The sequence below is a fragment of the Miscanthus floridulus genome, chromosome 14, assembly GCF_019320115.1.
Source record: "Miscanthus floridulus cultivar M001 chromosome 14, ASM1932011v1, whole genome shotgun sequence".
NCBI classification, from domain to species: domain Eukaryota; kingdom Viridiplantae; phylum Streptophyta; class Magnoliopsida; order Poales; family Poaceae; genus Miscanthus; species Miscanthus floridulus.
This window is the reverse complement of record NC_089593.1, coordinates 20,713,947-20,773,464: the sequence shown is the minus strand read 5'-3', so window position 1 is coordinate 20,773,464 and position 59,518 is coordinate 20,713,947. Positions and strand designations below refer to the sequence as shown.

Here is a 59,518-nt window from a genome sequence, read left to right as displayed (position 1 = left end):
TGTCATTTCAATCAATCACTTTCAGTCCTTGACACGATCCACACATCCAACCCAGTAGCGTATATCACTCATAGTACTAATTAAGCACGTGTCCACTCCACGGTTGATACCAAGAGCTGGCAAACATATTCGCTCGCCAATATATCTATTTGCCCTCAAGGGCATATGCCCCCATGTGGGTGCACTATTAGGATGTACATGGGGTAAAAACAACTTTGCCTCAACCTGTGATGCTGTAACAAGCAAACACACAACTCAACAGTGCAAAGTAGTTAGGATTATTACTAAGTCAAGTCCAGAGGAGCATTTCCAGGGCACTGGATGAAGGATTGGGTTCACAAAGCGATTGCGACACCAAAGGCTCTGATCTATGTGGCCTCCGTGTTGCGACTCCAAGAAGCCGGGTTCTAACTATGCTGATACCAGCTCAAAATTGCATGAGATTATCCGTCAGTTGGTCACTAGGTCGATGAGGAGCCTCTTGTCTAGCACCAGGTCATCAATTTTGTGCACCGCCATTTCCTCCCGGTAACCAAACATGACGAACCAGAGTGGAGCGAAGCGCTCTGCCTTAGCGATGATGAGGACGAAGAATGCCAAAGGGAGCTTGAGGTCTTGGTCTAGTTCGCCTTGGAAGTTGGCCAATGGCCTTTAGGTGCTGTAATGCCACAACCTTGTTGATCTTCATAGTTAGTAGCCCAAAAGCACCGACGCCCCATTCAAACAAGTCAGGGTAGCCTCAGCTGAAGCCGAGAAGCGTGGAGCCTGGCATCCTGTGTTGGTCTTCCTGAGGCACGAAGACGAACAACCAGTCGTGTTTGTTGGTGAAGCCGGAGATGTAGAGGTTGTTGTCGGACCGCGTGAAGAAAGCAACGCGGTCATCATTGAAGTTCATTGGGACATCTTAAGAATTACAAGCACCGTAGACCTTTTTATGTAGAGGGAGGTAGGTTCAGTAAATCGCATCAGTCAGTAAGCTATCAAGGTCTATAACATAACTCTACTCTAAAATACACACTTACCAAAAAAAAAGAGAACCATAAGGGGTTCACTCTTGCTTTAGCTTCCAGCTTAGGAGTAGATCTAATGGGTTGACTTCACTAATTTGACATAAACATCATGTAGTTCAACGATGTGAAAGTTAGAGGGAGAGAGAGAGGCCCATACCTTTGGTCCTGGCAGAGGAGGAAAGAGTCGTGGCACAGTGCAAATCGCTGTGGAGATCGTCGCTAACAGCGGCAGAGGTGGAGCTTCCCATCGCTAACAGCATTCCCTCGATCGATAGGGTTAGGACCACGGTGGGGTTGTGGCAGTGATGAACCTGGTGTCCTGAGCCATGACTACCACCCTCCTTTTATAACGCTGCGCGATGGGGGCCCACCAACCATGGTTTGGTTTGTGCGCCCCAGCAGCGCCATTAAGGTGAGACGACGGCACGAAGCAACAGGGGCTAGCCCACATGGGCGTGGCAATGAGGTGCTCATATCATCACAACATGGTGCCACAGTGGTAGCAGCACCGCACAGCAGCTGCCAAAGGTGGCAGTGGTTGAGCCCTAGCAGCTCGGCAAGGCGGCAGCGACGGTGGCAGCAGTGCGGCGGCCCGTAGCGGCCAGGCCATAGCCAGACCATGGCTAGACCAAGGACGGTCATGGCCGACCAACACGCAGCAATGTGCATGCACGTGGTGCGGCCAACGTGGTGACGTCGTGCTCCCGAGCGTGGTGACCGTGCACACCCGGCCAGACAACCCGAGGACGTGTTTGGGCACGAATTTTAAAGCACGTCTATAAACTAATCTAACATAGTTGAGGCTCAACCACTTAAACCATGCTAAAGAGGGTACATCAGATTACCTTACAGAACAAAAACATAGCACTGACATTTAGCTAAATTTTTCAAAATTAATTCACCAACATGGCATTGTCACACTGTTTTCAAACTTAAATTTTTTTCTAAGTCTTGAGCTGGATTTGATTTCAAGTTCTATTTCTAAGGTATTAGAAATACTAGCTAGCAATATTATTTTCCAAAGGCAAAAGTTGTATTGTCACCTACAAAGTTTGTACTTCAAACTTTATTTAGGTGTCACATACACGTTCTATAATATTTTTGCTCAATAAAAGTTGGTTTTCAACCCTACTTGGCATAACCTGAGATATTAAATCAATTTTCATTTAACATTTTTATTATTCATTTTAGGTTACAAAAATTATCTACACACTCTATTACATGCATTATCACATAAACATGATGCTCATGACATGATTTAGTAGTTTGTTTAGGGCGTAACACCGAGGGTGTTACACGTTGTACTCCTCCGACGGTCACATATATCTTAATTGATCTTTATCTCACTCTTAATTGATCTCACAATTCTCCCCCTCGAAATATGGCATAAACTTTACTGCCATAATTTTGGAAGCCATTCAGCTGTGAACGAGGAGACACTTATGACTTATTTCATTCACATAATTATGCAAACAAAGTTATTTCTTAATTCGTATGGGAGTACACTTTCCTCATTCCACTTCAAGAACTCAATAAAGTCTTTTATTAGCAGTACTTCTGCAAGTCATGCCATATTTTTCTTATCTTTTGGTTTGTTTGCAACTTCCTTTTGCCCTTAAACTCATTTCATGTCAAAATGATACTACAAGAAAGGATTTGAATTGTTCATTTTCGATTCAACCTGTCAAGCCTTAATCTTTCCCTTTCCTTTCGATCCACGTCTAATGACTCTATCTTAGTGGCCATATTATACATTTAAAATGTGCATTCCACCATTACTAGATTACTCCGCAACGAGCTACTTAGTTAGAGTGCCTGCATACGTTCGGCATATGTTTGTAAAGAGTCAGTTAACCGACCCTCCACCTTTTTAAGATTTAGCAATGGTGTAATTTTGGGATTGCTCCCCATATGGCCCTCAACCCATTGAGTGTTTAATGACCATGACACAATAGAAATGCACGGTCAATGCTAGGATAGCATAAGAGCTACCCCAAACTTCTCTCTGTGCGGGATACACAAAAAAACACATGAGTCATCACAAACTTCTCCCTCTATGTAGGATTTGAATAGCATGAGTACTATGTCAAAACTCCTCCCGCCAAGCTGGATAATTCCCCATAAGGGACATAATACCAGAATGAGCTCTCAGGACACAGGAAGTGTTGGAACATTCAATACATCAAATTTAGAAATAAATCCGAATACTCTGTAACACACATGCTTAATCCAACATTGGTCAAATTAGACATGCATGTTACTTTTTGTAACTCTCATCTTAATGATTGAAGATATATATACTATTTACAGTAACGAAAACTTAGTCATGACGATAAAAAACATTCACTTATACATTATTTTTTGATTAAATCTTCCCGTTGGTTCCAAATTAATCAGAGAATTAATAAACTAACAACAGTGGAAACTTTTGTTGAGAGAAAAAATGAATTCATTTTGGCCCAAAACAGTCCAAAACTGGCTTAACTCAAGCCTTTTCATTCACATAGCCCAGCATTGAAGTCCGTTGGCATGCAGCCAAGTAATCTCAAGCATTGATTGAAATCAACGGTTGTCAATCTTTTCCTCTTGGGCAAATGCCTTAATTTAACGTTGGTCAAAATTGAAAAAATATAATATTTTTCTACATTAATTCTATATCACCGTTAGGCAAGAATAGAACTAATGCATAAAAAAAAACTCATGAATAAACTTATAATATTGTTATCACCAACGTCGGTCAGAAAAATAACAATATCATAATTTAACTTCAAAATATATCACTACTCCTCTAATTAAATTTCCCTATCGTTTCCAATTTAATTAGAAGATTTAACATAAACATAGCAGTGGAAATTAGAAATAATCTACTTTGAGAAGCATTTCTTTGTCCTTATCTACTCTCTGAAAATTGATTACCCTGGTGCAAAGTTTATCAGAGATTTAAACTTCAAACTTAAACTCATAAATAAAATTATAATATTGTTATCATCAACGTTAGTCACAAAAATAATAATACTATAATTTAACTTAAACAAATATGACTACTCCTCTAATTAAATTTTCCTATTGGTTCCAATTTAATTAGAGGATCATAAACATCATCTTTGCAGCGGAAACATGAAAATTATACTTAAAAAATATTATTCAAAAGCATCTTTACATACTTAACTACTCTCTGAATAAATTCTCCCGTTGGTTCAAATTTATGCAAATATTGATCATCAAAACTTCACAAAAATTCAGCAGAAATTGCTTCTGGAAAATAATCAAACTAAACAGAAAAATTTCTTCTCTTTCGGCCCATCAGCGAACGAGCGGCCCGTGGCCCAACGCGCGCTGCCGCGCTCCCCTACGCCAAGGCCGCAACCTAGGACTGGGCCGGGAAAGAGCTCTCCCGCCTAGGCCAAAACCTGACCAGGTAACTCTCAGCCGTCCATCAGCATTCGACGGCCAGGCGTCGTTCTCGCTAGAACAAAACCACTACCGGCCGGCCACCCCAAACCCTAAGTCACACTCTCTCCCTCCCCTTCTCTCTCTCGCGCCGCATAGCAGCAAGCGGCGATGGTGCGACGGCAGTCCGTGACGACTGGAGAAGGAGTCAGCGCCGCTGCGAGCCCTCTCGCCAGAGTGCGCACTCCCCGGAGGGAGAGCGTGCCGCCATCGAGCGGCCCCGGGTCGGCGCCCTGAACCCGTGCCCGCGCGTCGGCGTCTCGGCAATGAGCGGCGGCTCGGGCCTCGCCTTCCCGCGCGACATCGGTGGCCCACAAGCCGATGAGGAGTCATCAAGCGGCAGCTCAAGGGCAGGTAAGCCCCCTGTCTACTTCTCATCTCGGGTTAGGGTTAGGGTTTCGATCCGAATCGAAATTCATTCATCTCCTTCTAATTTCTCTTCTTTTCTACCCCAAAACCTAGACCTACGCCCAGGTTAACCTTGCTTCGATACCATTGTTAAAATTCTAGGATCATCTAGGAGTAGATCTAGTGGGTTGACTTCACTAATTTGACATAAACATCATGTAGTTCAACGGTGTGAAAGTTAGAGGGAGAGAGAGGCCCATACCTTCGGTCTTGGCATTGGAGGAAAGAGTCACGGCGCAGTGCAGATTGCTCTGGAGATCGTCACTGACAGCGGCGGAGGTGGAGCTTCCCGTCGCTGACAGCATTCCCTCGATCGGTAGGGTTAAGACCACGGTGGGGTTGTGGCGGTGATGAACCTCGTGTCCTGAGCCATGGCCCACACCTTCCTTTTATAACGCTGCGCGATGGGGGCCCACCAACCATGGGTTGGTTTGTGCGCCCCCAATCAGGGCGCAAGATGAGGGCCCAACCTCGGTCGTTGGTCCGAACTGGCTGAGATCAATCCTAACACGAACAACAGAGCACGTACTGAGTATTTCAATGCGTCGATAAAAAGCATTTTGTAACTCAAAGAGGAGAATGGACAAAATAGACGTGGGATACAGAGGCTTCTAGAACACATGGCATAGGAAGCAGACCGGGAATGGCTCCATGGGTTAGGTACTGAACATGCCTAGCTCCTATGGGAAAGACTAAAGCGCTAGTTCAGACAGCGGATGAGGAGATCGAACCTCAGTCATCTTGCGGCCATGGCACACTTTTTTAGATCAAAAGGCTTATATAGGCTTTATTTAAAAGACTAGGTTTGAATCCAAATCTTTCACTAGGGTTATAAGTTTTACATGGTGGGCGAATCAAAATGACTCCCACAACAATCTTAACCGTAGATAAACTTATTCAACAACTCTAACAAGCCAAAATGCCCACCACAAAAATAGCCTACTAAAGGAACAACACTTGTGCAACCAGGCTGCAAACATATCCTACAAACTCTCCTAATCTTGCCCTCTTTTTACGTCTGCAACCCCCACTACACATACACCCCAACTTCAGCTTGCCAAGTAAGGCCTCGGCCGGCTGATAATGAAAGGAAGGAAAGTCACAAAAAAAAACTTCAGCTTGTCAATAATGAGCTCGTCTACCCTCCTCAGTGACTTCGGCTACAGAAGCACCCTCCAAGAAAAGTTCAATTGCATTGCAGTCTTGTAGATTACCGCCACCGACGACACAATCCTTTGTTGAAGGGTCGGACCCAGTACATGAGGAGCGGGGCACGTGCCCCAACTCAAATTCTGGGTTTTCAAAGAAAATGTACGTTCTTTTGTGTAGCTATAAAGGTCCATCAGTAACAAGCGCCACTCAAATTTTATGCTAGTTCTGCCCTTGCTTTGTTGTTGAAAACGACGTCGTTTCTTGTTTTCCATAAAGTCCACAGAGCTCCTGCACACACAAAGAGAATAATACTTATTAGCCCCATCTTGCCTGTTCCAGCACATCAACAAACAGATCATCCACACTTGTGGGGGATTTCACCCCGTTAAAAGACACCAAAAAAATGCCCAAACAAAAGAATCAGTCAGGCATTGGAAAAGAATATGATCAATGGTTGCTGGCTGGTCAGTCTGTACTAGCAGACCCTGACCACTTTGTTTTCATTAGCTGAACCCACACTAGATTTTATCATTCACATCCATCCAAAGAAATGTTCTCACTTTGATTGAGATTTTGCATTTCCAAATCTCAGCCATCTTCCAGTCTTTGACACCTCTAAAGGTCATCATCTTTTATAGAGATACAGCGGAATACTTTCTAGGTTATTCTAGCCCCCAACAAACCTCATCTCTACCTGGACTTAGGTTAATATCACTCAATATCATCTCCACATGCATCCACTCACTTTCATCTTCCAGTCGCTGCACATTGTCTAAATCCCATTCCTCAGGGCTTAGGCGGCCAATGGTGCCGGTTAGCCTGGCTCCGCGCCCCAGCATGCCGCCCCGCAAGGCCGCATAGGCCCCCTAGTGTCTGACAACAGTATTGCAAGAGCAGACCTAACTGATATTTCTCTAATTCTTATTCTCTATATAATATCTACAATTTTCTAATTCCAAGTTTCCAGCCCTCTGTAGACTACATATGGTGCTTGTCGCTACTAAAATTTGGCTAGTCCTGGGTCCAGCACTGCGCCGGACACCACGTGAGGGAAACGAAGTGGTTAAAAGGGAGGAGGGTTGGATGTGGACCATTCCTAACAAGGTGTCCGTTTCGTCTGGACACGCGTAGGTGGGCCTCGATGCCCGAACGGCCCAATAGGAGACACTGCCATCCGCACGGAAACTAAAATAAAAATCGCCACTCTCACCTTCTACTCAGATCGATGTTGTTTCTCCATCCATTCTCGAACCAACTCTCAGCGCCTGCATCGCCGCAGCTTGCTCCATCGTGATCGCGCTGCTGCGCCCACGCCGTCGTGGCCGCAATGCAGCGGTGTGCTACACCACGCTCGAGCACCGCCGCCTGCTTTCCAGTCTCCCCACCGCCACTCACCACTCGCCGCCGAGTTCTTCGAGCTAACACGGCGTGGTCCATGGCGACAGCTCCGGCACGACGTTCTTCACCACGACCATCCGCTTGCCTGCTGCCATCCTCCCTCTCCACTACACCCGAGCATCGCTTGCTGGCTACCGCGGTTCCCTACGAGGTAGGCCATGGCTGCCAGCGGCGCCATATTTTGTTTCAGGTGCGTTTCAGAAGTTGTTTCCACGTGTTTCATCTGTATGGTGTATATGTTGCAATTGACTACATACGTATGTTGCAAGTATATGTTTCAAGTGTTTCAGTTGTTTCATACGTATATTTCACGCGTTTCATCTGTATATTTCATGTGTTTCATGTTGATGTTGCAAAAGGATCTGATGTTGCATGTTACAATGGCTATACACGTATGTTTCAAGTGTATATTCCACATGTTTCATCTATTTTAGACGTATACTGCAAATGTATGTTCCAAATGTTGCAGCTGTTTCAGACAAATATTTCATGTGTTTCATCTAAATGTTGCAATAACTATACTAATATGTTTCACTAGTATACTGCATATGTTGCAGTGGTCAGACGGATGTTGTAGAGGAGATGAGACTTAGGACAGGAGACGAGGTGCAGTCGAGACAAAGCATGGCGGAGGACGGGGGCGCGGTAGGGATGGCGCCGCGGCGAGGGGAGGAGCGCGGCGTGGTAGGGGAGGAGCGCGGCATGGCATGGGAAGGAGCGCAGCGGGCTTGACGCCAAGGGCACAACAGGGATGGGGATCGATTCGCGGATGGTTTGACGCGTGACATGATTCGCTGGCGCCGGATCTGATGCGGGCGCAGGGGAGGGGGCGTCCGATACGAAGCCGTTGCAGGTGTCGAAGCTGCGTCCAGACACAGGCCTAGGGCCGGACATCCCGGCACTAACCATGCCATTTAACTATATACATGGTAACTCAGATGTCCCATGATGTGCGGTCAGCTGCACGTCCGCACGATGTTTTGGTGCGGACCATTCGCTCCGAATTGTTTTCGGTCAACGTAGTCTGATCGAGAACTTGAGATGCCTACGAAGGACGTTGATATCGGCTAGGATTTGGGTGCCATACTATTGCAAAATTACTGTGGTGCTACAGACTCTGAAACAAAGCCCCGGACTAATCCGACTCGATAGATCAGCAGCTTCGTGTTGGGCTCGAACACTATTCCGCGTGGCTACACGCCTCCACCAAAGCAGCATTAGTGCGTTACGTATCGCCTCTCGGCTTCCGATGTTCGCCTGTGGCGTTCCTGGTGCGTCTCTCGCTCGATCCATGGCAACACGGCCGGGAGCGCGCGCGCACCTCGCCGTGGTGGCACACGCGCGTCTTCATCCGGGGGTGGTCTCCATCCCGCCCAAGACCATCAAGAGCAGCCTACAGATGACGACGACCTCGCCGCAGCTCCCGGTGCCGTGCCTCATGGTCATGCCTCCGAGGCCGCAGCTCTCCAAACCTAGCCGCGCGCGGACTCCGGCGGCGAGACACAGGACGCGGACATGATCGGAGCGGCCAGCCGCGACGACCACGAGAAGCCTCTTCGCCCGCTTGAAGCCGACGAGCTCGATCGATGACGGCGACGGTGGCAACGAGACCGGCCGGGACAGATAGCAATGAGATGGGCAAGCAGCCACTGCAGGCCACCATGGACGTCGGGACAGAGCTTAATTCCTCGCCCTAGCTAGGCTCGCCGCCTGGCCGGTGCACGCTTGCATTGCCTACGTTCAGGGTCCGCGTTCCGTAGCTGCATCAGAGGTGGGTGCCGTGCCTGATGCTTAGCAATATTACGTAACACTGAGTATTCGATCCGTTTCAAACATGGGAATTTCGTGTTATTCATACAGGAATTAACAATTTCTTGTTAAGCTTAAAGTATTCGTGCAAAATTTCTTGTTAAGCTAGAGAGTAATTAACAATTTCTTGTTAAGCTTAAAGTATTCATGCAAAATTTATTGTCAAGTTAGTGATATATTCTCTCCGTTTCGAAATAAATACACATCTCATTTATAAATTTTTTTAAGATTTGATAAAATACATATATAAAAGAACTAATATCTATGATGTGAATAAGTATCATTATATTTGTTGTGGAACATATATTTCAAATATTGATATTATTTTCTCCATATTTCTTGATAAGATAGCGAGATGTACACCTATTTTGGTATAGACGAAGTGTAAGTGTTAGATGTCCATGTATTAATTTGGGCAGCAGCTCCCTATTTGGCTATTTTATCTCTCTTTGATATTGTATACATGTTTAATATATATATATAGTTGAGAAAGAAAATTTATCTTTGATTTTAATATGAAAATCGGTATGTTCGCCTCGACATACATATACGTGGTTTCTTTGATGATCAGTGACACACATCACAATGTAGGATATACACACTACCAGATACACAGATACAGGTGCTTCTCGGCAAAGCCCCAAAAACACTCGGTAAAGCTTTTTGCCGAGTGTTATATTCGGCAAAGCGTTTTAACGGCAAAGAGCTTTTTGCCGAGTGTCAATCGTCGGGCATTCAGCAAAGACTATGTCGAGTCCCAAAAAACACTCGGCAAACATTTTTCGGGGAAAAAAACAAGTTGTCGGCGGCACCACCACGCCGCCGCCGCCGGGGACGCCGCCACCACCACGCCCCACCGCCGGCCACCACCGCAGCCACCAGCCGGATCCGGGAGAGGGAGGGTCGGATCCGGCCGGGTGAAGAAGGGGGAGGGGAGGGGCACCCGCCGGGGAAGAAGAAGGGGGAGGGGAGGGGCGCCGGCGCGGGAGAAGAAGGGGGAGGGCGTGGATCTGCTCGGTCGTCGGCGGTGAAGGATTTGGCCGGATCCGGGGGTGAAGGAGAGGGGTCGCGCCCGCTGTGTCGATGAAGAGGGAGAGGGAGGAGCGGTGGCGCTGCTCGGGTAGGGGAGTAGTGGTGGCACTGCTCGGGGAGGGGAGGAGCCCCCGCGCTGAGTCGCAGAGGGAGAGGCACGGCGCTAAGTCGCAAGGCGCTGAAAGGAGAAAGTGAGGGAGGGGGCACGGTTCTAAGTCGCACGGCGCTGAAAGTAGATTTTTTTTGTCCTTTGCCGAGTATTCTAGAATTGGGCACTCGGCAAAGTTTTTTCATTTTTTTTCTTCTTTCTCAGAAAAAAAGATTTTATTTCTTTGCCGAGTGCAAAAAAGAAAACACTCGGCAAACCACCCTCTTTTCCGGGTGTTTTTTTTTGACACTCGGCAAACCCTCTCTTTGCCGAGTGTTTTTTTTTGCCGAGTGTTTTTAGCTCAGCACTCGGCAAATAACTTGTTCACCGAGTGCCCGATGAAATACACTCGGCAAACATAAAAACACTCAGCAAATTTAACGTTTCTGGTAGTGACATTGGAGAGTAGGTTGGATTTTTCCTAATAAGAGCGTCTTCAGGAGTTTGGTATAATTTACTTGCTAAACTAACAAAACTAGCAAGTTAATAAAAGAAATAGCAATGTTAAATTTTATGTTTCTCCAACACTTTTCTGTAATAACTTGCAAAAAGCTAAAGTGGGGTCCACATCTGTTCCGCGCACTGTCGCCGCCGTATGTCAGGCTGCCACATTCCCTGCATCCGGCAACACTAGTGTCTTGCACGGTGTGGGGTGCCTTGTCGTTACAGGGATAAAAAAAACAGTACGTTCCCTGAGCCAACTGGGCCGTGCACTAGAACTTGCGAAATTAGGCTGGGCTGTGCAACTGGTATGTGGGCTTATATATGTTCACCTTTTATACTGGGCCGTGTGGGTATATTAGGAGGTGAAAGAACCCATAGCATTCACTTCGGCCCAGACACTACCACGATGATGAAGGGCCTTAGCTCGGGTTAGCATGCCGTATATAGGAGTAGGATCAACTCCCTTCTACAAATATAACAAAGCATGACCGTACCATGAGTGTGTGGCTTGGGATCGCAACCACTTACCATGAAACGTTCTACTGCTACACAAATAATTTTTGCAGAAGATAATCATTGTTCTGCTCTAGATTTTCCTCGTATGTACACATAACTGATCCCTGACAACTATAGTGTAACCTGTAAAAGAAATTGACACGCAGTCAACAACGCTAGCCGCAAGAGGATTTTTTTTTTTTTGGTTGCCAGCCATACTTCAACCTAGACATGTTTGATCAAGCTGGCAAGTGTTTGGTTAGTAATTAAACTTAGGTAAGTAATTTTCTTTTGTGCTCCACGTGTTATAGAGCAAAAAAGTATGACAAGATTCCCTTAGTGCGCTGATTCACACATGATTAAGGTGAGTTTGTTTCAGGAACATTACTTCGTTCTCTATTCTAAAATGTAAGGTGTTTTAGTTTTGTATTAATTCAGACTTTGTAGCTTTGACCTTGTTTATTAAAACAAGAGACACCAACACATAGAACATTAAGTTAATTAGTTCTATTAAATCTACCATAACATATATGCTTTTATTTGGTCTTATGAATATATGTCAATATATTTTTCCTACAAATTTGGCCGAAATTAGAGAAGTTTAATTTAAGACCAAACTAAACACCTTTTTTTTGAACGGGGAGAGAGCAAATGACAAGAGCACCTTCCTCCTCTCTTGGGCCATGCAAGCACCTCATGTAACCAAAGGAAAGATATGAATTTCGTCATGGCGGTCCACCGACCAGGACGACAAAAGTGTGGAGAAGAACGTGTTATCAGGTAACATACATGAAGGCTCCTTTTGCTACCATATCCAAGATTGTAGATCGAACCAAGACACTGGCCATCAACACGCACCTTTTAATTTGGTGCCCACATGCCTTGCCGCGTGCAGCCCATACTGCATGTACAAAAGCTTGCGTTGCATTTTATTTCCAGGACCGACACGGCCACGTTAGCATACATGTTTTCAGCTAAGCCAGGGCCAATGCGCGCAATCCTGTGCCCTGATATCTTTAGCCTATCTACCCAAAAACATTGAATCATTAACGTAACATGCATGCATATGCAATCTCGAGCAATCAGGACCCGGCAGAAATTTAACTTCAGAAAGAAATTGCACAGTTCCGTTCTTTCTCTGTTGCGCGCGCGGTCCTATGCATAATTCGGTACCATTCAAACTCTACAAAATTCGAAGCGTTTTTGAAAACCTTGCCGTTGGTCGATCTCTGACATGAAAGTTATATAGGTAGGCTTGTCTTTGAGAAATATTCTTTGAAATTTTAATTTACATAAGTACGCATAGAAAGCCTATTGATGGTCAACGTTACATATTGAAAGCAACAAAGGGTAAAAAGCAGAGCATGTATTGCATACAAATACATTCTCCCTCAGTCTAAAAGAACTGCAACGCCTCATTTCTCGATGGATCAAGATTTTTTTAGGCTTGACTACGTATATAAAAAATAATAAGTATCAATATTATTTTGTTGGGTGGGTCAATCAATTTATTATGAAAGTATATCACATCAGAAATATTAGTATTTTTTATAAATATTGGATCAAACTAAAAAGTTTTGACTTCTCGAGATGCAAAGACACAATTTATTTTGAGATGGTGGGAATAGAAATTTATCAGAGGAAGCATGCACAAGTGTTAATAACCTATTGGAGTGTGTGTTAGATCCAAGTTCAATGAAGGATCAGCCTTACCTCTCTTTTTCTTATCATCCCACCCTGCATTTCTCTTCATCAACTTCTACACCACACCACATGTACACTTCCCCACTGCGCCGGGCTACCAACCTCAAGTGGCTCCCAAACACCGCCCTCGATCACCTCCATCACTAATCCTAGCATTTTTCTGACTTTGAGGTTGAGCGCCCCAGCCTCCACCACTTCTTTGCTGGCTTCGGGCAGCGCTCTGCCGCTAACACTAATCCGAGTCGTCATCTCCCTCTCCACCCGACACCTCTATGACCAGCAGCGCCCAATTAGCATTTCTTACCATCCAACCTAGCATTTTTTCTGACTTTGAGGATGAGCGCCCCAGCCTCCACCACTTCTTTGCTGGCTTCGGGCAGCGCTCTGCCGCTAACACTAATTCGAGTCGTCATCTCCCTCTCCACCCGACACCTCTATGACCAGCAGCGCCCAATTAGCCTTTCTTACCATCCAACCTCGTTGCGTCCTGAACTGCTAGTGCAGCCTCGTCGGGAACCCCTTTGGAAGTCCGATTGCTATGAAACCCACCACCATTGCCCCAAGTGGGAAACCCTTAACCCTAACCTTGAAGCCCCCGAACCCTAACTCTGGCAAGCTCTTCATATTTGGGTACGTCATGAGCTTTTTCATGTCATCTAGTGCATGCAGTCCACCTGCCACCTGTAGCGCCCAATCAACCTTTCCCACCATCCTACCCCATTGCCTTGTGAACCACTAATTTGATGCCCTCCCCCAAAACCCCCTTGTAAGTCCGGCCGCTACGAAAACCCACCACCCATGTCCCCTGTGTGCGAAATCTAGAACCATAACCCTCAAAACCTCGAACCCTAACTCCGGCAAACTATTTGCCTATGGCTACTTCATGAGGTAGTGTTCCATGAGAGTGATATCTTTTTTTACTACTCCGATAGCTTTTTTACTGCTCCATTACATTGTCGATGGTTATGTCACATACCACTGAAAAGAATAGCGCCATTAAATCTTGGAATAAATCCAAGAATTTAAACCTAGGTGGACAGATTACACCACAGAGAATCTAACCAACTAGCTAGAGCTACACTTAGTTCGGACGACAATGATAGCTTGAGACGACTTAGATGGAATTACACTGGTGCCCACGATCCTTACTAGTTCGGAGAAGATGCAGAGATAAATTGGCAGATTGCAACAAGTTGGTGTGTGATAGGTAGAGAGCTAGAGGTGATACGATGCGTACAAGCTGTGCTGGTCCCCCCGACGACCTCTAAGATGATCTCGCACCCATCTTCCACATTCAGTTAGGGCATGATTGGTTGCTCCGGTATTGGTGATCCGGGATGGGGGCCCTGTGCAGGCTCTTCCCAGCCATGATGGAAGCATACAAGTGGGTGTGTTTGGTTGCATCCGAGTACAGGATATCGGATGACCTGCATCATGTTTGGTTCCCCGTTTGCACTGTTTCGGTGTATGAACTGGTGATTCTAGGTCTTGTTTGGTTGGCCGCATTGCCCCAGGTCTGAGTACCCATATATGAGTTTGGTGTGGTTACCACCAGCTATTGCAGAATGAAGAAGAATAGAAGGAAATAGAGATAACTTTACATCAGTTCAACAAGCTTGGCATTGACAATGACCTTGGAGCTTCTAATGACATAAACATGACAATAGTACTCCTAGCAAATCATGAACAACAAAAGTCACAGTTCCTCACAAGGTCATTGTCTTTACACGTGTTCATGGCATTTTGAAACCATCACAGGCAATATGAAACAATTAGAGGCACCTACAACAATGCTTAGCAATGAAAAAGTCAAGCATCATCAAAATAAACGACCGAACCAAAGTAATAGCCAGTAACCAAGGTATTTTAGGGGTTCATTGGTTGCTCGAAGCACTGCAAGGAGGCATTTTAGGGCATAGACCCCAGGCTCCTTTCCCCGATAGGCAACATACCAAGCCATGGCATTTTGAGCAGTTGTAGCAACGAGCAAGAACAAATCGTAGGAGCACCAGCAACAGAAAAGACTGCACCACAGCCACAACAAATAACACCGGTTTGTTCCTGAGCACCTTTGGTGGAGGATTGACAAAAACGTTATCATCTTCATAACCCATGAACTCTAAGTATGATGCTTCTGCCTCTTCTTTGTTAGGGAAGCTCTTGTAGCTGTTGTTTTTAAAACTAGTTACCTGGGCATTGCATCTAGCCCAGGTTGCATATACCCCAAGAACTCTACCATGGTACATAACATACCAAGCCATTTGCCCCTTAAAAACACATAAAAGCAAGTATAAGATGTTGATAAGATGAGGGGTAGTTCAATTGACTTGCCTTAGATTTAATTGTCTTTTCATTTGACCTTGAACTTGGAGCTTAAGAAACATAGACAGCAACAAACCTCAAATAGATAGTAGAAAACCAAGATCGTGATAGGCACGAAACCATGAGAGACATCCAACCCAGCCATCAGATCATCAGAACCGCCTAGCTATTGCTTGGGCATGGATGTCTCACATGGTTTGATGACAGCATGAGAAGCATAAGCAGGAGATAGAAGAAACAATGCTCCAGTACCTTACAAGTCCAAGATCATCAATGTGCATAATCCATTACTCAAACTGGCACTGTTATCTACATAGGCATGAAAAGGATGTTGAAAGCTCTAGTTTGGTTTTCGTTAATTGATGAAACCCTAAGTGCTAACCTAGTTTATCAAAGTGATTATGAGATAGGTAGCACTACTCCAAGTGATGAAGCAATGGCGAAGATCATGACAATGGCGATGGCATGGTGATGATCAAATGCTTAAACTTGGAAAAGAAGAAAGAGAAAAACAAAAGGCCCAAGGCAAAGGTAAAATTGTAGGAGCTATTTTGTTTCAGTGATCAAGACACTTAGCGAGTACGATCACATTTAGGATCGATAGCCGTACTATTAAGAGGGATGGAACTCATATTGAAATGCGGTTATCAAAGTGCCACTAGATGCTTTAACTCATTGCATATGCATTTAGGATCTAGGAGAGTACTAACACCCTTGAAAATGTTTGTGAAAATATGCTAACACATGTGCACAAGGTGATACACTTGGTGGTTGGCACATTTGAGCAAGGGTGAAGGAGTTAGTCACGCTGATTACAGAGTAACCGGACGCGTCCGGTATGATGACCGGACACGTCCGATATTCGGCGACAAACTCAGCGACCGGACGCGTCCGGTCGTCACACCAGACGCGTCCGGTGTGAATCAAAAAACGCAATGCTCGGTAGTTTAGTTGATCGGACGTTGGCAGTGTCCGGTCCGGTGTGACCGGACGCGTCCGATCATCCATGGGTGCTTACTGTACTCGATCGGACACTAAGGCTCAGCGTCCGTTTAGTTTTTAACTGACGCGTCCGATCAGCCCTAGAGGCTTACTGGACTCGACCAGACATAGTGGCTCAGCGTCCGATCATTCGTGTTTGAGCGTCCGATCATCGGCGAATGGGTAGCAACGGCTAGGCTGGTTTGAACTGGACACGTGGTAGTCTGGGAGCTACCGGACACGTTTGTTATGCTGACCGAACACGTCCGGTATTCATGACTGGAGCGTCCAGTGCATTGTGACCGGAGCGTCTGGTGCATTGTGACCGGAGCGTCCGGTCGATGAGCAGTCAGCCAAATATTTAAGCCAACGGCTCTATTTCGTAGGAGCTTCTATTTAAGCCCCATGGCCGGCTCTAGCTCACTCTCTTGCACATTTTCATTGACATAGCAACCTTGTGAGCTTAGCCAAAGCCCTCCCACTCATCTCCATTATTGATCCATCATCTTTGTGAGATTGGGAGAGAATCCAAGTGCATTGCTTGAGTGATTGCATCTAGAGGCACTTGGTATTCGTGTTGCGCTGTGGATTTCGCTTGTTACTCTTGGTGGTTGCCACCACCTAGATGGCTCGGTGCAGTAGTGGAGGATCGGCACGAGTTGGTGATTGTTCGTGGCCGTCTCCGGTGATTGTGAGGGGAGTTGTACCTTCCCCGACGGAGTGCCGAAAGGTAACTCTAGTAAATTGCTTGTGTCATTGGGTTACCTCACTTGTGGGTAGGTTCTTGCGGTGTCTAATCATGTGGACGAGGTTTGTGAAACACCTCTTAGCCACCAAACCACCAAGTGTTGGTCGATACAACAGGGACTAGCGTGTTGGCAAGCACGTGAACCTCGGGAGAAAAATCGGTTATCTCTTGCCATTTGATATTCTTCCGGTGATTGGTTTCATATACATCTTGTGATTGATTCATTCCTCTATACGGTAGTATAACCATCCTACTCACTCGTTTACATTCTTGCAAATTAGTTGTAGCAAGCTCTTTAGTGTAATTAGATTTGAGAGCTTGCTTTGCTATTTAAGTTTACTTAGTGGAGCTCTTTAGAGTAGAAAGATTGAGAGCTCTTAGTGAGTAGTATCATAGTAAATTGTGTGTCTAGCTATCATTGCAACTAGAATTGTTGGATAGGTGGCTTGCAACCCTTGTAGAGCTAGAGCAAGTTTGCATTTCGCTATTTGTGATACTAATCAAATTGCTCTAGTTGATTTGTAGATTTTTAAATAGGCTATTCACCCCCCCCCCCCTCTAGCCATATTAGGACCTTTCAAGTGGTATCAGAGCCATGGTCACCGTTTGATTGAAGGCTTAACAACCTCGGTGTCAAATTATGGCTCAAGTTGTGTTCAACCATGTGGGGGGCAAACCACCGTTCTTTGATAGCATATGCTATGATTATTAGAAGAGAAAGATGAGGATGTATCTTGGTTCAATTAATGATCAAGTGTGGGAAGTGATCGAGAATGACTATGCTATCATCGATCCTGATGATCCCACCAACCAAGACAAGATCAACAAGCAATGCAATACAATGGCTCTCAACACCATATACAATGCCATTGATTCCAAGGTGTTTGAGCAAATCAAGGATTGTGAAAGAGCAAATGAGGTGTGGAAGAGATTGGAGAAACATAAGAGGGCACACCGATGGTGAAGAGTGCCAAATTGTATATCCTCAAGGATAAATTGACAAGCTTCAAGATGAAGGAAGATAAGAGCATTCCAGAGATGTTCCATCATTTGCAAGTGATTGTCAATGATTTGAAGGCATTGGGAGAGAAGATTAAGGATGATGATATCTCTCATCGGTTCTTAATGTGCCTACCTCCAAGATTTGAGATGTTGAGATTGCTCATCATAAGAGGAGGATTGAAAGAGATTACCCCCAACCAAGTACTCAGTGATATCATGACCCAAGAGACATACCATGTGGAAAGGGAGGGGATGACAAGGATGATAAGAAGGAAGAAGAAGACAAGAATAAGAAGAGTATAGCATTCAAGGCTAGCTCATCATCATCTAAGAACAAAGGCAAGTCAAAGAAAGAATCAAGTGATGATGATGATCTTAGTGACATTAATGATGAAGCCATGGCTCTATTTATGCGCAAGATGGGCAAATTCATGAAGAAGAAGGGCTATGGTGCAAGAAAGAGAAGAGATCACACCAAGAGCAAAGAGTATGTGAGAAGATGCTACAATTGCAAGAGCCCTGATCATGTTGTAGCAAATTGTCCCTACAATAGTGATAATGATGAAGATAAGAAGAAGAAGCACAAGAAAGATAAGAATGAAAAGAAGGAGAAGAAGGAGAAGAGAATGACCTTCCAAAAGAAGAAGAAGGATGGAGGATATGTAGTCACTTGAGATAGTGATGGTTCCTCGGATGGTGATAGCTCTAGTGATGATGACAAGAAATCTATCAAGAGAGCACTAGCAAGCATCGCCATCAACAAGAAGCTCTCCATCTTTGACACTCCATCGACATGTCTCATGGCAAAGCCTACCAAGGTAAAATATGATGAGAGTGATGATGATGAATGTGAGTGACTCTTGTAGGAATGATAATGATGATGATGAGGATGAGGAGTACACCAAGGAGGAGCTCTTAGACATGTGTGAGCAAGTGCACGTTTGCAATGAGATGAAGAGAAAGAAGTGCAAAGAATTGCGCAAGAAAGTAAAATTTCTTGAGCAATCCTTTGATGAGCTCAATGCTACTCATGAGAGGCTAATGGAAGCCCATGAGAAGCTTGGCAAAGCTCACTCTAAGCTTGAAAAGGCTCACTCCTCTCTTATTGAGCAAGTCAAAGTGGAGAAAGCCAAGAAGGAGCAAGTGATCACATCATGTGATGTGGGACTAACATATGATCTTATTGATGAATCTATTTTTGTTGCTCCCACTAACACTTCTTGTAGCACTACCACTTCCACTTCACCCTTGAGTGATGGTTTCACTTGTGAAAACTCACTAAAAGTGGAAAATGAGACCCTCAAGAAGGAGGTAAATGAGTTCACTCGTGCCTTAGGCAATACCTATGGTGGAGATGCCCGCTTGCTAAAGTGCTTGGGTAGCTAAAGGTTTTTTCTCAACAAAGAGGGATTAGGCTATACCCCCAATAAAGGCAAGGCGGCCTTTGTTACTCCCAAAGCTAGCTTTGTGAAGGGCAATGGTCGATTTTGTAATAGATGCAAGCAAGTTGGGCATATAGAGCAAAATTACAAGACTAATAAGAACAAGCTACCTAATGTATCCTCAATCAAATTTAATTCTTGTTACATGCTTTATAAGGGTGCCAACGGTGTGAAGGCTAAGTTCATTAGTACACCAATTGTGGGCCCAAAGAAGAAGGCCATTTGGGTACCAAAGACCTTGGTAACTAACCTACAAGGACCCAAGCAAGTTTGGGTACCTAAAAAGAATTGATCTTCTTTTGTAGGTAAATTATAAAGCCAGAGAAATATATTGGGTGTTTGATAGTGGGTGCATACAACATATGACCGGTGATCCAAGAATGTTCAATTCAATCAATGAAAACAAGAGCAATGGGATTGATAGTATCACATTTGGTGACAATGGCAAAGGCAAGGTCAAAGGGCTTGGTAAGATTGCAATATCCAATGACTTGAGCATTTTCAATGTGCTATTAGTAGAGAGCTTGAACTTCAATCTATTGTCGGTAGCTCAATTATGTGATCTTGGTTTCAAGTGCATATTTGGTGTGGATGATATAGAGATCATAAGTGTAGATGGCTCTAACTTGATATTCAAAGGATTTAGATATGAGAATCTATACTTGGTTGATTTCAATGCTAGAGAAGCTCAATTGACAATATGTTTGATCACTAAATCTAGCATGGATTGGTTATGGCATAGAAGACTTGGTCATGTTGGAATGAAACAATTAAACAAGTTAATCAAGCATGACTTAGTTAGAGGCTTAAAAGATGTCATATTTGAGAAGGATAAGCTATGTAGTGTATGTCAAGCCGAAAAGCAAGTTGGTAACACACATCCTAAGAAGAGCATGATGAGCACATCTAAGGCATTTGAGTTAATGCACATGGACTTGTTTGGACCAACCACATACACTAGCATTGGAGGAAATAAATATGGATTTGTGATTATGGATGATTTCACTAGATACACATGGGTATTCTTTTTGTTGACAAGAGTGATGTGTTTACAATATTTAAATCATTTGTCAAGGGCATTCATAATGAGCTTGAAACAACCATCAAGAAAGTTAGAAGTGACAATGGAAGTGAATTCAAGAACACTAGAATTGATGAGTTATGTGATGAATTTAGAATTAGACATTAATTCTCGGCCAAGTATACTCCTCAATCAAATGGGTTAGTTGAAAGAAAGAATAGAACCTTGATTGATATGGCAAGATCAATGTTGAGTGAGTATAATGTGAGTCATTCATTTTGGGCTGAAGCGATCAACATGGCTTGCTATTATAGCAACCGACTCTATTGTCACCCCATGATAGAGAAGACATCTTATGAGCTTTTGAATGGAAGAAAGCCTAACATAGCATACTTTTGGGTTTTTAGTTGTAAATGCTACATATTGAAGAAAGGCACTAGATTGAGCAAGTTTGAAAAGAAATGTGATGAAGGTTTCTTGCTTGGTTACTCCACTACTAGCAAGGCTTATAGAGTCTAGAATTTGGCTAGTGGTACTCTTGAGGAGGTTCATGATGTGGAATTTGATGAAATAAATGATTCCCAAGAGGAAGATAAGAATCTAGATGATGTAAGAGGTACTCAATTGGTAAATGCAATGAAGAACATGGACATTGGTAATATAAGGCCTAGAGAGGTGATTGATTTTGAAGATGACAAGAATCAACTGCTCTCTAACTCAAATGTGCAAGCTAGTGGTTCTCATGATCAAGTTCAAGCAAGTACTAGTCATGACAATGTGCAAGATCAACAAATGGCTAGTTCATCATCTCAACCAAGTGATCAATCAAATACTAGCAATCAAGTACAAGTGCTTCAACCAACTAATGTTGCAAGAGATCATCCATTAGACACTATCATTGGTGATATTTTAAGAGGTGTGCAAACTAGATCAAGATTGGCTTTATTTTGTGAGCATTTCTCATTTGTGTCATCCATTGAACCTAAGAAGATAGATGAAGCTTTGAAAGATGTTGATTAGGTCAATGCTATCCATGAAGAGCTAAACAACTTCACAAGAAATCAAGTATGGGAGTTAGTTGAGAGGCCTAAGGATCATAATGTGATTGGAACCAAGTGGGTCTTTCGGAATAAGCAAGATCAAGATGGGATAGTAATAAGGAACAAAGCAAGATTAGTGACTCAAGGTTACACTTAAGTTGAAGGTCTTGACTTTGGAGAAACATATACCCCGGTTGCAAGATTGGAAGCAATTAGGATCTTGTTAGCCTATACTTATGCCCACAATATCAAGTTGTACTAAATGGATGTGAAAAGTGCATTTCTCAATGGGTACATCAATGAGCTTGTGTATGTTGAGCAACCTCCTAGTTTTAAAGATGAGAAGAAACCCAACCATGTTTACAAGTTGAGAAAGGCTTTGTATGGATTGAAACAAGCACCAAGAGCATGGTATGAGAGATTGAGGGATTTCCTACTCTCTAAGGGATTCAAGATGAGAAAGGTTAACACCACCCTCTTCACCAAGAAGCTTGGAAAGGACTTATTTGTGATGCAAATCTATGTTGATGATATCATTTTTGGGTCAATAAATCAAGAATTTTGTGAGGAGTTTGGCAAAATGATGGCTAATGAGTTTGAAATGTCTATGATTGGAGAACTTAGTTACTTCCTTGGTCTTCAAATCAAGCAAATGAAGAATGGCACATTTGTGAGTCAAGGCAAGTATATCAAGGATATGCTCAAGAAGTTTGAAATGGAGGAGAGTAAAGCTATTAGTACACCAATGGGGACAAGTGGAAGTATAGATAGTGATGCTAGTGGCAACAAGGTGGATCAAAAGATGTATCGGTCCATGATTGGAAGTCTACTCTTTGTGACCGCATCAAGGCCGGATGTGATGTTTAGTGTATGCATGTGTGCTAGATTTCAAGCCTCACCAAGAGAAAGTCATTTGAAGGCAACTAAGAGAATATTAAGGTACTTGAAGCATATACAACATGTTAGATTATGGTATCCCAAAGGAGCAAGATTTGAGTTGATTGGATATTCGGATTCCGATTATGCAGGATGCAAAGTTGAGAGAAAGAGCACATCGGACACATGTCAACTTTTGAGAAGATCACTTGTATCTTAGTCATCAAAGAAGCAAAATAGTGTAGCACTTTCAACCGCCGAAACGGAGTACATTTCGGCCGGTAGTTGTTGTGCTCAATTACTTTGGATGAAGGCTACCTTGAGTGACTTTGGAATAAAGTTCAAGCAAGTGCCATTACTATATGACAATAAAAGTGCCGTAAAGCTCCCCAACAACCCGGTTCAACACTCAAGAACAAAGCATATAGATGTTCGTCATCACTTCATAAGAGATCACCAACAAAAAGGGGGTATTTGCATAGAGAGTGTGGGCACCGAAGATCAACTTGCTGACATATTCACCAAGCCACTTGATGAGAAGAGGTTTTGCAAGCTAAGGAATGAATTGAACATACTTGACTTCTCCAATATGTGTTGATGCACCCCCCACTATATGACATGCCTCTCATTCGAGCCAAGCAAGGTAAAATTGTTTGACATATCATCCATTCATTGCTAAGGACTTGTTTAGTGCATCTAGTCATTCCTATCATGTTCTAGGCTCATTCATGAAAATCAAATGAATTTGATGCTTGTATGGTACCACTATTGCTTGTATGTTTGAAATGGTCTAGTGGTAGCATATGACATATTTGTGGGCTTGCAAACCTAGTGTTTGATTTAAAAAATGAGCTATAAGTGTTTAACTCAACATGATACAAGATAACCCTTATTTGGAGGTTTGAAGAAGCTTGTCCTTGGATCAAACTGAGTTAAATATCTTTTGCAAGTAAACTAGATTGAACCACATTGAAACATGATCCTCACTTCACATGGTTTTACCCCAACCTGTCTATAATTTGAGCTCACCTTTTGTGCTAATTGTTGATAAAGGAGGAGAGAAACAAAGATATGAGTGATAGGGGAGTATTTGACATAAGGGGAGAGATATGATAAAGGAAAGAGATCAATTAAAATTTTTGATCACACAAGTAGGGGGAGCAAGCTCATAAACTTGTATGATGCATTTGAATGAACATTTCATATATTTGCTTGCATGATACAACTTCTTAATTTCAATATCCATGCTTGTGTGGTGTATGCTAGTTATAGGTTTGAATGATGAAATAAAAAACTAGCATGCATAGACTAAGTAACTAGACTTATGTTCATTCCATGGAAACTAGACCCTTGCATGTAATGTTGATCTCACGAGGTATTCTAGTTTTTGTGTATGTCTAGTTACTAATGATACTAAGAATGGTATATTGGTGCACTCCGATTGGTATCACGCTTCAAAGGTCCATCTCTTATATCTTAGCATCATTTGGTAGAAATTGACTCCTATATTTCCTATCTAAGCATATGTGCAAGCTACAATCCAAACTCTTAGCACATATGTAGGGGGAGTAATTACTACCATTTGGAATTCATGAAACTCGTCCATACTCTTTTACACATGATAGATATGCTTGGACAAGCAACGTGAATTCAATAAAATCTCAATTCATATCTTTGTGAAAGGGTTGTCATCAATTACCAAAAAGAGGGAGATTGAAAGCTCTAGTTTGGTTTTGGTTAATTGATGAAACCCAAAGTGCTAACCTAGTTTATCAAAGTGATTATGAGATAGGTAGCACTACTCCAAGTGATGAAGCAATGGCGAAGATTATGACAATGGCAATGGCATGGTGATGATCAAATGCTTAAACTTAGAAAAGAAGAAAGAGAAAAACAAAAGGCCCAAGACAAAGGTAAAATTATAGGAGCCATTTTGTTTCGGTGATCAAGACACTTAGCGAGTGTGATCACATTTAGGATCGATAGCCGTACTATTAAGAGGGGTGGAACTCGTATCGAAATGCGGTTATCAAAGTGCTACTAGATGCTCTAACTCATTGCATATGCATTTAGGATCTAGTGGAGTACTAACACCCTTGAAAACATTTGTGAAAATATACTAACACATGTTCACAAGGTGATACACTTGGTGGTTGGCACATTTGAGCAAGGGTGAAGGAGATAGAGTTGAAAAGGAGTTAGTCGCGCTGATTACAGAGTGACCGGATGCGTCCGGTATGATGACCGGACACATCCGGTATTCGGCGACAAACTCAGCGACCGGACGCGTCCGGTCGTCACACCAGACGCGTCCGGTGTGAATCAGAAAACGCAGTGCTCAGCAGTTTAGTTGATCGGACGCTGGCAGCGTCCGGTCCGGTGTGACCGGACATGTCCGGTCGTCCGTGGGTGCTTACTGTACTCGACCAGACGCTGAGGCTCAGCGTCCGTTTAGTTTTTAACTGACGCGTCCGATCGGCCCTGGAGGCTTACTGGACTCGACCGGACACAGCGGCTCAGCGTCCGATCATTCGTGTTTGAGCGTCCGGTCGTCGGTGAATGGGCAGCAACGGCTAGGGTGGTTTGAACTAGACACATGGTAGTCTGGGAGCTACCGGACACATCCGGTATGCTGACCGGACGTGTCCGGTATTCATGACCGGAGCGTCCGGTGCTGCGTCCGGTGCATTGTGACCGGAGCGTCCGGTCGATGCGCAGTCAGCCAAATATTTGAGCCAATGGCTCTATTTCGTGGGGGCTTCTATTTAAGCCCTATGGCCGGCTCTAGCTCACTCTCTTGCACATTTTCATTGACATAGCAACCTTGTGAGCTTTGCCAAAGCCCTCCCACTCATCTCCATCATTGATCTATCATCTTTGTGAGATTGGGAGAGAATCCAAGTGCATTGCTTGAGTGATTACATCTAGAGGCACTTGGTATTCATGTTGTGCTGTGGATTTCGCTTGTTATTCTTGGTGGTTGCCACCACCTAGACGGCTCGGTGCAGCGGTGGAGGATCGGCACGAGTTGGTGATTGTTCATGGCCATCTTCGGTGATTGTGAGGGGAGTTGTACCTTCCTCGGTGGAGTGCCGAAAGGTAACTCTAGTAAATTGCTCGTGTCATTGAGTTACCTCACTTGTGGGTAGGTTCTTGCAGTGTCCAATCATGTGGACGAGGTTTGTGAAACACCTCTTAGCCACCGAACCACCAAGTATTGGTCGACACAACAGGGACTAGCGTGTTGGCAAGCACATGAACCTCGGGAGAAAAATCGGTTATCTCTTGCCATTTGATATTCTCCCAGTGATTGGTTTCATATACATCTTGTGATTGATTCATTTCTCTACACGGCGGTATAACCATCCTACTCACTCGTTTACATTCTTTCAAATTAGTTGTAGCAAGCTCTTTAGTGTAATTAGATTTGAGAGCTTGCTTTGCTATTTAAGTTTGCTTAGTGGAGCTCTTTAGAGTAGAAAGATTGAGAGCTCTTAGTGAGTAGTATCATAGCAAATTGTGTGTCTAGCTATCATTGTAACTAGAATTGTTGGATAGGTGGCTTGCAACCCTTGTAGAGCTAGAGCAAGTTTGCATTTTGCTATTTGTGATACTAATCAAATTGCTCTAGTTGATTTGTAGATTTTTAAATAGGCTATTCACCCCCCCCTCTAGCCATATTAGGACCTTTCAGATGTCACAATTGTATCAGCCTCAGTCAAAAAAATGGTTGACATCATAAGCATAAATAAACATAGGCCTCAGCTGTGCAGTCCATGCCTCCCTCTGTTGTGCCCAGATACCATTATCTGGGACATGATCTGGTTATGAGGCATTGTCATTGATGTTAGGAGACCATGTGGATTTAGCAAGCACATGCTTGTCCTGCCCATGCCTGAGGATCCAATTGTGAAGAATACAACAGGCAAGAACAAGCTTAACTTGGGTCTTGTATGGGTGGAAAGGTTTGTTGTCCAATATCCTAAATCTATTCTTTAGAGCCCCAAAAGCCCTCTCAACTGTTACTCTGAGAGACGAATACCTTAGATTAAAAAGCTCTCTTTGATTTTGAGGTCGGTTTGAACCAAACTCCCTCAAATGGTATCTTATGGCATGAAATGGTGGCAACAAACTAGGCCTCACTGCATAGCCAGCATTGACAAGATAGAATTTGCCTAAAAATTAGCAGATAGAAATATGTTTTAGTAGTTTCATTTAGGATTAAGCAAAGTGTCAAAGGTTTTTTTGTAGTTTGGATGATACCTGGTGGCACTCTAAGGCCATCAGCTCTTTTCAAGAGCATCATGTGCAGATCCCTCCCAACCAACAAGCACATAGGTGAATCTGAGGTCAAAGTCCACGGCTGCCAACACATTTTGTGTGATGGTGTGCTTCCTGCCTCTAAAGGCTGCTTGCATCTTCATAGGCATTCTAGCTAATACATGAGTAACATCAATTGCTCCTATGCAGTCCTAATTCAACAAAACATAAGTGTAAGTGAACATTGATACTAAACTGATAATGCATGAGACCTATATATGATAAGTTATGGACACCAACTTTGAAATAGGAGCACCACCTTCTGCTCCTAAGGATCCTAGGATGGACATTGGTAGCAGGAGGGATAATCAATTCATTCCTCAGCTCTCCTACCGCATATAACACCTTCTGGAAAGAACCTACTAATTGTCTCTGCGGACCTTCTGAAGGTGAGGTCAACCACCCTAAACCTCTCATTGTGACCAACAACATGCAAGAACATGGCTACTTATTCTTCAACAGATGCATGTATGTTGTCACAAAGTTGGAAAAAAGGGGCCCTCTTCATTCTTAGAAGGTTGACACAGTGCACATCATCAGATTCATAGATGTATCTAAGGTTGTTCATCCTTTGTTTGTCCCTCTCAGCCAAGGGACCATAGGTGACTGAGCGCGAATCTTCAACTCTCCTCCTAAACCACATGAAAAATCAAGCAGCCACTGCAACAACCACAACAGCGGTAGCCCTTCGCCTAGCTTCAAATGCCATGTCTACCAACAGGATGGAGGGCAACATTAGAAAGGGATCATGCAACATGGGTGTGTACTTCTTAGCAAGCAAAAAAATCAGACAAAATGAACTATGAAAGACACGACTACCACACCAAAGGGTGCTCCTCCAGCGTATAATGTTACACAATCAACATCACTGGCCTCTAGGCACTTTGCTTAGTGTGTACAACAAAATAGGCACCAGCATGTACAAGATCTACACAAAACATGAGGTATAAACCAAATACGAAACATCATGTACATATCTGAGCTAGGAACAGGTAAATCAGGTATATCATCGTACAGTTCTGAGGATGTCAAACCAAGAACCCTGATTTCTTGGCATTTCAAGCAAAATCCACCAACAAATCAACAAAATCGAAACTGAAGAAAGAGGAGGGGAAGAGCACAGGTGGCGTATATACCGTCCAAGCGTCGGAGGACCGAGAGAAATCTGCCGACGAGGGTCGCCTCGGTAGGGCTACCGAGGTCGAGGGGGAGCAAGACGGGAGTTCGCACCAGAGCTATGGCGGAAGGTGAGGCGAAGAGTGAGGGCGGTAACCCTAGCCGAGACCCCCCGCACGCTTTTATGGCCCGGACGACCTCATCTCCCGTGCTCGGCGCGAAGGTTCCCGTCAAGCACCGAGCGAGCTTGCACCGAGAGGGAAGTGAGGATCGAGAAGACGGCGTCATCCGGGATGGAGGAGCGAATCTGCATGGGAGGAAGCAGAAGAAAGATACGAATAGAGCAACCAAACACAAACGAATGCACCAAAAAATACGAAATTGGCCAAATGACGGTCCGGTTCGGGCAACCAATCACACCCTTCCTGGCCCCAGCATGACTGCATGAGTGACACAGTGACACGACAAGATCACTAGATCAGCATGCATACTTGCATACTCCTGCACGGACGTTGCATGCTCACGTACGTACATCAAGTGGCCGAGAAGGCGACAGCCACCGTAGGACCTGAGCGTCGCTGCGTGGGCCTGAGCTGAGCCTGACACTACGAGGGCAGATGCACCCAGCCACCAGAGAGCCGGCCCCACGGGCGAGCGCTCGAGGAGGCGGCCCACGCCGGCAGCTCGACACCCTGGTCGATCGATCGACGACGACGTCGTCGTCCTCGTCCTCGGCCTCGGCATGCCATGGCCATGACACACGATGTGTCATTCAGTTCAGGCGGTGTCGTCGCCGCCGCTGATCTGGCCCGGCCCCAGGCCCGGGCCCCAAGTGGCACGAATCATTACCGGGCCTTTTAATTTGGATCTACTTACTGCATGCGTCATCTACCCTGATCCTGTATCGATCCTCACCCACCCCCGGCCACCCAAGAGGACTGGACAAGAGTACGAGCTGTCGTGGACTGTTTTATTTACCAAATATTAATTTCTAAAATAGTTTTACTCGTAAAGTTGTGTTTTTTCTCCTCTCGCATAGACACAAGAGTATCATAGCTCACTGTTGTGAGCTGCTTTATTTGCCAAACACTCATTTCTAAAATAATTTCACCCATAAAGTTGTTTTTTTTTCTCCCGCTCTCGTAAAGACATGAGTTGGGATAAAACTAAAAAAAAATAGCTTATCTTAGCTCTCTCCCTCATTTCTCTCTCCCATTCATACATGAAGCTGTTTTGTCAAACATTTTTTTCTAAAACAGCTTAGCCAGTGGCACAACAGCGTCATGCATGCATCACGCATGCAGCTGCTAGCGCGCACGCCGGCCGGCCGGCCGGCCGTCGCATACGTGGCCACGCACGCGCTACAGGACGGCGAAACGGATCGCCACTGTGTGCCGCGCTAGCTGCAGTGGCCCTGGCCGGCTTGCAGTTGCAGGACAAACTTACAGTACAACTGTACAAGTGATGTGAGCTCGCCGGCCAGGTAGGTAGGTGCCCAACTGCCCATACATCACCTCAGATCATACAAGCTAGAATGACGTTACGCGTTCGTCGTCGTCCTTGCACCCTGCAGCTTGGCATGGCATGGCATGCACGCCGGCCGTTCCACCCGAGCACTGTGTCTCTGTACGTGTGCGCCGGCCGGATAGGTAGCTAGCCGTGACGACTAGTACAGGGCATGCATGCATGCCTGTTGTGACTGACTTGTGTATGTATGTAGAAGCTGCGCGTACGCACGTACAGTGCCAAAAGCAGTGAAGCAAAGACGAGAAAGGCAGCATATTATGCATGTCATACGTACGTACGTACATCGTCAGAAGCAAGGCAGGTAGCGTACATACGTACATCACGGGCACTCGAGCCGGCAGTAGAGAGTAGAGTCACCCACCCCATTTACAGATTCGTACCACGATGGATGGATGGACGACCTGTCTGTGTCAAACGTGTGATAACGATCGCAGGATGTGGATGCATGACTCTACTAGTCCTGTAGAGCACGAAGCAGCACGCACGCGTCAACCTTTCCTGCTGTCTTCGTTCCCCGGCCGGCCCACGCGCCCATCACGGACGACGGCGGACGGGGCTGGCTATCGGCGACGGCGAGGGATCGGAGCGAGTCCGTCCGCCCATGCATGCTACCAGCGTAGACTGCCCTCTAGAGTCTGGACCGGCCAGCCGGAGGGACCGCTCTAGCTCGTGCCAGCGTAGACGCGCCTAACAAGGCCGCGGCGCGGTGGGGGTGGGGGAGACCAAGCGCTAGCTAGCTGCTGCTTGGCTGGGGCAGCAGCAGCAGCCGCCGCCGCCGCCAGCCAGAGCATGCGAGACGACGACGACGAGCCGTGCTGTGCGTGCCAAACTATCCGCGTCGCGCAGCGGCGGAGCCACAGTGTATGCCGGTATGTACCTGCATACCCTACAAAGTAATATATATATTATATAATACAGTGTATACGCTGTATTTATTAAAAAAATGAAAAAGCATACCTAGACACCAAGCGATGTATATTAGAAAACTGAAACGTCGCGTCGCAGACTCGGAGGGGCCGGGGGCCGGGGGCCGGGCCCGAGCCAGGACGCCAGGCGGGGACGGAGAGGACAGAGGCGGAGGAGAGGACAACGCCCGCTCGCCCAGCCGGCCGGCCTGATGCCTGATGGGCGCAGCGGCAGCAAAGCGAGCGTGCCCGGCCTGGCTGCTGCACTGCTGTCTGCGCCTGGCTGGCTGCCTGCTGCTGCTGCTGCTGCTGTGAATCTGTGACGCACGGATCCAATGGAGACGCATGGCGCCTGCCTCACGCAACCCTCGCTCGCTCCCTCGCCGGCCGGGGAGGTCGTCGTCATCACTGCCGACTGCCGTAGTGCCGTGCCACGGGCTCTGTTCATGCTCCCTGTTAGCGTGAACCGGTGCTGATCGCTGGTTCGTTCGCGGGCTAGCTGCTGGTGGCGCCGTGACACGTGCTGCCTGCGTACGATGCATGCAGCTAGCACCCTTCGTGCTCATGGTCTGTCTGTTCCCTTGCGACAGCGAGTTGCGTGCCTCTGCGCTGACCTACAAACCGTCACTGCTCTGTCTCACTGTCACTGTCACTGCCACTTACTACCGCTTTCTCATGGCACTGTTCGTTCATTCACCGCCTAGCTTCTCGCCTTCTCCTTCTCATCAGCTCGCTTTTCAGTGACTCCTTTTCCGGTCGTGCAGTGCAGACCAGCCGCGCTGTGCTGTGTCCCTGCAGGCTCCCTGCACTGTGAATTTATAATAACAGAAGGAACGTGGACGCGAGCAAAAAGAAAGTATTAGGTCAAATAAGACTGCTGAGTTCATGTTCATCATCAGCACCTTTAACTGTAGTAAAAAGGCTGTAAAACTCTGTCACCTTTGGCTCGGCCGCTTGTGGTAAATAACCAGGCCCTTGCTTTCGGTTTCGTCATGGCTAAAAATACTGTTCGTTAATTTATTATAAAAAACATTATTCATTCAGTGAAATAATAGACAAGCCAACAGGGCCTCCGGTGTCCAGTCCTCCACTGTCCTCCGTGTGCTCTTCAGACGGCCTTCCACGCTGACACAAAAGCGGACGGACGGGCCGGGCCACATACCATTACCAATACTTTCTCCCTCCTCAAATAAATGCACTTCTAAAATTTAAAAATTATCTCAAAATAAATACACTTTTAGATATAAGACAAACCAACTCTAGTTGTTGTTTTTTCTACTTTCTTTTTTACTGAAGTGCAATGATTACATATTTAGAGGAGTATAAATATAATTTCTCACTAACATTATCTTTGCACCTCTGGAGATGTTTTTTTTTTTGGACGAAGAGAGTAGTCCAGTACCACACCACACCAGCATGACACCATGCGTGCTTGCATGTCGTCCCTGCCTCCCTGGCCGTGGCATGGCCGCATGGCCTGCCGAGGGCCAAACTGTGAAGGACTCACAAAACACGCCAGTTCCTGCCTGCTGCTTCTCTCTCTCTCTCACTGTCCATCATCGATCATCGCCATCAATCTCCCCCTGACGGTTGGCCGCCTGGCCTTCTCTATCACGTCACTCCGCTGTCCGTCCGTGTCCGGTGGCAAGAGGAAGGCACGCTCCAATCTGGTGGCGACGGCGACGACATCATCATCTGCTTGCACTGCAGCAGCTTCAGGCAGGCACTGTGATGTGCGCCTCTCACCCTTCCAACTTCCAAAGGCCTTGGGGTGCCGACGGTGCCGTGGTTCACCACGCATGCACGCATTCCCGGCCGGCCGCAACCCGCAGAGGATCTGCCCAAAAGATCACGAGTTTTTATTTGCGCCCGCAGTGCAGAAATTTAGGCAGCTGCGCACAAGACGACACCACCATGCGAAATCATTCATGGACCCTGTTGGCTTGGCTGAAGGAAACAAGCTGCCGTCTCATATGTTGGGAGAGAAAAACACTATTGCGGTTAAAAAAACCAGTTAAAAAGTACGGATTATCGTCCTGTTCACTTAGGCTTGTTGGGCTTATAAGCCGTACTTTTTCAACCAAGGAATAATATTTTTCTCTCACATCAAATCAGTCAACAGTAATTTCAGCCATGGCTTATCAGCCAAACAAGTTCAAACGAACAGGACATATAAGAGAAGCGAACTGGGCCATGGAGTGGGACTTGGAGCTGCTTCGGCTACCGAATTTTTTTTATTTTTTAGCCTTTTTTTTGAATTTTTTTCGCTGGATAAAAGATTTCAAAATCTGGACCCTTAGCTCGGCGCCATCATTGCTGGCGCCAAGCTTACACGTCTCGGGGCCAGACAGCGACGTTGGCGTCGAGTTCTTAGGCTCGAAGCAGACGTGACGGTGACAAGACAGGAAGCTCGGCGCCAGTCACCCTGGCGCCGAGCTCGACGTCGTAGATCTTGGCGTCAAGATCCGCGTCAGGATGACTACGCCGAGCCTGTCTTACATATGGGCTCCGATCCTTTCTCTCTTCCTCTCCCCCCTCTCTCTCACACAATTCACAGTCAATTTCGATGTGTGCTGTGCGGATGAACGGAACGAGCTCCAATCCAATGATGCACGATTGCACGCGGTTGCTGCTGCTGAATGCCCAGTGCATGCATGTTGCCGGGCCGATGCCTTGGTTCGTTCAGGTTCAAACCGTTCAACAAGCACTCGATGAAATCATGTAAAGCATACATATGGCTGCTGGGTCTGCTGAATCTTGAATCTTGGTCAAAGTTTAGGCCTCCTGCAACCGCAACTCAACTGTCAGTGATGATAAAACAAGTCCAAGTCCACCTTACTGTTCCTCTTCTAATTTCTAAACAACACGCCTATAGCCCTATATATACACTTACAGACCGATTATTGTGTCTGCTCCCTGTTTTGACCGAGGTATAATAAATACTTCCTCCGTCCGCAAAAGAATGTTAATTCTAGAACAGTGTCATGATTTAGTACTTCAAGTTTAACCAATTATAGTTAAAAAATATAAATATTTATAGTATCAAATAAACATTATTAGATTAATTACGAAATATATTTTTATAATAAATTAATTTAGAGTTATAAATATAAATACTATTTACTAGAAATATGACTATACTATAGTTACTTCTTTCACGGACAGAGGTAGTAACTACCAGAGAATCTATTGCACATGCACGCGTCGCTATGGAAAGGAGACCCTACCCTCAGGTCAAAAACCGGAGTGTTTTAAGTTTTTTTCCAAATCCGGCCGGGCCCTCATCATTCCGGGGTGGAGCTGCGATCGAGTAACCATCATCCACTTTTTCTTGACACAAAAGATTCCATGGTAAAACCACCAACGTGGACTCGGTGGTGCATGCATCATACGCCCTGGAGATGCTAAACATAGACCAATACTTTACCCCAAGCATATGCATACAATTAACTAGTGTCACTAGTACTACTACTCTCTAAGCACACCAATCACTAGCATAGTACGTGTAGCTAGTGGCTGCGCAAGTACGTGCAGCTAGTGGCTGCGCAAGGGGCATCGTTTTCGGTCTGTTCACATCAGTTAGACTTATCAGCTGATCTACAGTATTTTTTTCCTCTCGTAACAAAAATAGTTTCAGCCGGCTGAAGCCGAACAGAACTTTTATTGCTGACTTGTTTTGTTGCGTACTACCAGTAGTAATCTCTACAGTATGCGCATGCACGCGGGAAGAAAGCGTAGAATAATTTCTAGGGATCGATAGGGGACTGATAGGTGCAGTGCAGTGCAGGCACGCCATGAGGACCAGGGTATCCTAAAACCATGAGGACGGACAAGACGTTGTTGTATTAGGCTGTATTTAGTTCTCAAAAATTTTCCCAAAAAGTGCTACAGTAGCCATTATATTGAATCATGCGGTACGTGCATGAAATATTAAATGTAGATAAAAAAAAATTAATTGCACAGTTTGGTTGAAAATCACGAGACGAACGTTTTTAACTTAATTAGTCCATGATTGAACACTAATTATCAAATAAAAACGAGAGTGCTACCGTAGCTAAATTCTCAAATTTCACGATCTAAACACAGCACTACGCGCGGTGAATGAATTAGGGACAAAAATCTGCACCACCTGATTCGCCAACTTGTTGGAAATTGGAGAAGAGGGGGGCGTGGGGGAGATCTCTGGCGCAGGTCCAATCTTTTTTTTTTCTCGTCTCCCATTTCAGCCAGCCAAAGATTTTTTTCCTTTTGCATTTGGGAACTTGGAGCCTCAGCGACAGCAAGGCAGCAGCAGGACGCAACAGGTAATGCCAAGGCCACGTGAGGTGGTATAAATCCCACACGCACTTCCTATCATTTTTTTTCCCTGCAGGTGAAAAGGTTACTAGAGTAAGGCTAATAATACAGCCGGCTTACTGACTGTAAGGTTCCTTGCAGTCTTCTCTCAGCCCACTCATATAATAGTTAGCTCTTTACAGTTAATACATGGTCCACTTGTCTCTCTCACAGATTTTCTTGGTTTTTGTGCCCAAGTCAGCTGTAAGCTTACAGCCCGCTTCTCCTCTCTCTCCTCCCCTCTCTCCTCCACCTCAGCATTTAGTCGGCTTACAGCCTGCTATTATACTTGCTCTTAGTACAACAGAAAGAAATACTTATGACCCTACCTGGTTATTACCGGTGTCTGATTAAGGGGGTGTTGGGTTGTTTAGTCGCTCCTAAAATTCATGTCACATCGAATATTTATGTACTAATAAAAAGCATTAAATATAGATTAATTACAAAACCAATTACATATATGGAGGCTAATTTTTTAGACGAATTTTTTAAGTCTAATTAATATGGCATTAGCATATGTTTACTGTAGCATCACGTTGTCAAATCATTGACTAATTAGGCTTAAAAGATTTGTCTCGCAAATTAGTCGTAAGTTATATAATTAGTTTCGTAATTAGTCTATATTTAATATTCCATGCATGTGTCTAAACATTCGATGTCATAGAAATTTTAGGAGTTCCTGCAGGAACCAAACAACCCCTAAGCAAGTGACCACCAGCTGTGTTGTTCTTCTTTGTTCGACAAAATTGACCACACCAACCAAATGCATGTTGCTAAACCAGATGCAATGCAATGAGATGAACGGGAAGCTAGCGATTAGTTATTCGAGATCCGTTCCGTTAGCGCACCGTTATGATTGGATTCCGGACAGTACAGTACAGTACAATAGCATCTGATGATATATAATAACAGCACGCAGCACTCCTCTCCTCTCGTCTCGGCCCCTCCGGTTTCTCCAAAGGTTGACAGCACTCCTCTCCTCTCGTTTCGGCCCCTCCGGTTTCTCCAAAGGTTGACAGGCCGAATAATTGTCCTGTTCGCTTGGCTGATAAGCCATGACTGAAAATAGTGCCGGTTGATTTGTTGTGAGAGGAGAAAAATATTATTCATTGGCCGAAAAAGTACGGCTTTTAAGCCCTTGTTTAGTTCTCGAAATTTGGATTTTGGGGTTACTGTAGCACATTCGTTTTTATTTGGCAAATAGTGTCTAAACATTGACTAATTAGGCTTAAAACGTTCGTCTCGCAATTTCCTACCAAACTGTGCAATTAGTTTTTCTTTTCGTCTACATTTAATACTCCATGCATGAACCGCAAACATTCGGGGCGCGTTCGGCTGGTCTGAAAGTTTCAGACCAGCCGGCTGGTTCGGCTAGTTCCCCTCACATGCTACAGTGCATCTTTCAGCCGCTACATTATTTCTCTCTCACAAAACCAGCCGCTACAGTGTTTTGGCTTCTTTTTTCAGACAAGCGAATGGGGCCTGATGTGACAGGTACTGTAGCAACTTTTTGGATTTTGGGTCCAACTAAACAAGGGCTAAATCGCATTAGCGCAAGAACAATGCATGCATCTAACCCACGCAGACGCAGGCCGGGGTTCAGAAATCAGAGCCATGTGACGGAATACCTGTCTCCAAAGAAGCAAGCAAAGGGACACCGGCGATTTCATATCCCCAGTAGTTTACGGAATCTGATACAGATCTGCCATTTGAAAATGCTAAATGCATGGGACGGACAGATCATCTGGTGCCCTGTTGCCCAATCTTCCAACAACAGGAGGTGCCTCCCAAATGCCTGATTAACAACCGCTAATTATATATATATAATATAATCCTCCAATGCCAATGCCAACCACAGGCAGAGGTAGCAGGAGGGGCAGGGCACAGTGGTCGCTTTGCCCCCACGCAAGCGTCGATGGCCACCATGTTGAAGGCTCGGCTCCCAGTCCCAGCGGTGCAGCGTCCGGACCAGGGGCAGCTCAGGTCGTCGTCCTGCACCCAAGGTTTGAATGGGAATAATGCAGCAGCATTGCATTGCAGTGCAGTGCAGTAGGGTAATTCAATGAATTCATGGCCTCAATGGTCATGGGGGTGGACAGCCAGGCCTTCAATGGTTAGGGTTGCAATCCAACCAAAAGCCAGCTCCCTCGCTCACAAGTCTCGTCCTCTCAAGAGAAAGGGGGTGGACGGACAGGCCTTCAATGGGACTGACCGAGCCCCTTGATGGTGTTGAATCTGAGACCAAAAACAAGTGGCTGGTTCCAGTACAAGCTGCCGGTGCATGATAATCTACTAGAGCTGCACACCACTACTACTACTACTAGTTCAGAGCCCATGCAATGCAATGCAATGCATACAGTACACCTCAAATGTCACATCTACTTATACTTGTCTCACATCTTTGCTGAAATTTGACCACGCTCGTTTGTACGCTCGTTTGTGTTTATTGTTAGAGAAAAATACTATTTATTCGCTGAAAAATACTGGGCCGTAGCCCACTGCTCTACATACGGCGCTCAGGAGTCATGGCATGAACAAGTTATTGCCCACCAGCTCCTAACTCAGCTAATCCAAGTGGCCACTACTCTACTGCAGGGATGAAGATGAACTGAACTGAACTGCTGCTGCCTCTGCCTGCTAGTAGTAGAGGCAGACAAGGCCAGCAAAACCTGTCAATCCACCCATCTCTTCAGGTTAATCCATTCGGTTCCAATCCACCCCCGTATGGGAAATTGACTCGCTTTCTTGCAGTGTCCAGGGCCTCGTTTAGTTGACGAATTTTTTTGGAAATGATACTGTAGCACTTTCATTGTTATTTAACAATTAGTGTTCAATCATAGTCTAATTAGGCTTAAAAGATTCGTCTCATAAATTTCGTCTAAACTGTGTAATTAGTTTTATTTTTTATTTATATTTAATGCTTTATGCATGCGTCCAAAAATTCAATGTGATGGAGAATTTTAAAAAAAATTTGCAAAATTTTGGAAACTAAACAGGCACCCGGACTCGCTTTCTTGCACCTTCCCGAAGCCAAATGGAAACTGAGGATGTTACAGGGGGTCGTATCGATATTCGGATATTAATAAAAAAATAAATTATAGAATTCATTAGTAATCCGCGAGACGATTTTTTTAAGCTTAATTAATCTGTCATTAACACATATGTTACTGTAGCACCATATTGTCAAATTATGGACTAGTTAGGCTTAAAAGATTCGTCTCGTAAATTAGTTATAAACTGTACAATTAATTAATTTTTAGTCTATATTTAATAGTTCGCGCATCCGTCTAAACATTCGATTGAATGAGAAGTAAACTTTAAGGAAAGAATCTAAACATGACCTGAGTGGCCTGAAACACTAGGACCCTGGACCTCTCTACTCTACTGCAAAACAAACATTAAAGGGAAGGGAGTTCATCAGGACAGTGGTCATGCATGCGATGCATAGCAATAGCATAGGCCCCAACCACCCCTCGCACATGGAAAGGCACGGTAGGGCGGGCCTGCCGTGTCCCGGCACCCGGCCTGGATGGCTGTGATTAGACCACAATGGCCAGGCGCCAAGTTTTTTAGTGCCACCACCTGGTCATTCCTCAGCGGCTACACTGGGGGGTAACCTCACCACCTTTGATTCTTCCTGTCTACCTAGGTTAAAATAATATATACTAGCTGTACTCTCTCTCTGAAGATCAAGATCAAATGCACATGCACCAAAGACCACCTAAGCCAGCAAAATGTCAGTCTCCTACTCATCATGCATGTACATGTACTCCTACCATGGAAATTATTATATATAAATAGAAGAGTACATGTACAGGCCTCCCTGACCATCTAGAGTTTCTTCTGCTACCGCTACTTGGGTGGCTGGCTATAAATGGCTGGCCATGACATATGCATGCCTCCCTCTACACAGCACACCACCACCACCATCACCACTCTCCCTCTCCTCGCTGCCAATCTTTTGGCAAGAACCTCTCTTTCTATCTTCCACGGTTAGCAGCGTAGCATTCCTCCACACCAACAAGGCAAGAATGGCTATGCACCATCTCGCCCAGGGGCACCCCCAGGCGTGGCCGTGGGGGATGGCCATGTACACCAACCTGCACTACCACCACCAGTACGAGAGGGAGCACCTGTTCGAGAAGCCGCTCACGCCCAGCGACGTGGGAAAGCTCAACCGCCTGGTGATCCCCAAGCAGCTCGCGGAGAGGTACTTCCCCCTCGGCAGCGAGAAGGGCCTGCTGCTGGCCTTCGAGGACGAGGCCGGCAAGCCGTGGCGGTTCCGGTACTCGTACTGGACCAGCAGCCAGAGCTACGTGCTCACCAAGGGCTGGAGCCGCTACGTCAAGGAGAAGCGCCTCGACGCGGGCGACGTCGTGCGCTTCGAGCGGGTGCGCGGTGGCCTCGGCGCCGGTGACCGCCTCTTCATCTGCTGCAGGCGCCGTGGCGAGAGCGCAGCAGCACCGGCACCGACGCCGCCACCGCCCGTGCGCGCCCCGGCGCCCGCGCTGAACGCCGCTGGCGAGCAGCAGCCGTGGAGCCCCATGTGCTACAGCACGTCGGGATCGTCGTACCCGACCAGCCCCGCCAGCCCGTACGCCTACCACAACGATACGCCACACGCAGGTAACAAAGCATCCAAGAACAGAACAACACCTTTTTTTTTATGATTGATGTGCGCAAAGGTAGAAAAGAGCAAAGATTATGTCAGCTCACGCCATTTCCGGTCGATGACTGCAGGTGAGGCAGACGCCAAGAGCAGCGGCACACCTACAGCGCCGTCGAGGAAGCTCCGGCTGTTCGGCGTCAACCTCGATTGCGGCCCGGAGCCGGAGCCAGAGACGCCGACGGCAATGTACGGCTACATGCACCAGAGTCCCTACGCAGCAGTGTCCGCCGTTCCCAGTTACTGGTAAGTAGGAGTGTTACAAACATCACCGAGATCAGTTGCAATATACTACTAGTTGAAGCTGATACAATTAATCAATGAAAATGAACAAGTATAAGCAAAGCATCAGTATGTTTTGTGTTTCTTTGTGAACAGGGGCAGTTCATAAAACAGAGGAGAGGAGGAAGGAGATCTGAGGCCATGCTCTGCGCAGCAGCCTAACAACCAGCAATGAAGAAACTAGCAACCACCACTACTGTTCTCTACTCTGTCTGTACTGAGCGACAGGTTTGAATTGACCAGCGGAATGAAAAGGAAGGCGGGGGTGAAAGAGATCCCATGTTTCCCGGACTGGCCCTTTTTCTCCCCACACGTTGTTGCCTTCCAGAAACCCTACGTGCAGTACGGGGAAGGAGGTAGCAGTAGCTAGGAGGTTTCAGGAAACAGCAGAAGGTTGAAAAGGAGGGGTAGCTAGAGAGACAGAGAGGGAGTGACGGATGGTGACACACATGCAAAAAAACAAAAGGAAAGGACATGCTTTCAAGCATGTACTGTATGTGCGTGTCATCTAAGGTAGGAGTAGGACTGTAGGAGTACTGTACGTGAGATGTGGGTGGTCCCAAGAATGGACTGTGATGCATGAAGCTGACCCATGTCCACTCGATTCTTGTGGGTCAGTACGGTGTGCTTGTTCTGCTCATCTACTTTTTAGCTTGTTTATATTTATTTTAGTTTATTTTTCTTCGCAGAAGTACTACTCGAAATACCAGAACATGGCCCCTCATCTCCCTCCCTGCTCCTTCAAGGAACAGAGAAATGTCCTCATTGGGATTTTGTTCTTCTCTCCCAGACTCCCTTCTTCTGTTCTTTTCCTACTGTTGGGTCTTTATGCACTCGTTTTCTCAACTTTCTAAAACAGGGGTTTAGATTAGGCAGAGAAAGTTAAATGATCTAATCCCAGTTCATGGACCTGAATTGTCATTTAAGCAAGGAAAAAGGTACATGATGAGAGGTCAGGAGAGCAAAAGAAAGATAACTGTAAATGGCCAAAGGCTGATCCAGTCATGGCTTCAATGCTTTCTACTCTTATCTGTCTGCTTCATACAACCAGTCCATCCAAACCTTTCACCTCTGATGGTGGTGGATGTGCAATGGCGTTGTCAGCCTTCTCCAAACAACCAAACCAAACAACAGGGTAAAAAACATCAGATGCCCAAGAACCATACATTAAAGAAGCTGCGATGCCGACATATGGGGATTTCCATGTCCCGATCCCTCATTAGAGTAGGAGTACTAGGCTATCATCAGTGGCAGTGGGCGGTTCTCCACCTTTTTTTTTTGTTCCCTCGGGAAGGAAAGGCTCGGCAAAAGTTTCAGTGTCCAAGTGGAAGTGGGCTCAATTTGCCCTAATAGGATACTCAATAAAAAGGTCTTACTTAGAGGCAGGTTTCAGACAGGGGAGGGGGCAAGATTCCCCGCAGCACGTATCAAAGGATGGACGCAGATCTGGCGGGCTGGCCCTTTTCTTGCCTGACCTGACTGCCTACTCCTACATCGGAAAGCCTTGTAGTACGAGGCTAAACCACAGGTTACGTTACAAACTGATCTTTTGGCCAGGGCCAGCCAGCCAGCCGGCCGCCGGTCAAATAATTCAGAAGATGCCTAGAGAAACCTGACCTCACCAAGCTGACGCGGCGCAATCAGCCTGGAGTATATAACTAATTGTTAAGGGAAGGCTGTAGCTAGCTAGCTGTAATACTAACACAGTTGCATTGCCTTCGTGGCCACTTGTGTGAAGCACAAGGGAGCTTAAACAAAGTGCATCAAGAATCTAGAGTGGCAGCCCCTTACCTTAGGTCACCTAATAGGGTATGGAAGAGCATCTCGCGGTGTAAAGACTCTCCAGCCGCAAGTAGCCTGAGAGAGAGAAGAGATACATACTGCATCGGTTCTTTTCAGAAAAGAATGCAATTCTATGTTTGGTCAGAATTTAGATTTAAGCGAGTTCTTAGAAAATAACATTTACGACTCAAATAGGTATATTATCACAATATATTCTATGATAAATATAATGATACTCATTTAGTATGATAAACGTTAATATCTTTGAAAATAAACTTAGTCCAACTTAAGGTAGTTTGACTAAACACTATTGGAGAATTGTATTCTTTTTTGGATGGAGGGAGTATATATAGTGCAATATGACCGTGATAAACTGTACCAGAACATAAACAAGATCCTAGAAAACTGTGCTGATCAGGGAAAAAAATAATTGGGATGCAGGTTTCACATTCATCGAATGTAGCAGCAGCAACTGTGGGAACAAAGATTAAACATAAACATTAACTACCGTATCAACAGCAAGATTTGCTGTCTGCTGCCGATTGAGAACAGGAGCCATGTGCAGGAGCGGGAGGCCTTCCCTAATGACCAGGCATGAACCTTATCCGAGGCACTCCAGGGTGACATGATTAACACCTTTGAACATCAGATAATACTATCTTAAATGCTACAAACTTTATCCGAGGCACTCCAGGGTGACATGATTAACACCTTTGAACATCAGATAATACTATCTTAAATGCTACAACTAAAGCGTCATGTGAGGGCCATAATGGTAAACTTGACTCTAGCCTACTATATATGCTCAACATATACCGAGGAAAGGAAGTGTTTCTTTCATGCAAAAGAAGAGTTGTCAAAGGATAGATACTACTATTCCAAAGTACAAATTAAACTAACCACGTCATTCAAGTAAAGGTTCGGTCCAGCTAAATAAGCAGTTTTTTTCCTTGTCTGCGAACAACGTAAGAAACCCTTTCCCTAATAATCACCTTGAAAAGTTCAATTTCAGTGTCACTCTCTAGGATAAATATATGAACGACTATGGGTGATCAGCAAGAGCAAGGAAAACCAAGAATCCGAGAATCCGAGAATCCGAGAGACCAAGATGAATGTGCATGATGGCTCTCTGACAAGGAAGAGCAAGGAAAAGTTCAATTTCAGTGTCACTCTCTGACAATGTCTGATCTGATGGAAAGCAGACAATGATGACCACTACTAGCCGAGAATCCGAGAGACCAAGATGAATGTGCATGATGGCTCACGCACACGAGTGAACGAGTCCCAGCCTCCCAGGATAATTGAGGTACCAGAGGCCTGGCCCATGAAACTGGTCGGGCCTACAAAATGCTATGACCGATAAACCCATCAGGCATCAGCCACATGAGGCCGATGACCAACCATAATATGGTTGGCCCACAAGAAATGGCTAACCTGATGAATAGTCAATGATCTCTAGTGTCTATTATTTGCCCTTTCCTCAGTACCTGCTTGTGGTTCTAGACGACAGCTTTTTGTACGCGCGCAGTACATTTCCGGAGAGAGAGATGTAAACATGGGCAGATGGTGGACCAGTCGAGGCTCTGTAGGACCTAAGATATGTCAGGTTGTACCAAACTATGCATAGCTCAGTTGGCAAAGATGATCAGATGACGAGTATTTTCACTTTATTGGTACTTCATATGTTACACTGTATAGTGCAGAGAGTTGAAAAGATCTTAAAATTGCTATCAGAAAAGCAACAAGATGGCAATGTACTAGACTAACTGGTAATTAGAATGGGTACAAGCCATCAAAGCCACAAGATGGTAATGTACTATATAAATGTTTCATTGCTAGTGCTAGGAAACACTGGCTTATGATGTATGATGACAAAAGCACTGTACAAGGTATGCTTTTGTAGGTCACACTACCTACTCTTATAATTAACATTCAAATGATAGTGTTAATGTTACACTAGATGGGGCTAGGAGCATGACATTAACATTATTGACTTCAATGACAATGTTAACAGTAGAAGTGCTGACATTTACCTTCTCTGCAGCGTGCCACACTGCCACTACCACAAGGCAATAATTTAATATATGATGAGAGTGTAAGAGTGTAAGGGTGTTGGAGAGTCATAGATAAATGCTTGCTATTCCTCATTTAGTCCTCAATTACCAGAAGTCCCCATAAGACATGGGCCATGCTTAAAATTCCGAGATTGTTTGATCTCTCTGACCATGGACAATGCTGATAGCAACCTTCATTAGTGAATGATAGTCTGCACAAACAGCTCCTCTTTTTGCTCACAACCAAAAATATGAGAATTACCCTTTGCCTAGATCCAACTTGAGCCCATATCTTTACTTGCACCAGTATCATTCAAATATTTCCTTGCCAACACAGCATTCTCCCAGCTTCAGCTGGCAGCATATACATCCGAAAGCAAAACATGGTTCCCACCATTTTCTGGTTCAAGTTTGAAAAGCTGTTCAGCTGCTAGTCTGGCTATTCCGACATTCCTGTACTTACGGCATGAACCAAGCAAAGATCCCCACATAGAAGCAGTTGGTTCAAATGGCATTTGTTGTATCAGTTCCCAAGCCTCATCAGTCTTCCCAGATCGCCCCAAAACATCAACCATGCAAGAATAGTGAAGGACATTAGGTTCAACAGTCTGATCAGAAATCAGCAGGCCAAAGTAGCATCGGGCCTCTTCAACTAAACCTGCATGACCACACACGGACATCAAGGAGACATAAGTAACTTCATTCGGAGATATCCCTGACTGCTGCATTTTCTCAAATAGAACCATTGCTTCCCAAGATTTGCCATGCCTAGTAAAACTAGCGATCATTGCATTCCACAGGACAACATTCTTGTGTTTCATATCAGCAAATACTAGATAGGCTTCCTCAATCTGCCCACACCTTGCATAAACATCCACAAGAGATGATGCCACAAACAAATTACCATTAAAACCATGCTTGATAATAACTCCATGCAGCTGCATTCCTTCAATCATCAATGCTAGGCTTGCACATGTACTGAGTATAGCAGAAAGAGTGAATTCAGTAAATTGTATTCCTTCCCTTTGTGAACTCTGGAATAGACGCAATGCATCTTCGTGAAGATCATTTTGCACGAGTCCTGCAAACAATGTACTCCATGTAACTGCAGTTTTCTCAGGAATCTTCTTAAAAACCAAACAAGCATCATTAATCATATTACACTTTGCATAAACATCAAGAACTGCAGTTCCAACAAAACTATTAGAGTCCAATGCAAGCTTGATTGCGATAGTATGTAATTGGTTGCATTCTATAGTAGCATGTTCTGCAGCACATGCACATAGGGTGCTGGACAGGGTAAATTCACTCATCTGTGTCCCTTCTTGGTGCATCTTTGAGAAAAGCTTCAGAGCCTGTAAACCATCTCCATTGCAGGTATACCCAGCAATCATGGTATTCCATGAGACTATGCTTCTGAAAGGCATTGCATCAAAAACATCGCGAGCGCAATCATTCCTGCCACATTTTGTGTATAAGTTGATGAGAATATTGCATGTGATAGTATCAGTTGCCAAACCCAAATGGATGGCTAAACCATGGCAGCCTTTCCCAATCAAGAGGGACCTCTTCTTTGTACACTGTTGCAAAAGTTCATGTAGTGCAAACATGTCAATCAAATTCCTGTCAAACCTAACAAGGCTTCTATCTTTTAGGGCAATTCCATGGTTTATCTTGTGACAAAAAGAACGAGCACCAAAATGAAGTCCCGAGAATACAGCAATAAGAGAATTGGCACACTGTTTTATAGCATGATGGTTAAACCAAATGCCCATCCAAGCAAGGCAGCTGCCCCAAGCTCTCTCAGTTTTAATTGAAGGCAAACTTCATCAAATGGAATTTGTTACTCATGAAAAGGGAATTTTAAAAGGAAAATCATTTGGATCCTTGCCTGACGCTAAGAGCAGATCAAATTTTCTGCAGACTTAACTGTGAATGTTTCAGCTTGTTTATCCACCTTCAGAAACTTAATAGACCATTGCATTATATCGCCAAAAGAAATAGCAAGTTAATACAAGTAACAACCTTGTGATACTCATCACAGTTTGGTGCATCTTCTGCTATCAAATTTAATTAATCCTGAGAAATAAGATCCCATCAGAAAAGGAACGCAAATTTAATTGAAATCAAAATGAGAAAACACATTGGAATTTCACTAAAAGCTGTATAATGGTTGAAAATGAAATAAGACAACTTAAAAAATAAATCAGGAACTGAAACTAATGGAGCTGCTGGTTTAACACCTTGGGGCTGTGCGAGCAGAATTCAGCATGGCACTTATACTGTGGCACTGAACACTAGTATTCCAGTGATAGTATCTCCATGTTTCATATCCATTTTCAGTCTTGCAGAATGTATTTACTCGAACAGAATTGATAGATAACCATAAAATCAGAGGGGTTAGGGCACGACCATTTTGAATGACAGAACAAGAGTACTGAAGGATGAAACAATTTGGTGCTTTGACCGAAAGCTACAAACATGAATCCTTTTGAAGCTAACTAATGCGACCACTAATTTAATACAGGGCCTTTTTGTTGTCCAGAAGAGCTCACCCTGAATCAGGATGGCGTTAAACACAAAACTCATGTTACTTAGGGCTTATCGCAATCAGGCTTCTACAAAAAGAAAAAAATGGATCCAATTCTCATCACGAAATGAAACCACAGGGACTCTGCTCATATCATGCAGAAACTCAGAGGCAATAAGATTGTAAAAGGGGAATGACAGATACAGAGCACCCAAAACTATACCCTGCATGCAGCAGCAGGAGAGTGCAACCAGCAGCAGGGCATGTTTTCAGTCCAAACCTACGTAGCACTGACACTATGACATAAATTTCGAGGATGGAGAAAAAAAAGGTACGGTCAGAGAATACCCGCTGACTACCTCTCTCTCTCTCTCTATCTCTGGGTCATTCCGTCGAACGCCCTCGGCGCAGGCGCAGATGTTGCCCCACCCACCGAGCCAGCACCCGCTACGCGCCTCTGGGGAGCGGTGGGATGACGAGGAGGGGTCTGGAGCTCGGAGGGGGACGATAATTCGAAGGACGAGGAGATACCGAGGAAGCTGCCGATTCGGAACCAGGCTGCAACACGTGGAGGGAGGAAGACGGGGAAGGGAAGCGAGGTGCAAGAGGCGAGCGACGAGAGGAAATCGCGAAAGCGTTTATGACACAAATTCGGTTCTCAACGAATAGAAACCGATCGGTTCTTCGTAAATTTTGGAACCGAGCAAAATCGGTTTGGGTTAGTTCGGTTCGGTTGCGGTTTCGACCGAACTAATTGAGGATTTACACAAGCAACAAAAAAAAAGAATAGAAAAAATAGGAAAAAAAGATTTTTAAAAAAGCACAATGCCGAGATTTTAAAAAATGTGAGAGTGTGAGGCTGTGAGGGGGTGTCATCCACCTTTTATATCTAGGATTAAGTTGGTATTAGATCTAGGTCGTAAGATTTATTGGGCTTATTTGTGAATTTCGGTTCCTTCGGTTAACCGAGCCCAGGAACCGAAATTTGATCAGTTAATTCGGTTCCTAAGAACTGAGAATCGAACAGCTAACTGAAATTTTCGGTTCCGGTTCTTTCGATTTTGGTTTCGGTTTTTTCGGTTTGGTTTTCGGTTCTTGGTTATTTTTTCCCAGCCTTACTCCTGGTTGGGGAAACTCAGGATGGAGGTAGCATACGGCCCCAAAGAGTGCGAGGATTAGCCGCCCAATAGCAAAGAGCCCCTTCCTTAGGCTGACTGGGCCCATTGCCTCGTGGCACGTTTCGGCCCATTGCCTACACCTACACGGTGTGTTGTGTGTTCTGTGGCGAAAAAAGTCCACGTTACCTACTCAACTTTAGGGAAAATTCGTTTTTTCTTCTTGAACTAAAAAACCAGGCAAAACACCTTCCCCAACTTTTAAAACCGTTCATCTTACCTCCCTGACCCTGTTATAAGCAGTTTTGAAGACAATTTTGTATTTATTTATTTATTTTGGCTGAATTTTTAAAAATTATAGTAAATCATAGAAAAATCATAAAATAAAAAATCTAATTTTTTTGGACTCCACATGAGTAGATCTATATAGTAAACATATAATATGGTATGTTTTAATACAAAATTTTTGTTGTGGCTTTACATCTATGTTTTTCTATAATTAATTAGAATAATTCATAGCTACAATTTCTATGGTCCAATTATGATAAAATTTTTATGGTAGACTAATTATTATATGATTGAACTATAGTAAAAATTGCATACTCATTGCATCATGTATAGCTTAGTTATATATTTATTTATATTTAAGAAGCATAAACCTAAATAAAATCTAGAACTAAGCTATATATATGATTCAATGAATATGAAAATTTTACTATAGTTCAATCATATAATAATTATCTTACCATAAAAATTTCATCATAATTGGACCATAAAAATTGTAGCTATGAATTATTATAATTAATTATAGAAAAGCATAGATATAAAGCCACAACAAAAACTTTGTACTAAAACATACCATATTATATGTTCACTGTGTAGATTTACTCATGTGGAGTCCAACAAAATTAAATTTTCTTTTTTATAATTTTTCTGTGATTTATTATGATTTTTTAAAAATTCAGCCGAAATAAATAAAAAGAAAAAGACAAAACCGCCTTCAAAACTGCTTATAACAGGGCCAGTGAGGTAAGATGAACGATTTTAAAAGTTGGGGGAGGTGTTTTGCCCGGTTTTAAAGTTCAGGGAGAAAAAATGGACTTTTGCGAAAGTTAAAGGAGGTAACGTGGACTTTTTTCTTCTGCAGCTTTTTTCCTCAGGTTGGTCATGGCCCATGGTTTACCCAAAAAGTTCAGGACAAATGTTCAAAAAAAAGAGTCCAGGACAAGTAATTTGGATTTCAAAGAAATTCAGGTTTTCAAAACCCGAAATATGTCTAAAAAAATAACGATAAAGCCAACTATATATGTTCCTAAATTATCGGTTCTACCGGTGTTCAATTCAAAGTAAACATAAATACCATGTGTCACCGAGTATTCCAAGTGTATATGTATACGTTAGCGATTAATATATACATTTATAGTTTATATAAATCGTGAGAAAGTGTACCATTAACAAACCAAACTCTATCACAATAAATTAGTAAGTAATTTTTTATATACATTTTGACTAAAACATATGATATATCAAAACTGGTACTTTTATTGTAAGAATTCTATTTTTAATAAAACAATATTATTATACATCTGATTCTTTAATAGAGGAAAGTTCAGCATTCTGAGTGTCGTGATGCAGGTTGACACTATTGTTTATGTCATTGTAATAACTAATAAGAGTATAATGTATGATTATAATATATTTTCTAACAAATATAATAGGAAAATTTAAAAGTTAAATATAGATCTAAATGTCACAAAAATAGGCTAATGTTTCAGCAAAGCATATTACAAACTGGCAAAGGTACAATAGACGAAAACATCTACACCCGTTTGGATGTAGATATTCACTCAAAATTTGGAGTTGGTATTGGCCTATTGGCTAGCTTCAAATGGGTTGTTTGGATGGTTAAGAATTCGTAATTGGAATTGGACCCAAATACTATATGGTTTTTACTATATGTTGACATTAGATTGTGATCTAAACCACACATCAGCAAGGGCTATCTCGCCCTAGGTTGCACACAACCTGAAACACGCAGCAAACAACTTCAAAAACGACTAAACCGATCTAGATCTACAGCTCGTCCAACGCTGCAAAAGCCTAGGAACACCTCCTGGGAGGATCCGTCGGAGAGGAGCACGCTTAGGGTTGTTCTAGGACCAGCAAGGCCGCCTAGAACGTCGATGAATCTCGCGGAGAGATGCAACGAACAACAGGAGGGTTGGAAAAGGATAAAACTAGGTAGTAGATATATTTTTTGACGATTGAGTGTTGGATCCTTCGATCGGCCGTGATCCTGTATATATAGAGGGGTTGGTCTTATCCCAATAGAAAACATCTTCAGATCGTGATCTTCAAGTTTTCTATGCGAAAACATGTCCAAAAATCAATTTGGAAAGTGTTTGGTTTGGACTTGCATAGGCAAACCAGCCTAGCCGGTTTTTGCGGGGGGTTGCATAGCCCTACAGCTAGGCAAACCGGCCTAGTCGGTTCTGGAACCGGCCTGGCTGGTTCTACTGTAGCCAAACCAGCCTAGCCGGTTCTAATGTGCGTGTAGGGTAGAACGACTTCCGAAAACGATAATTAATTCGTCCAGACTCTGAACGAGATGAACTATATATGTTTTTTATCAGCTCGACGAGAGAAACATGATGGTGCAGTCCAATCTTACATTTGAAGAACTTGCCCAAACCGGCCTGGCCGGTTCTGGCTAGGCCAGGCTCCCGAATCGTTGTTTCTTCGTTCGGGCTCCAAATAAGATGATTCAAATATGTTCTCTGACCATCTTGACGATAGAAACATGATGGTAGAGTCCATTATAAGCTTTGATCACTTTTGGTTGTCAACACTATACTTACAACCCCTCATCTTCAAGGAGCTACCCCCTCCATATTGCTCAATATTCAACAACCCCTGATGCGTCATCCCTAACCCGCCCCCGACGCACCACCCAACCCCCCCACACACAGAGACACTCGTCTCCCACCTATGCTCCTCTGCCCCAACGCAGCCCATGGCCCCTCCTCTGCCACCTATTATGCTCTAAAAGTGTATACAATTGCTTAGTGCCCCTTCCAGATTCTATACATCAAAACAATAAAATTTGTATTGTACCCAATTTTAATACCAAAGGTGATTTGGTATTGAGCCCAATTCAATTCCAGCACCTCTAGTATCTGTAACACCCCGGTGTTACGCCAGCATTTAGGCACTGCAAACCATGCATATTGTGCATCATCAAGCATCCTAAGTATCCATGCCTAATCATGTAAATAATAACTGAAACCATGCTTCGAAACGTATGAAACATGCTCGTGAAACATGAATATTGCATACACTTGTTTAGAGTTGTTTTTGCCCTAATTATGCTTGCTAGGTTAGTAAAACATGTTTGGCTATAATTGTAAATCATCTAGAATTATTTAGCACAGTTTTTGGATCAAAGTTTATATTCAAAATTTTACCAAATTTTGCTTTTAAAAAATAATTCTTCAAAAATTGGGTTTTGAATTATTATTGATTTTTATTTGTAATTCAAAATCTACTTGGAATTTGATTTTGGTCATAAAAGCAAAGTTGTAGATCTTGAAAAATGGAGCAACTTTCATTTTTGCACCAAATCTTGAAAATGATTTTTTGTTGCTCAAAATGATGAATTTGGGGCTGTTTGAATTTAGATTTTAAAAAGAAAATCGTTTCATTTCCTTAGCGGGCCGCCGCCCTCGCTTCTCGGCCTGCCTCCGCGCCCGCCGCTCGCTCGCTCGCCCCGCATCTGGCCCAGCAGCGCCTTCGCCTCGGCCCAGCCCACCTCGTGCGCCTGGCCTGCCTCCGCGCTGGCCCGCTCGCTGGCTCACCTGCGCCGCGCCTGTTCTCGCGCGCCGCGCTCGACCGCGTCAGGGCGCGCTCGCCACGTGGCCGCCATGCGCCGGCGACGCACGCCGCGCGGCAGCCCCGGCCTGCCTCGCCCTCCACGCGCTCGCCTTCATCTGTTGACCCCGCTGCGCTCCCCACTTCACCCTCCCGCTCGCTCAGAAGCAGCGACAGCAGCAGTGCGCGCCCGCTCTCGCCACCGAGCGCCGCCGCTACCCCGCTGGCGATGTACCCCTCCTCCCACGCCTTCTTTCTTCGATTCCCGCCGCCAGCAGTGATTATTTGCTTCACTAATTGTATAAAACATGCATGTGATAATTTTTGTACAGTGATTATTTGTTGTGTAGAACATAGAAAAAATATTTCATCTGTTGTTTGACACTTTTCACAGTACAAAGTATTTTCATGTTCATAATCATGCCATAGCTTGTTATTTTTGTGTAGGCTAATCCACTCATCCAAATGCCATAAAAATCTGATGGTAGACTACTTAGGGTAGTACTGTGCTATGGTAATTTTCTAAGCTATAAAAATAGATGTTGTTATTCAAACCTATTATTAACTAGGGTTAATCAAATGTTGCTTTGTGTATGCTTAAGAAATTAGTGAAGCTTCGGTGTATCTTTGAAGCATTTAATGAGATGTGTTGACTTAGCATATTAGTAGTAGAAGAGAATGCAGTAGATGACATGTGCTTGTAGTATATGTTCTTGGATGATGTTGACTACCTTGCATTCAAGCATATCCATTGTGTTCATTTCATCCGATGCACTTTTTGCATAAGCACTTACGCACATGCATCATACAGGATCGCAAACTGAGAGCCCAGTCGTCATACCCAAGGAGCCCGAGGAACAGCTCGAGGTGCAGCCGCAGGAAGTGACCGAAGCCGATGAGGAGGACGTTGAGGAACTTTCGGAGTGCCCCGATCACCGCCCGAGCTCCTTCGAGAGAGGCAAGCCCCGGAGTATTTTTCTCCCCAGTTTGCGATTATTAATTAATGCTTTACTTTAATTGATGCATTATGTTCAGGAGTTGTTTGCAACCGTTGCTGCATTATACCTTGTCTACCTTTGTTATACTATATCCTTGTTACCCTGGTATCCGTAGTCGAGTCAATGCTTAGCTGGCTTAGACCAGTAGAAGTCGGGTGATTTCCTATCACCTGCGAGCTATAGGTGGTTACCTGGATCTGCTTGGATAACTATGTAGTCATGGTATAACTAAGTGTTAAATGAAGTTGAGATCGGACGGAGACTTACAGAGTTTTGGACTGTAGTGCTTTCCATCTGTGTCGATTAAGGACCGACCGTTGTTGGACCTCAGGTCATGTTGAACGCATGCCTTACATTTAGCAAGCCGAATAAAGTACCTTTCGACCGTGAAGCTGGGAGATTATTCGGGCCGAGTAGATTGCCCGCAGCGCACTGTGCCAGAGCAGGTGTGGTAGGACACGGGGGTGAGATGATAAGACCAAAGTGTAGTCGGTCGGCCCCCGGGTACATGTGGTTCCTAGCAAACTCGAGATTCCTGGATAGTTGACTTGGTGACCGATACCTCACTTTAGCGGGTGAGTGAGGTTTGTGTAAGAAATAAATCACCAGCTGGTTAGGAATCGATTCGAATCGTCATCGCTCCTGGATAGTGAGCACTTGACTTGAGTTACTTCATCGTAGTAATGTTGATGGAACACTTGGACAGTTATAATGAATATGACATTATGGAAGTTGTTGATGATCATGGGTTATCATTAATTGTTAATCACATGTTTACTATAGTATAGGTGCAAATCTAGTCGATAGGTTAATAATAATTAACTTGACAATAATGCTTTTGTAAAGGTTCTTGAAATGCTAAAATGTCTCTTTTTGCAAATGAGTCAGCTACCCTACTATAAAGCCCTTCATAATCCTTGGTGTCACTTATTTTTGGTTATGTCGGGTAAGTCTAGCTGAGTACCTTCTCGTACTCAGGGTTTTATTCCCACTTGTTGCAGATGGACAGATGTATTATGGCTACTGTATCAAATGCCTTTATCCTGCGATGGGTGATGCTTAGGATCATGGGCATGGTCATTCCTTACGTCTCGTCTGATGCTTTTGTTGGAGATGATCATTAGCTGGCACTGTATTTGAACTCCGTGTGAGTGTATGTGGTTTTGAACAAATGGCTTCCGCTACTTCTATTTGAACTCATTTTGTAATAACTATGTTTAAACTCTGATGTATCTGAGATGCGAACTTTTATGTAATATGTGATGGTGACCGGTAAACTTATTATGATCTTGGCTGGTATGTGAGTTGGTTTGAAATCCTTCGTGATTTCACGGACTACCGGGTTATACGGGTTTAAGTTTGCTAAATCGTCTGCTCTGGCGGATGATTTTCTTACTTAATTTCGTATAATTGGTCGATTCTGTTACAGTATCTATATCCAAACGGACTCTAGAGTAATTGGTAAAAAATTATCAGAAGTGAAAAGAGATTATAAAGTATCTAAATGTTATTTTGTTGCAAAGAAACAGAGAATAAAGATGATCAACTTTTATTAGCTATGAGTTATAAATTTGTCCATAGACTTAGGCGGTGGCGTGGTGCAATGCAATAGTGTAAGAAGGTATGGAGCAGTGAGCAGACTTGAAGTAAACAACTAAAAAATACACTGTATAAATAGAGAGATTAGGCCCTGTTTGGATCCATAGAACTAACAACTAGTTGACTAATCTTTAGTTCTTAAGTATCCAAATAGACAGACTAATTCTTAGTCCACTAATAATGAACTAGTTGTTAGTTCACTAGTTCACTCATATGAGTTAATAGAACTAGTTGTTAGTCCTAGTCCATCCAAACAGTCCCTTATTTTCTTAATGCAGAAAGATACTGTAGAAACATAGTAGATCAGCCTGAATGCCTGATTCAGCAAACCACCTAGTTCAAGTAAAATTGCCACATAATACCTGTTTCAGCAAACCACCTAGTTCAAGTAAAATTGCCACATAATACCTGTTTCAGCAAACCACCTAGTTCAAGTACTTATCTTTGTATTTCTCTCTTGTATGTACTGTAACATTCACTGCATGGGGCATGGAAGAATCTCTAAAGCTATATGTAAACTGCTACAAATTAAGTCCAAAAGCCCCAACCCCCCCCCCCCCCCCCCCCCCCCCCCACCCCACCAAAAAAAAAAAAGAATCATCAGTTGCGTTTGATTGTGCAGTCGTTCAAGAGATTCTGAAGGTGAAACCAACTGCAAAGCGTAGTGCAGTGGAAGTGGAACACATATGTCTGCACTCACTAACTGCCATCAGCTAGCACCACTATTGCATTGCCTAAGCAGGCCACAGGATTTGGACTAAAGAAAAACAAATGCACCCATTGGGCATATATAAAATATAAAAAGGCGATGAACACTTGCCTGAAATGGAACCAAACGACGCTCACCATTCTCCTTTTGTCAAATGCCCGGATCGGATATTATAAACCTCCGAAACGAAGTGTCGGCAAATGGTGCCTCTACTACGGGACTGAAATTCTGTGAACCAAATAGAACCTGTGTGCCGTTGCTCTCACTCTCAGGCTGCATTCCACTCTCGGTGTTTTCAGTTGGGTGGTTGAATCGATGGCGGTGGAAGAAAACTTTAATCCCTCCATGCAGCAGCCGCCCTCTGCTCCTGTGTGGATAAAGGATTTGATTCTCGCACTGATAGATCGTTTCGGAGACATAGAGAATGAGTTATCTTGACATCTGGAGATTTCGCTTTTTCTGAAAGCACAAAGCAGGTTCACTAAGGAAATTTATTTACAGATTAATCTGTAAGATGCAACTAATGCCACTCTTACGTACGTACATATTAGCAAAAGCAATTCTAAAACGTGACAGTATTGATGCGCAGAAAATAAAATGTCTGTCAGCATCAAACAGGCCACAAAGGAAAATGATAGATGTCTCGTTATTTTGTTTCGATATATACATGTCAGATGCCACACTCGTTTCCATTTATTAATTGCGACTGATCGAGGTGATAAAGCCATTTGATGTGAACAGAAATGCAAAATGAAGTCCACAAGGTTGGAAAAAACTAAATAAAATTCAGACTTTTTATCGAAACATGTACTACAGTGGGTAGCACATAAAGTCCCAACGAAGTACGTCGGGCTCATTAAGGAGATGTACAACAATGTTGTAACAAGTGTTCGAACAAGTGATGGAGACACGGATGACTTCCCGATTAGGATATGACTACATCAAGAGTCAGCTTTGAGCCCTTATCTGTTTGCCTTAGTGATGGATGATGTCACAAGGGACATACAAGGAGACATCCTTTGGTGTATGCTTTTCGCGGACGATGTAGTGCTAGTTGTTGAAAGCCGGACATGAGTGAATCAGAAACTGGAGTTATGACGGGAGACTTTAGAGTCTAAAGGTTTTATACTCAGTAGAACTAAAACTGAGTATATGAGATGTGACTTCGGCACTACTACTCGGGAGGAGAAATATATTAGTTTGGAAGATCAAGTAGTGCCTAGGAAAGATACCTTTCGATATTTATGATCAATGCTACAGAGAGACGGGGATATTGATGAAGATGTTAGCCATAAAATCAAAGCAGGGTGGATGAAGTGGCGCCAAGCATCTGGTGTCCTATGTGATAAAAGGGTCTCACAGAAGCTAAAAGACAAGTTTTATAGGACGATGATTAGACCTGCTATGTTGTATGGTGCAGAATGTTGGCCTACGAAAAGACGACATGTTCAACAAATAAGTATCGCGGAAATGCGTATGTTGCGTTGGATTTGCGGTCATACAAGAAGGGATCGAGTTCGGAACGATGATATACGTGATAGATTAGGGGTAGCACCAATTGAAGAAAAGCTTGTCTAACACCGGTTGAGATGGTTTGGACATGTGAAACAGAGACCTCCAGAGGCACCGGTGCATAGTGGAATCCTAAGCCAGGATAGTAACGTGAAAAGAGGCAGAGGAAGATCGAAGTTGATTTGGGTAGAGACAATAAAAGGAGACTTGAAATGATGAAATATACCCAAAGACTTAGCCTTAGATAGGAGTGTTTGGAAAATAGGAGTTTCAACTCTAGCATACTCCTACTTGTTTGGGACTTAAAAGGCTTTGTCGTCGTTGTTGTATACTGTATACACATTCCGATAAAAAAAAATCTATACTGTACAATGCACCAGCATTCACTTTTCATATATCTTTTTTTCTCTGAAGAGCACGCTGTTTGTACCTCGCACTTTCGTCAGGTTAATTAGTTTCCAGCTGAGACTGTACGAAATGCATGGTACATTCGTCAACGACATCGTCACGGCAGGGAGTAGCCATGGGTGCTAGCCTAGCTATAGTATACCGTACACGACACAAAAATTTGACAAGTCCAAGTTTATTAATTTTTTTTTGCTGACATGCATCATGACGTCACAATCCGGATGGAATGCCAAACGGTCTGTCCCTAGTTAGTTTTTGGGCTGATAAACCCAGCTGGTACTGATTTATTGTGAGAGAAAAACACTGTTGGCTGACTGATAAGCTCTGACTGAAACTGGCAAACGAACGCGCTCAAAACTTACTTGTTGCCGTCACACATCGTCTTGGCCTATATACATCCTTTTTTTTTTTGTTTCATTTTTCGTGTTGTCCCAAATTTCGGTACAGGCAGGATCGCAGTAGGTGCCACGATGCCATGCCAGCGCGCCCAGGCCGCAACTCGGAGCCTCCGAGGTGGGCCGATAGAACTAGTCACGGCAACATCATCTTCGGAAATTACTAGAGGAAAGGGACAGAGGTGTCGTTGCAGTTGAGCATGTCCTGCAACACCGCCACCTCGCTAGCATCGTACGTGCTCGTGCTCAGCCTATAGAGCTCATGGGAAAAGTTGCATGCGGGCTACCAAAATAAGGCGCGTGCCTGGGTGCGTGGACAGGGAACGAAGGAAGCATACATGTATAATTTTATGTGTTTACTAGGAATGTCTTAAAAAAGTAGAATTTTATACGTAACTCTGCTTCTTCATTAGAAATGTCTCAAAAAAAAATTATGTGTAATTTTGAGTCTTCACTAGTAACGTCTTGAAAAAGTCAGAATTTTGTGAAACCAGCCGCATCATACCGATAGAGCTTATGGGAAAGTTGTGTGTTGCGGCTGCGACGAGGCATGGTCCTAAGCGCGTGGGCAGGGAATAAAGAAAGTATACACGTGTAATTTCATGTCTTCACTAAGAACTCCTCGGAAAAGTATATTTTTATGCGTACCTTTTTTTTTGTTGCGTCTTCACTAGGAACATTTCAAAAAAGTAAGATTTTATTATGCATAATTTTGTGTCTTTACTAATAACGTCTCGAAAAAGTAGAATTTTGTGGAACCCCGATGCATCATGCTGATAGCGTTCATGGGAAAGTTGCGTGCGGCGCCGGAACTAGGCATAGGCCTAGGCGTGTGGGTAGAGAATAAAAGAAAGATACATGCATAATTCCGTGTCTTCACCAGGGACGAATCAAAAAAGTAGAATTTTATACGTAATTCTGCTTCTTCGTTAGGAATGCGTCAAAAAAAGTAAAATTTATTCGTAACTTTTAGTCTTCACCGGTAACGTCTCGCAAAAGTCGAATTTTGCGGAACCGGGCAAATCATGCCGATAGAGCTCATGGGGAAAGTTGCGTGCGGCAGCTGGAACGAGGCACGTACGGGCCTGAGTGTGTGGGCAGGGAATAAAGGAAGGATACGTGTCACCTTGTTCGCTTTTTGGTTTCAGCCAGCCCAAACCAGCCAGCCAACAGTGTTTTCCTCTCACAACAAACCAGCACTAGTCAGCCCAAACCAACCCAGAAACCAACCAGCGAACAGGTCGTTTACTAGATGGGAAAGTTGCCTACGGTGGCCGGAACAAGGCACATGACTAGGCACGTGGGTAGAGAATAAAAGGAGGATACATGTGTAATTTGGTGTCTTCATCAGGAACGTCTCATAAAAGTAGATTTTGTTGGTTTGATCTCCCAACCACAGTGGCCCAACGGCCACTTAGGCCTTGACCTCGCGCCCTGATCGGGGGCGCCCAGTCCATCTATGGCTGGCGGGCCCCCGTCACACTGTGCATTAAATAGAGGTGGGGTCGGCGGCTCTCAGTACGAGGTTCGCCTGAGCCATACGCCCCACCTAGAAACCCTACTCCGATCTAACAGAGGGACACAGCCAGTGACGGGAAGCACTGCCGCCGCCACGCCACTGCCTCCACCACCGTCGGTCTCCACCGCTACTCCGACTGTCGCTGCCATGCGCAGATCTTCATCAATGAAGCAGCGAAGGCAGGGAGCTCCTCCGACGGTCAGATGCTTCTACTCTCTCTCTGTCTCCTACTACCGAATGAAGCTCTAGGTCTATTTGATTCAACTGAGAAAGAAATCACCCACTGGATCCACACCTAGACGATCTAAAGAACCTAACAATGGTATCAGAGCTGATTTACCTAGGCGTGGATCTTGTCAGGGGCTAGAAACCGATTAGAAAAGAAAAGATAGACTAGATCCGTTCGGATCTAGACAGAGAACGAAGAACCGCGTGGGGAAGATGAACGGTTTTTAAATCGGAAGAAGTAGAAACCCTAATCCTAGCAAAGAATAGAGAGAAAGGGGAGGGGTACCCATAACCCTAACCCTAACAGAAGGGGAAAGAAATGGACGGCGGTCCGGGGGAAGTCTTACCAGGGCCTTCCCGTCGCCGTCACTACCGCCTCACGCGGGATGGAGTACCCACTGTCGGCTAGCTGACGCGTGGGAAGAGAATCAAGAGAACAACAAAGAAAAGAACGGAGCTAGATCCGATTCGGATCGAAAGAAAAGAAATACAAAGGGTTCATCGAACCCTAAACCCTAATCGGGTGAAGAAACGGGGAAAGAAGGGGTTTTCGATTTTGAAAAGTATTCGAACCCTAACCCTAACCCGCGTGGGGATGAAGAACAGACTCTAACCGTAGCTGGGTGAAGACAGAAGGGGCTCGGCTTCAAGACCGCTTGATCCGAACCCTAAACCCGTGACTAGATCTCGGGGAAAGAAATAGAAAGAAAAGAGAGAAGAAAGTGATTAAAATCGATTCGAAATTTCACCAAATCCTAACCCTAGAATCCCCAAATCCCAGCAAAGATGAGAACGAACACAGGGTCCTACCTGGGCCTTCATCCCGCCGTCAGCATCGCCACCGTGCGGGAAAAAGACTTCTCGTCGGCGTGCGGGAAGACGGCCGAGCTACGCCACCGCGCGGGCTCGGTCTGCAAAGGGCACCACCGTGGCTCTCCTCGACGGTGCCACGCGCGGCTCTAGCCGCACGCGCGCGCCGGCGAGAGGGGCCGTGGCGGCGCCGCCACCTCCACTTCCTCCTCTCTGGACGCCGTGAGAGGCTGCTGGCTGCACGGATGAGAGAGAAAGGGAGGGAAAGAAATGAACTAGGGTTTAGGGGAAAGGCCGGCCGCGGCGGGGTTTTAATCAGGCGAAACGGCCGGACGGCCATCGGATTTGATCCGACGGCG

At 44.5% G+C, this 59,518-nt stretch overlaps 1 protein-coding gene and 1 pseudogene across 5 annotated transcripts; one reads left to right on the top strand and one right to left on the bottom strand.

The window, feature by feature from the left end:
• The first annotated feature begins 38,122 nt into the window (after positions 1-38,122).
• Positions 38,123-40,397, top strand: LOC136506172 (B3 domain-containing protein Os11g0156000-like; annotated as a pseudogene).
• On the bottom strand, positions 39,511-46,623 carry LOC136506171 (pentatricopeptide repeat-containing protein At5g04780, mitochondrial-like). Of its 5 annotated transcripts, none has more exons than XM_066501288.1 (4): positions 46,348-46,623; positions 44,374-45,548; positions 43,449-44,127; positions 39,511-39,594 (listed from the first exon to the last, which is right to left on the bottom strand). In XM_066501288.1, the coding sequence occupies exons 2-3, from the start codon at positions 45,242-45,244 to the stop codon at positions 43,820-43,822; spliced, it is 1,179 nt and encodes a 392-aa protein (XP_066357385.1). In that variant the 5' UTR covers positions 45,245-45,548; positions 46,348-46,623; the 3' UTR covers positions 39,511-39,594; positions 43,449-43,819. The 5 variants fall into 5 exon arrangements, with proteins under 5 accessions (XP_066357385.1, XP_066357386.1, XP_066357387.1 ...); XM_066501289.1 differs by having other exon boundaries at positions 43,449-44,927; positions 45,495-45,548; XM_066501290.1 differs by having other exon boundaries at positions 43,449-44,927; positions 45,495-45,550; positions 46,365-46,623.
• Between the last annotated feature and the right edge of the window lie 12,895 nt (positions 46,624-59,518).

What these genes read in the sequence shown, in the direction of transcription:
- LOC136506171 (XM_066501287.1), bottom strand. Translation starts at nt 45,244, where the DNA reads ATGGGCATTTGGTTTAACCATCATGCTATAAAACAGTGTGCCAATTCT.